We start from the raw sequence: 72,089 nt of genomic DNA on the forward strand, positions 1-72,089 counted from the left end.
TCTGTGGATCATAGATAAGGGTAATCTTCTTTGCCAGCATTTTGCCTGTGGCAGGATTGTATAAAATTGATTTTATACTAATGTAGACTTCAATCAGGGATTTAACATCTGGACAATATAAATGGATTCTCTGGGCTCTTACTATGGCTAAAGACTGATCTTGCAGCATTGGAGAATTAAATGAATGGCTCTGTTTATTCAATGAATTGAAGATCTGGTTGCACTTGCCACTTATGAGTGGATTGCATATAGATGTAAACCTTGTATAGACAAGTATGATTATATAATGGGACCCATTTATACAGAATACAGTAGGTTAAAAAAACAGCTGTATAAATGTATTAGAAATATATACATATTTGCAGGATCCAATCTGGATCAGTTACCAGAACCAAAGGTTTAGTCTTCCAAGCTTTCGGACTTGTGCTGGAGCCCATCCTTAGAGACCTTTTTTCTCACCAGAATGTATATACTGTACATATTTCAATATTTGCATTAGATAAGTATATATAAAATTGTAATTGTGTATTGTTATTATGATATATCATTTTCTCTTTCATATTTCTTTCCCTTTTATTAGAGCACTTTTTATATATGTAACTCCATTAATTTTATCCTTGTGTTTGGCTCTTTTTTCCTTTTAATTAAAAAGCAATAAAACAAAAAATTTTAAAAGCCTTTAAACAGAACTCTGAGTTATATAATTAGAAAGAGATTACATGGTACGCAGTGCAAATGAGGGCAAATTGCTTGGCCACTGCACACTATTTATTTCAATAACTTGTAAAATTAAAATAGTTATCTTGATATTGTTTCCCTACTTTGCGAGCCCTTAATTCAGCATAATAAACACCTATGATATTAACTATTGTAAATCTTCTCTTATGTCTCCAAACCTTCTCATAGTGGGTCTCCATGCAAAGGAAGATGAAATAGGCTGTGGCGCAGGCCAGACATCCCTCCAAATAAGAGCTGCCCCCAATTTTCTCAGCCTCTGCATAGAAGTTGTTCAGTGTCTTCACTGTTTCCTCAAAAAATTGCCGCTCAATCTTTGGGAGGGGAAAAGAAAGGAAATGACATAACATTTTTGTTTGAAAGAAATCATTCTGCTACTGTGTAGTTAATGTGTGATTGCTTTGGTTAACGGGTTAGGAAAAATCCTTCAAAGTGTCAGATTTATTCACAACTCTTCAGATACTCAACCCCACCCCTTTGCACTCTATTACTAGCTAACAGCAGAACCTCAAGGACTCAATGCGGTTAGGTAAGAACATTTTTACACAGTCTGTCTATGCAAAAGAACAACTATGACAGAATTGAGAAATCCAACCTTGTATGAATGTGTGGGTGAATATCAGGGGTGAAATCCAGCAGGTTCTGACAGGTTCTGGACAACCAGTAGCGGAAATTTTGAGTAGTTCGGAGAACCGGCAAATACCACCTCTGGCTGGTCCCAGAGTGAGGTGGGAATGGAGATTTTGCAATATCCTTCCCCCAGGAGTGGGGAGGGAATGGGGATTTTGCAATATCCTTCCCCTGCCACACCCACCAAGCCACACCACGTCCACCAAGCCACGCCCACAGAACCAGTAGTACAAAAATTTGGATTTCACCATTGATGTATATGCGGCCGCGCGGGTAGTTATGGGAGCAGCATGGCGCTCCCATGTGGCTCCCCTCCTGCGCGAGCTGCACTGGCTCCCTGTGGTCTTCCGGGTGCGCTTCAAAGTCTTAGTTACCACCTTTAGAGCGCTCCATGGCTTAAGACCGGGGTACTTACGAGACCGCCTTCTGCCACCAATAGCCTCTCACTGCCCAGTACACTCCCATAGAGAGGGGCTTCTCAGGGTGCCGTCAGCCAAACAGTGTCGACTGGCGGCCCCCAGGGGGAGAGCCTTTTCTGTGAGGGCACCCACCATCTGGAACGAGCTCCCCACAGAGATACAGAAGATTCCGGATCTGCGCACTTTCCACCGTGCCCTCAAAACATTCCTGTTTCAGCAGGCCGGCCTGGCCTAACTTTCCCTTTATATTGCTTTTGATTTTATTTTAAACTGGGATGTCTTGAATTATCTAGGACCAGAGTGTTTAGTATATTTTAATTGTTTAATTGTAACGTTTGTATTACATGTATTTTTATCGTTCGCTGTTCACCGCCCTGAGTCCCTCAGGTATAGGGCGGTATATAAATTTAATAAATAAATAAATAAATAAATAAATAAATAAATAAATAAATAAATAAATAAATAAATAAATAAAATAAAATAAAATAAAATAAATAAATAAATATATGCCCAGGGATTAAATCCTAGGACTCTTTTGTGGCAACAGACATTTTGTTGTTCTTTTTCTCAGACAGGAATGTGGAGGACAGTTGCCTCCTATTTACATAACTGTCCTGTCTAGTCTGAAATTCTTTGGTTCCTACTTTGCTACTTCAGCCCTTCCACAAAAAAGTACACCTACAGTAAATTCAGTGGGGCCTGGAGGTTTGCCTTCGTTGGAGCTGCTCCAGTCCTTTGCAACAGCTTCCCAACTGAAATTGGGGGAGGGGAAGTAGCACCCTAGTAGCTTTCCAGAAGGCCCTGAAGAGCTGTCTCTTCCCTCAAGTGTTGGGGTAGGGTAGAGTTAATTCAAGTGGTTAATTTTATAGGTGATTATGGCCCCTTGGTGAGAAAAAATATAATGTGCTTTAATGGGGTGAGGTGCCTAGGTGAAGTAGCAGCATGTAAATTCTTTAAATAAATAAAATAAGGAAGTCACTGAAACATTCATAGAATGTTAATGGGACATCATAGCTTAATCTGAGCTCCAATCTACTCATTTGAAGGCCGTACGGATCTGGATGGGGAGGAACAGGCTCAGGCTCAACCCATCCAAGACCGAGTGGCTGTGGTTTCCGACGTCCCGATATAGCCAGTTGACGCCATCACTGACTATTGGGGGCGAATCATTGGCCCCCACGGAGAGGGCTCGCAACTTGGGCGTCCTCCTGGATTCACGGCTGTCTTTAGAAGAGCACTTGACGGCCGTGACCGGGAGGATTTTTTATCAGGTCTGCCTGATTCGCCAGTTGCGTCCCTTTCTGGATCGGGACTCGTTACGCACGGTCACTCATGCCCTCGTCACCTCCCGCCTGGACTATTGTAATGCTCTCTACATGGGGCTCCCCTTGAGGAGCACCCGGAGGCTCCAACTGGCGCAGAGTGCGGCCGCGCGGGTGGTAATGGGAGCGACATGGCGCTCCCATGTAACACCTCTCCTGCGCGAGCTGCACTGGCTCCCGGTGGTCTTCCGGGTGCGCTTCAAGGTTTTGGTTACCACCTTTAAAGCGCTCCATGGCTTAGGGCCTGGTTATTTACGGGACCGCCTACTACCACCAATAGCCTCCCACCGGCCAGTACGCTCTCATAGAGAGGGACTCCTCCGGGTGCCGTCAGCCAAACAGTGTCGACTGGCGGCCCCTAGGGGGAGAGCCTTCTCTGTGGGGGCACCTACCATCTGGAATGAGCTCCCCCCAGAGATACGGAGGATCCCGGATCTGCGCTCCTTCCGCCGTGCTGTGAAGACCTTTTTATTCCATCAAGCGGGCTTGGCCTGATCTCTTCCCTTTTTAAATATGTAAATTTTAATCTGTTTTTAAATTATTGGGGTATTTTAATTTGTCTGGGCCAAAAAGTTTAATTTGATTTTATCGGGTTTTTAAATTTTGTGTATTTATGTATTTTATTGTTGGCTGTTCACCGCCCTGAGTCCTTCGGGAGTAGGGCAGTATACATATCAAATAAATAAATAAATAAATAAATTTGGTTTGATATAAAAGTTTGCTATAGTGTGTGAGCCAGGAGAACCATAACAGATTGTACCCGACTGTCCAGTTCAGGAGGGAATTTGGTCTGGAATTGACAGATAGTCCCATCACTATAGTCTCGCTGTATAAAAACCTTGGTAGCCAATGAAGCGCTCCTCCGCAGTTCTTGGAGATTGTGGACCTGAAGAAAATTGAAATCAGGAAGTTACAACATGGGAAAGTCTTCCTATACAGTAGAACTGGTGGGAGCTCACACTGTATCCTGATACTTGCAGATCAAATGCATGGATTTTTTTCATTCCTTGATTGCTCTATGCTTCACTTTGTATTTTTCTTCATTTTCATTCAGAGACAACACATAATTCTCCCTTAATCACATTGCAGACTAAAGTTCTCCCCAAAATAAATTATACACTGATAGGTTGTTTTGTTTGCTGTCTTGGGGTGGAAATGTTAAAGAGTAAGTATACAGGTCCAAAGCAAACAAGCTGTTCTATAACATAGTAAGAGAGCAAATGCAATGCACTCAGCATTCACAAAAGAGTATCGTTATTTGTTCTTGAAGGCACTGGAAAGCTACTTAATTATCAGGATTGTTTTTTAAAAATATAAATGGCCTAACTAAGTAGACTCAATTATTTCTGCTTCTATGGAGCACCACTCCGGTAGATGATCATTCAACTATGTATGTACATAGTTATTGATCATTGCATATACTGTAATAGGAACAATTGGAACTATCACTAATATCTGCATTAAAATGCATACTAATGGGATATGGATAGAATGCTGAAATTGTTTTTAGATAATGTTTCATGAGTTATTTTGGCACCATCTTCAGAGTGGCATTTATTTTCGTATAAGCTTTTTGGGCGAATATATACAGGTGCTTCTAAGTATACTGTATACTTCAGTTAAAAATTTGAATTTGTGCATTTTAAATGAAAAATATTACTTTATTACCTAATTATTTAGATAAAAATCTTCTTAATTAGTCAAAATATAATTAAAATAGCCTAACAGATTAATTATACATTCTCATGCTACACCCTCCCAAAGCATTAAAGGATCTTTTATGAGTTGAATACAGAAAACCAATATTCCACTATTTAATTCTAGTTTTTTCCCCATTCAAATAGCAGACAGAGATGGTCCAATTTCAGTTCTGACTGGGATCCTCAGAACTTGGTTCTCATTCTAATCATAGAGCATGTCAAGCTGAAAGACTATGTTTTCCTCAAGTCACCCAGTAAGCATCATGGTTAAATGGTGATACATCTGGATCTCAATCTCAATTATTTATATTTGAGTCCAATGTAAAGATCATGTTCTCACAACACACTGAAATATGCATTAGCTATCTACATTTAAACTAGTATATAGTTATTAAAATAAGAGGGGGTTCTTTTGTTAACTAAGGTCACAAAATAGAAAATAATTTAAATTAGCAAGCTGAATGAAGATGTTCAAGCATGTTATTGGATATTTCACATTATATATATATATATATATATATATATATATATATATATATATATATATATATTTGTTTATATATATATATATATTTGTTTATATATTTGTACATATAATAGCCTTCAAGTGAGTACAACTTGCTGAAATACAATCAGAATTAAACAGGACAAGCCTAAATTAATAAGGATTATTTCCTTTTCCCATCCATAGAGGGAAACCTCTGCATTGTAAGAGCTTAATAACCATCTCCTTATAAGACTCAATTTCTTAGCCTGTGGTTGCATTAAAAGCATTGAGTTGGCTAAGGTTGTGGATGTTATAAAACTTGCAGCAGATGCAATATGATTTGAAAATAGGATGCATTGAATTTTATATGAATTTTATGTAAAATTCATTAGCATTATCATCACATGATGGCTTTTAATCAATTCATAGTGGGCAGTTTAAGAAATATTAGTGTTGAAGACTCAGTGCTGCTGCCTTTAAGTTTATTTTTCACATTATATGTTGCTTGGCCCTAGGAGTTGAAGTGGTTCAAAGTGAAATAAGAGGTTACGACATCATAATGTTAGACAAAAATGGGCCAGGAAAGCTATTTTTATGTTTTTAAAGGTCCAACAAGTTTTATTAGTTTAAATATGAGATCATCCAGTTCAATAAAACTTCCTAAATATTTAGAAAATTAACAGATGTACTGAATTTGAAAGTAACCCTGATTTCCCTCAATAGAAATTGGACACAATATTTATCTTATTCTGTGTTTAAATGGAAATCTTCCAAGATCAAAAGTCCCAAAGATGCTTTTTCAAGAGGCAACTGGACTTTCTGGTGTCCAGTTGCCTCTTGAAAAAACACCTTTGAGACAACCATGGCCTGGATGACTGAGAATCTCCATAGACATTCAAGAGCAGAAATTGAAGATTGAAATTAATTACTTTAGGAGTGGAAGAAAGTTGACGTTAGATAACTATAAAAACAACTAACTATTATTTTGTCAATGTCTGTGTGTGTGTGTGTGTGTGTGTGAGAGAGAGAGAGAGAGAGAGAGAGAGAGGGAGAGGGAAGGAGGGAAGGAGGGAAAGAGAGAGAGAGAGAGAATTTGTATACTTATCTACTTTCTTTATTTCATGGTCTAAGGATATCTCACTGAGTCTTTAACAAGTCCTTTGTGCTTCCTGCCACCCGCCCTTCCATGCCCTCAGGAACTGCTGCCCTTCCCCTAGCAACAAGCAAGCTTTTAGCTATTTGTGATCTGACTCAGATTAATTCTCCTGTTCAGGGACACATCTTTTATTGACAAACATGATTTTACTAGATGAAATGGAAACATGGGAAATATGGGACAAGAGCAATAATGATTGTGAAAAAAATCACTGAATGATGGGATTCTTGATACGGACTGACTTCAAAAGAGTTTTGAAACCAGAATATAGCACCATTAGAGAAAACACTTCATAATCTCTTTCCCTTCTACTCCTACTGCATTTTTAACCTTATCTTAACAAAAAAAAATCATATTATGGACCTGCCTCTGAGTCCATAATTGATTAATCTGAATAATGGAGCTTCCATTTATTCTAGAAAAGCATAGCTCTTGTATCTCTTTTTTCCCTGTTCACAAAAGGTACAACTGAAACTAAATGCAAAGCATCATAAGGCAGTCTTACCCAACCTTGTTCCCTCCAGGTTCATAACACCACAATAACTATCATCCTACAAGCATGGCTATTGACTGAGCTGCTAGCACAGCCCAACTGAGGAGTGCTCCCCTGGGCTCCTGGTTTTCTGTCTATGGGTGTCTCCCATGTGTTCAGGGAAATCCATTGATTCACAGCTGAGCAAAGGGCCACTTGCTCCTCTTAACAACTGCCTGCCTTGGGAGCGGGGTTTGGAAATAAGGCAATTAAACTTTGGAGTGAGTGTTGGTATTCTTAGCCCTCAAAGACCATCAGGTTTTTTTTTTACTTCCTTTCTTTATTTAACCCATACAATTGCTGCAAAAAAACAGAAACTCAGGAAATACAAGCAACCCTCAGCACAACAAACCAAAGAACATGACGCTACGACAACCAATAACAGCTAACATTAGGGTGCCTGGTTTAAAGCTTCCTGCAGCATCAGAGAGAACAAGCACAACCCAGGAAAATCTGACTGCAGCTCCAACGATTCGGCAGAGCCACAGCCTCCAGAACATGTGTGTTCTACCTTGCCGGTGTTGCTCACCTCAGTTGCCATGTTTCACCAACGTGGCTCAGTGCTGTTCCTCCACACGGGAGACTGAAGCTGTGACGATAGCAATTTGGTGAGGAAGACGACTGCTTTCCCAGAAAAGGCGCTGTCCCTGGTGTTGTAGTCAGAGGAAGCGCTCAAATCTCGAAGCTGCTGCCAGCGGGGGCGGAATTCAGTCTGCTGCGTTGAGGTGGCGCCTGCGGTGGGAAATAGACGCAGAGCGGGTGGTTGCTATCCTTGGTCCTGAAACTTGCTATTTGAAAAACAGGAACTGGAGGCCAGCATCTCATCTAGCGTTGACGACCCATTTCCCAAGCTGATCCCTCAGTTGGTAGCTCAGTTTCGTTGCACAGGCTGGCTCAGTTAGTGGCATCATAAGGGGAGGGGATCAACAGCTTTAAGTGGGAGCTGTTCCCCCCTCCCCTACATCCCCATGTTGGAGGGACAAGATCCAGCTCGAACTCAGGGGAGGGACTGTGAGAGGCGGAGCTGCCAGAGCTAGGAAAAGAACTCAGCTGACGTTCATTTCCTGCTTGTCTTTTGCAGGAGCTTGTAAGCAAGCAAGCAAGCTATTTGACAGCACTTTTCACCCTTATATTTCTGAGGCTTTGGATTGCAGTGTTTCTCTGGAAAGTGCAGAGACTGCTCCCACTTCCAGAATTCTTTTTTGGTCTGGTGAAAGCCCAATAGCAGCTGTCGCATAGCTGCCCTCGGGGCCAAAGAAAAAACTGGTTTTTAAAAAAAGTCAGATTGATTAATTTGCTGTGCTAATGTAAATTTAAGATATGGTTTCTAAGTTTACAGAGAAACAGTAAAGAGACCCACATTCCATTGCACAAGGTGATTAACTCCACAGTCTATATATTAATTAATCAAATTTAGTTATTTAATACCTTTGCTTAGTTTGCATAATTCTGCAGAGAGTGGAATGGAATAACAGTTGTGTATGATAGTGTAGACTCTTTTCCTTCAACTTCATTGTAACCTCCATATGGCTTTGGAATTCTCATTGGATATCTGTTGTTTTCTATGTCTTATTTTCACATGAAAAGGATTTTTTTTCTCCTGTTTGAACATGAAAACTGAAGTTCTCAGGAAACAGAAATCTGCATTCAACCTCATACTTATCCCCTGCAATTGTTTAGTGTCAAAAGCTTTACATACTTCTATTTTCATTTTCTGTCTAGCTAAGCAATTCATTTTGTTCCTTCAGAGTCACTGAACTGTTTAAATTATTGTGACCTCTGTTATGAAAAGAGAGGATGATCTTGAAAGTTCTAAAATCTCATAGTTGTTTGACTAATTATGATTGGGCATCGCATTATTAATATATAAGCTAGACAGACATCTCATTAGGAGTTCTGCTTCCATCTTGTCTAGCAAGTGAATGGTGCCAAAGAAAAGCTTTAGAATTTTCTATGCCTGGAGGCTTCTTTCAACATTTGTGAGGAGGAGGAAGGGAGAACAACAATAGGCAGGGCAGAGGGAGACTTTACTGCATATGTCAATAAGGCTTGGATTTTCTGTTTTTCTCTAGATGAAAAAGAAGCATTGCTTATTTTTAATCTGTTAAACTTAATTTAGAGGTATGCTATTTTTTTAATGCCTGTCCTGCCTTAAAACAGCAGAAAATAGAGGTTCTGATCTGTAGCAATTATAGTCAAGGAACTCAAAATAGGGACCAATAAGCTGCTTATGGCCCTGGGCCACAAGTTGCTTACAGTGAGTTTTATCTATTGGGTATGTTATTTTTAACTTTCTTTTATTTTTATTTATTTTCATTTAACTTTTATTTGCTGTGCTGAGAACTTTGCTCTAAAACTGCTTTTCTATTTCTTTTGTTTCATTGGTCCTATTTTATAAAAGACTATCAAGTTATGGTAGACCTGTAGGCTAGTCTGGGAAGTAAAGGCAATGTTCCTTGCTGTTGCCAAGAAAACTGCAGAAGAAATAAGTCTGGACTTTAAAAACATATTCAGGTATCACAATTTGGAAACAAAGAGATAGGATGGTTGGGACTGCCTGAGCTAGGGAAGGTGCATAGTAGAAATTACAGTGATGTCATGTGCAGCATGACATCCCTGCACAATGACATGAATAATGTAATTTATGTCAGTCATATCATGGTGCAAAGTGTCAGCTGTAATTTCTGTGAATTGTATGACGACATTATGATGCACATTACATCCCTCACATTCCTTATCCCTATGAATGCTCCTAGAAAAAATCAGGTCTGGGAACAGCACAGGGAAAGGATGTGTGTTTTAATTATGAAGCAATGATTAAATACTTTGCTGTAATAGACCCTGTGGACAGTGTACACTGAATAGGAATGTAGAACGAGAAAGGAAAATTCTTATATTAATTGTGATCTTTATATCTTAAATCATTGTGTTATAGTTTGGTAAGAAGTAAATCTTTCTGCAGCTCAGATTACAAAGCTGAACGCAGAGGACTTTTCCTTGGCTCCTACCATTTTCCTAAAGATGTGACTTTTTAAAAACAAGTTTCACTGTACAACATAAGCTGCCTTTGGGAAGAAAATATGCCTCACAAATCAGTGGCCCTATGTGAAAAAGGAAATCTACCAGCAACAGTGTCTTATAGCACAAAGTTATGCCTACTTTCTGGGCTCAAGCTACACTGTTTAGTTTATAGATGCTACTACAAGACATATTTCATTGCAGCTACTCTTATAGAATGTAGAGAAGGAATTCTTACATAGCTCAAGAATAACCAACAATGCAGCAGTCGTTGGAATTCTAGTAAAGAAAAAGAATAAGGGCAATGAGCTTTGCTACTTTGTAAAATGTGATTGGCTGGTATGTGCTTCCATGTGTTCTAGAAACTGAAATAATTGGATTACTTTGGATACCCTGGTTTAATCAGCATGTTGTGCCAATGCAGCCACCAGAAGCTACTGGGTCCCTCCTTTTCTCTTTCTGCAGCTATCTCATAGACCAACTGAGTACATCTATTCCTGTCTGTCTGTCATGTCTGTCATTCCATCCATGTTGTTAACCACAAGTCTTCTCCAGCTAGCAGAAAGGGATATGATGTGGTTTCTATAGCAACACTTCTGCCTTTGGATCCATGAATAAGAGATTCCCATTAACAAATTTACCATGGTCTGCCACTCCTTTCTTGAAGCAGAAATTTGGTTCTGTCATTCTATTTCTGAGATTTTATTTTTCTCCAGGAGGAAAAATGACTTGTACAAAACACTATGCCCCAGGTATCTACTTCCGTAACCCCTTACTTGTTATAGTGAAACTTCATTACAGGGAGAAAAAAGGGGGAGCCTATTCGTTATGGTTAAAAGCTGCATAGTATCCAGGACTTTATTGCTATCTCAGCACTATCCTCCCCATCCAAACATAACATTTGGCAATGTGCCAAATGAAACATCTCATCAGCAAGATGGAATTTCTATAGTTTATGGTCACTCCAATTCACACTTTTCACTTTCAGCCTGTTATACTATAAAATAACTCAGAAGACAAATCTGGCAGAGTTGAACTCTAACCTTTTCTTTCAAGCAGATATCCAAAATACACACCGGATAAGCATTCAGGATTAAATGTTGGACAAAGTATGTTTACCAGCAACTGACCTGTTTTTTAAGTTGGACAAGCCATAATCATTGTCACCCTGACTTCTTCGATTAGGCTATAACCTGAAAGGAAGCTTAGTCATTGATCTACTTCTCTTTTTTTCCATGGCCCAAGATGTATTTTCTTGTTTATTTAGAAACTTATATATCTGTCCATCGTACACATGATTATCCTATGCAGCTCACAATAATAAACAAAAAAGCAGAATAAAACCAACCAAATCATATTTCACTATCACCGTGCTGCAATATTCCATAAACTCTACACAGACTTATATTTGCTAGGTTCTAGGAACTAGCCTAGTTTCAATCCTGGACCAAAAACCAGGTCTTCACAGCCCTTTGGCAGGCTAATAAAGTGACTTCTCTGAATCTCAAAGACGAGCCTATTCCAAAGGGTAGAGGCAACCATGTAAAAGGCATCTCTCTAATGGCACACCAAATGGCAACATTTAAGGGAAGGGATCTGTAGTGTGCTCACTCCACCTAACCTGGTGGAATGGGCAGTCACCCTCAGGGGGAGGCTGTTCCACAAACAACCAGGCCCCATGTCCTATTTATTTAAATATTTATATATACATAAGCCTACAATAATACAAAAAGGGATTCCTCCCCATTATTATTATTGTTGTTATATTATTTTTGCTCAGTTCTTTGTTAATTTGTATTCTAACTTTAACATTTAATAAAGTTGTCTTAACAAAACAGCCTTGGTACTACAGTGGTTTAAAGCACCCTGTTATTAACACAGCTGCCTGCAATTTACTGCTGGTTCGAATCTCTCCAAGGCTCAAGGTTGACTCAGCCTTCCATCCTTTCTAAGGTAGGTTAAATGAGGACCCAGTTTGTGGGGGCAATAAGCTGACTTTGTATAAATATACAAAAGTATGAAGGCTATTGCTTAACGCACTGTAAGCCTCCCTGAGTCTCCGGAGAAGGGCGGCATATAAATCAAATTAAAAAAAAACAAAAACACAAACATTCAAAGTAGGATACACTTAACCCCAAGACCACCGAGAGGGGCAGTTTTTTTCTGGAGCAAAATTTTGGCAGCCAGCCCACCAGGGATGAGCTCTTGAGCTCAAGCAACTGATGCAATTCTGAGTAATCCTCTGCTGGAGGCCTCAGTGTGTGAGGAAACTATTTTTCTGCAGATAGCAAGCAGGGCAGGCAGATGGTAGAGTGCCTTTCATTCTCTCTCACCATCTAGTTGGGCCAAGTAGTGATCTCAGCCTCTACTGGGGAGAGATGCTAGAACTGCATCTGAGCCGATCGAGCTCACTGTGTCAAGTTCAGACTGCTGGGCTATTTAGACTAGTATTATCTATTCAGAGACAGAGGCCTCCTAGTTCTTTTGAAGGAGAATTCAAAAAACCTTAGTGTCTTCTAAGTACAAGGCAATATACTGATGTATGATCTTGCCATTATTTGGACTTCTCACATAAGAAACAACTCACAATTCTTCCAAATAAAAAACTTGAGAATGAGTGTGTATGAGAACAGTAGCAAAATAATCATTGTTTTGCTTCCTAAAAGCTTTATCAGCATCCCGCCCTGCTCCCCCACCATCCAAAAAAAAAACTGGAAGCTGAACTGGTGGGAATCTATTTAGCCACACTGAATAATTAGTTCTTGTCTAAAAGAGATGCAATCTGTTGAGAGAGGATACTTTCTCGAAGCAATGGATCTAATTATGCATTGTGAAAAATACAGAATATTTATCCATGAATTGCCCTAAACTAAAAGCTCTTCTGGAAACTTTTGTATCCTAATCAGAGTTATTGTTCATTTCCTTATTCCATCCATCACTTATTATACATTAGCAACTACAAAGTAAGCATAAGTTAAACCATCTATAGGGCTAGAAAAGAAAGAGTTGTATAATTGTGTATATGCATGTACATATTTCACCATTAATTCTAGTACTATTCTGATTATATAATCATTTTTCAAATAGCAGAATTGGGTAGATTAATGTAAAAATAAATCACGCAGAAGTGAACTCTGTAGACATAGCCAGGGTATCAATGCATTGTAAGAATCATTTATCAGGAACACAAAGAAATTATGGTAAGATCTCGAACAGCAGATGGATTTAAAGCATTTTGAATAATTATTTTGTCCATATCCATCTGCTGTTGTCAGACAAATATGAACCCCAATGCAAATATTGTTTTCATGTAATGTGCCTCTCACATCATGCCAATAATGCCCACCAACCTCCATTATTTGAACCTGCCACAATATTCAGAAGAAATGAATGAATCAAATCCAAAGTAACACAAATATGCCAGGTAAAGCTAGATGTCTAGGCCTTTCCTGACTTGCATTTCACCATGAACAAGCATCTCCTGGCAACCTTTTGTTACTGTTATATCTTCATCTCATCCCGAGCCCATAGTTGAGGCAGTTTAAAATTATCTATTTCAGTGTTAATGTTTTCTCCTTTTAACAGATAAGTCATGCCAATGTTGCCATATTATGCCAGAATATGTTGTATTCACTGATCTTTTAGTCCGTTTCACAGTCATGATATGGCTCAGAGCCAGGGTATCTTCGAGACCGCCTTCTACCGCATAACTCCCAACGACCGGTAAGATCCCACAGAGTTGGTCTGCTCCAGGTCCCATCAGCTAAACAATGCTGGCTGGTGGGCCCGTGGGGGAGAGCCTTCTCTGTGGCTGCCCCAGCTCTCTAGAACCAGTTACCTCCTGAGGTCCGGACCATCCCCACCCTATTGGCCTTCCAAAAAGCGGTGAAGACCTGGCTTTTCCGGCAGGCCTGGGACCGTTGATCTCGCTCTTGCGATCCGGCAAGATCCAGCCATGAATGGTGTAAATGAGTTTTAATGTTTTTAATGTTTTTAATTTTTAAATGTTTTTTATAATGATTTTAAATGCATTGTGAGCCGGCCTGAGTCTTCGGAGAGGGGCGGCATACAAATTGAATTAATAAATAATAAATAATAATAATAAATAAATAGTGTTGGTCTAATTTAATCATCCAGAGGAAAAAGGTTGTCCAATAAAGCAGGATAACTTTGACTGCCTTCTCAGACACAGATGCTACCTGCTCTTTGTGAATTTTACCCTAGGTCCCAAAAATCCCTCATGTTTAAGGCTAACTGGAAAATGGCCACAAAATGGCACTGTCTTGCTGCATTTATGTGGAATATAGCTCTGTAAATTGAAGGCAGGGGCTAAAAGTTAAAAGCAAATACCACTTCACCTCCTTACACTCACTAAAATTCATGAAATATTTGGAAATACACAAATGATCACCTATACTGGAAGCAGTATATTTATATTCTAAAACTCTGATATATTTATATAGCTAAAGCATCCAAGTAAGACCTAAAGTATACCTCATAAACTAAAAGAGGATGAAGCTTTATGTGGGAAGTTCCTTTTGAAGGGCAGGCAGCTCACCAGGCCCAGATGAAATGGTCATGGAGGGCAATGACCAGTGACTAGAGGGGAGGAAGTATGCACACTACAACATCTATTAAGTAATTGAAGTGGCAGAATTGCCACAAGCATCAAATGTACAGATAGAAGTCATTTTTGATGAGAAGCAAGAAAAGACAGAAGGGCAGGTTGAGGATAATGTTCATACCTCCACAAATGGTTCCTGGGGCATCTTTGATCCTGAAGAAGCAGGATGTGCTGATTCTTTAAACACACATCTTGACACAGCTACCTAAAACCCTTTTATTCATATTGTTTTTAAGTCACCTAAAACAAGTGATTATCCTCTCTCAATATGGAGCACAGCCCTTTCTAATATCTACTGTGATTCATTCAAGTGCTTCTTTTCCCTGTACTTTCCATGGTTAGATTTTTTTGCCTTGTACTTTTTCACTTCAAATCTAGAAATCTGTCCATTTTTGACAAAACTGGCATCTTTACCTAGAAAGTGAGGTATTCAACTGAACTGCCAAATAATGATTTATGGTATAGCATGGTATAACTAATTGAGGGCTTACTCAATAAACCAGAACTTAATATAATATGCTGTCTCTTTCTGTAACTGACAATGCAGTGTTTTGTTAGAATTAGGGAAAATTTAGACTGCTTCCACAATCTCAGTAGTCTACTGTCAAGCAAGTCATTACTCAAGGACTGATTATTCCAGTTCCTGCTGTGCAGCTTTTCCTATCAGTGTCTAAATTGACAATATAAACCCTACAGGTAACCCCTGGACCCTGTGTGACTCCAACATGTTTTTCTCACCCTGACTCTAAATAACAGGGAAAAAATGATAAGGTTCTGCTGTTAGCACTGTAGAAATACTCTTGATCAAAATCAATTTCATTGGCTCATAGCACAATGACAATGGTTGAAGATAATGGAAATTTCACTCTTGACATAGAAATTGTAATTATTACCAGTAGTGCATTAGGATTATATCAGTTTCTTAAAATGATCAGTGGAGTCTTATTTTATGCATATTAGGTAATCTGTGCCATAACCTAATGTCTCTTGAGATTTATTTATCTGTTTAATTCCAATTCAGATAAGTGCAGCTGAGTAGCATACATCAATAAAGAATAACCAAAAATTAAATTACAATTCAAACTACAATTGTAAAAGCTGAGAACCAGTTTGGTGTAGTTGTTAAGATGCTGATCTAGAAACCAGGAGATTGTGAGTTCTAGTCCCCCTTGGACATGAAAAACCACTTGTGTGACTTTTGGCCAATCACTTTATCTTAGCCCAAGTCACCTCACAGAGATGTTGAGCGGGAAAATAAGAGGAGTAGGGAAATATTGTTATGTTTGCTGATTGACTTGAATATGAAAAAAGATGGGATAAAATCTAAAAAAAATAGAAAATTGGGAACACCTTGCAAGGTGGGATCTCCTAAGATCCTGGCACTAGCACCCTAAGACCCTGGCCCTAGCATCCAGGGGAAAAACCAAGTTCTTAATGCCTTCCTAAAAGTTAACAGGATTGGGATCAATCAGGGGAATGAGGGCTATCATTCCAGAGGGCAGTCATTGCAAAGAAAATGCTTGCCTTCTGAGTCCCATCAGGTGATTTTGCTTTAAGGGACAATGGAAGGATATGCGTCCCCTATTAGAATGTGGAAAAGGCAAAAATAATTTGAAAAAGGTAGTCCTATATGTGCAGTTTTATAGGAACAACTTTGAATTGAACCCAGAAGTCTATTGGGAGCTAGAGCAGCTCATGAATTCTCATACTGAAATCATATACATGTTTATATCTCACATAATTTGAGGGGAAAATACAGTGAGGAAAAAAGCTTCAATTTGTATATACTGTACTAATCTGGGGTTTACTTCACTGAATACAATGAGACTTCCCTCCGAGTAATCAAGTAGATTTTCACTCTTAAACCTCCACATTAATCACATGCAATGAAGGAATACTTGTATTTATCATCTTTGTATTTTCAGAGAAGAAAATTAGAGAAATTACAACTTCAGATGTCTTAGAGGAACTAGACTATAGGTGTTATATCACAAGTGAGGTGCTAGTTATGAACTCTGTCACATGCAAAAATTAATGACAGAGGTGATATATAAATGTCTGGCATACAGTTGGTATATGATGACTCATAACTGAAATATGAATAGCTCTAGATGTTAATATCATTTCTCATTCTACACAGCATTTTCTAGATGCTGCTGTCATACAAAGAACTGAAAAGAAATGGTATCTGAGTGGGTTTGTTTAATTGTGCATATTTCCAAGACAGGAGAAAAGAATTGGTGCAGCACAGAATAGAAAGCATTTTACTGAGTGTAGGCACGTTTGAAGAGAAATGCATATTAAGGTTAAACCATCCATCAACATAGATCTATATATCAGTATGATGATACCAAACGATACATCTTAGTCCTGAGTTGAACAGGTGATGCTGTTGCAGTACTTAAGAGGCTATCAAGATCTGGATGGGGAGGAATAATCTTAGGCTCACTCCCAAAAAGGTAGAGGCATATTCCAGGGTTATTCTATCTCTGCTGGTTTTGGACAAAGTTGTGTTCTCTCAAACTGAACTAGATTATCACTTGAGGCTCTTCCTAGACTCACAGCTCCTGATCAAAGAACAGATAGCACTGTGGCTGAAAAAACCTTTGCACAGCTCACCTGGTATGCCAATTGTTCTTTCCTGGAGCAGCATGCTTTTTTCAAGGTATCTCCTGCTTCACTCTTCTCCTATCTGGACTGTTACAATGCAATCCATGGGATTGCCCTCAAAGATAATCCAAAAAGCTATAGCTGGTCCAAAATATATCATCTCAAGTAATTATATATATGTTGCAGTTCATCCATGTAAAACTGCACTAGTAATCAGTTGGTTTATGGGTTCATCTTGCTCAGGACAGGAATCCAAAGCAAAGCTCCCCTAAAAGAGAACATTTTAACCTCTGCTTCAGTGGTGGGTTCCTCCCGGTTCGGTCCGATTCGGCCGAGCCGGTAGCGGTGACGATATGACGCCACCGAACCGGTTCTCCCCCCCCGCCCGCCCACCCCCCCACGTTATTCTTACCTTTTATTTGGTCCCACCCCCAATCTATTGCTGCCTCCTGAGTCCCAGCTGATGACTAGAGGGGAAAAAATTGTTTAAACTCTTGCCGCAGGGCTTCAAAGGGCCGTCCTACAGCTGATCAGTGTTAAAAGCAAACAAATGAGTCGGGTCGTAAGTGCGAGGACTGGTCGTAAGTGCAAGGAACTTCCAGAAATGACTCTGACCAGCTAGCCATGCCCACCTAGTCACATGACTTCCAAGCCACACCCACAAAATAAGCCACGCCCACAGAACCGGTAGTAAAAAAATTTAGAACCCACCCCTGCTCTGCTTCAATATATCAGGTGAAAAGGAATCCATCATCTCCATAACTGATAATTGTTGTCCCCTTGAAACACCATTGTGGCTTCTCATCATCTCCTTTTAATCCTTCTGAAGCATCCAGACCTCAGGAGAGGGGAAGAATTAAGGAGAAATTCCCAACATTCCCATGAGAGCGTGGCAGTGATAATGCTGTAGGGACTTTCAGGCAGCAAACCTTCTGGGATTCCCTATTGTAGGTTTTCCATTCATATTTCATATCTTGCTGCCAGCCAACCAGCCCTGCTAGACAGGGAGACATTATAAATGTAACGAAGCAGAAAAGACATCAGAACAGTTTATACCCCCAAAGCACTGCAAAGATCTCCTGCTAATCAAGGCCCTGATCCAACATTTTCTAGGGAAAAGGATTCAGGCCATGGAGGTGCAAAGGCAGCAAGCATATCGTCAACCCACCTACCAATCAGGAAGGATGTATTAGTAGCTGAAGCTGAAGCACAACACAAGACTGAGCAATCCCCAGGTGCAGTTTAGTCCTTCACAGCTGAGGTGAGTTCTAATTAAAAACATAATTTCGGAGCTTCAGAAACAAGAGTTTGTATATGCATCATAGAGATAAGGCAGGTTAATAAGCCAAAAGTAATGTAAGGCTAGTAGAATTAGAATGTGGGCATCCCTAAAGGGTCCTATGAAAAGCACCACTTCTCTGTTATGTGCTTCACTAACAGCTGGTGCTGTCATGGATTGGTTGGAAGAGCTTCAGCCAATGATTCCTTTCTATGTATCTATGTGGCCCAAGTCTGATGGCCACATTCAAAAAAGGCAATTTCCTATCATCACACAGTTTTTTCAGTTTATCATCTAGGCTCCCAATACTTCTCTGTATGTATCCTTCATTGCCTTACCAAAGTATTTCATCATTTCCTTTACAATCATCTTCAGACTTTTTCACCATTTCCTGTGATTTAAATAGCTGGTTATAACTAACAACTTCCTACAAGAACATGGAGCTGCTGGAGATACAGAGCAAATCAAAACAGACCTGCGACTGGACCAAGAATTCTTTGGACCTAGGACTGTTCATCTAAGTCAGTGTTCTTCGAAGTGTGGTCTGAGGAACTCTGAGGTTCCCCAAAATCTTTTCTGGGGGGTGCATGAAATCAAATAAATAATATTTTAGCATTTCTAATTCAGTACAAATAAATATATACATATAGCTCCCACAAACCAAAGGTCTTTGGGGCTTTCAATCATTTTTAAGAATGTAAAGGGGTCCAGAGATCAAAATATTGGAGAACCATTGATTTAGGTGAACAGCCCACCAGGACAGCCTTGCAGTGAACAGAACATCAATAAGAAGGATAAACCCTGTTCCATGATAGCCTTAGATCTGAAATCATAGCCTTACAAAAGAAAGGACTTATAGTGTGGCAATTAATAATTTTGTTGTGAGCGGCTTACTAATCAGAACAAAATGTTATTCCCATACCTGCAATGCAACAGTTGTCTGGTCCTAGATGAGGGTATCAATTTTCAGATAAACTTTGAGCCTGTACAGATCTGCGGTAAACACAGGATTCTTCCTGTCTCCCACACTGCTCTGCTGAAAGGTTGGGCTAACCCCAGCATATCACTGACAGGCACAGGTGCACCACAGGCCCCGTGAATTTGCAAAGCAGTTATTCACTCTCTGAGCCAGCTTCCTCTGCAAAGCCAGAGGAAGCTATAACTGGAAAGCAGTCATAAAACAAGAAAAAATGGTAAAGGGGTTCTAATGGCTTGGTTCCTCACATCAAAGCTTTAGCTCTACAAATTCATATCCATGGAAGAACATTTTTTACAAAGTTGAGGAACTGAAGGAACTGAAAAGGCATAAGACACTGAACACTTATGTTTTCTACATAAAAGACAGGGGGGCTTTATAAAATAGGGGAGGGGAAGCAGAAATTAAATGTGCAGAGTATAAATTACCTGGGCATAAGAAAGCAGCCCAATCCAGTCAGTCAGAGTCATGTAGCAGGAATTTGCTGCATTAATCTTTCTTCTTTTCCAAAGATCAATAGCACTGAAGTCCCCTAAGCTAGAAGATCAGAGAGGTAGTAATGAGGGTGTCTTGACAGACAGGAGTATCTCTCCAGATGGCTTTAAGCCTTTCCTGCACAGGCCTTTCATCAACCCTTGAACAGAAAGGTAATTCTGTGGCCTTTTAAGTTTATTTTTACTAGACTCTGTGCTGACATCTGGGAAAAGGCCATCTCAAGACATTTTGCTGTCTATAGGAAGAGATGGCACCTGGATTGGCAACTTTAGCATTAAGTTCAGATAGTAGACTACTGCACTCTAATTTAGGAGGCCTTAAACAAACAAACTAGAAACATCACTAGAAGCCAAAATCACAAGACGTCTGATTTACATTAGCCATGTCATGTGTGCAAATTAATTGGAGAAATCAACGATGCTAGGATTGGTTAGTGAATCAAGAAGAAGAGGTAAGCAAAGAACTCGCTGGCTTGATACCACCATAGCTGATAGAAAGCATGAACATTCATCAGCTGACAGTAACTGGGCTTGATAGAGTAGCATGGAGAGCACTTGCCTATAAAATCACCAAGAGTTGGGTATGACTGAATGGTTAAAACTAACTAAACAAACTGTAGCACAGTTAAGCCTAATTTAGGATAACAATTGGATGCTTGAAGAAAAACAGGATACTATTCTAATTCTAGCAGCTGTATCCTAAATTGGTCAATCATTCCAATTTGCATAAAAGTAGAGCCAACAGAACCATGAAATCATGGGAATTTGAACAAGATGGTGGTAATACTTAGGAGCAGAATACAGGCTTTCATATGACCATGATTTAGGGTCAAGAATTCTGAGATCAGGAATCTAAATAAGCAAAACCATATATGTCGCTTTGGGCCTATGTGTCAAGTCACTTAGGAAAAGTAGTACATACCTCCACCTGCAGACACTAAAATGGAAAATATATTTTTGTACACATTACTCTGCGCTGAGCCTTCTCCTAATCCACAATATTTGTAAAATTAAAGTTCAATAACAAAACCAGGCTGGAAACATAGCAAAGGGCAGTTAAACATCAAGACTTGTTTTGAACTCTGTAGCAGTGTTCACATAAGCCAGCTGACACTGTCTGCTGCTACCTCAGAATAAACACTAATACCCACGAGCCAGTAGCAGGCAACTCAGATGACTTGGTCTAAAACAGTGTTTCTCAACCTTGGAAGCTTGAAAATGGGTGGACTTCAACTCCCAGAATGGGAGTTGAATTCCACCCATCTTCAAGCTACCAAGGTTGAGAAACACTGGTCTAAAAGGAACACTGATCTTCTTGACAGGAAAGCCAACTACTCACTACAAAGAAAACTGAGTTAGTTAAAATCTCTCTTCCTCCCTTCCTCCCTCCCTCCCTCCCTATCTGGGAAAAGAAAAAGACCCATAGTGGCTTTACTGCAATCAAAGCAGACAGTGTTATAGGAGACTTAGACAGTCCCATCCCTTTTTGTGTGGTGGGGGTCATTAAAACGATCAGACAATGGGAGTTTCTGGAGAAGGCCCCATATTTGTGAGGCTTCTTCACAATTCACTTTTGTTCCAGCAGCAAAAAGAGAGGGTTAATTCTCTGTTAATCTTTTCTTGTGTTTACATAATGCAGCTGTTTAGGGGAAATTAGTTTATCCCAAAACAAACCTAGGATTGTATCTTCTGTCACACTAGCTGTGTGATCTTTCACCAATACACAATCATTCTTACAAGAGGAAAATATTGGGGGATTTAATTTTAGTAGGATCATTTTTTTTAAAAAAAAATGGGATTTTATTTTTAAACCTGTTAAATTATCATAGTTATTTCTCACACCCTCCATCAACCATTTCTTTGCTGGAGCACCGAAGTTTGTAATATGTACTAAATATCATACACAGTAAAATTCAACAAGAGGGAAAGTACTGTATAAAGTAAAATTTGACCAGAGACAACTCGATCAAGAGTCATAGAGAAAATGTGGGACATCTTTGTGCCATCCAGACATCATCCAGACTCTTTTACAGAAAAGCAAGTGAAAGCAGGAAATACTATGTTTAGGATCAGACTTCCTCAACTAGATGCCCTCCACATGCATAGGACTGCAGCTTCTGTAATCCTTGGCCAGCACAACAATGGAATCTAAGGATTATGGGAGTTGAAGTTCAACATCTGGCGCATGAGGTTGGGGAAGATAAAGGTATTTAACATCTCAAAATTTGGGTAGAATGCTCAGGGGGAAAAAAAATACCCCATGTCTTTATATATGCAGAAGGCAACACTGGATCACTTCAACATATAAACTGAGAGAAGGCTAAGATAAAGCAAATCCTGGAGAAAGCAATTAAACTGAGTTAAGCTGTTCACAGCCAATAATATTAATATGTTGTGGCTGTCTGTGCTAAAGGCACAAATGGTATGTGTTGCTGTAGTTTTCCGAGGAGAAAAGCTTTTGCAGAAACTCCAGGCATGGCTCAATTTTGATGGACAGAGGACAGATTGTAACAGGAGGCAGCAGGCAGACTATGCTATAAAGGAGAAGAGAGAAAGCAATAAAGACACACTTAATGCCTGGACAAGCTTGCTCTCATAATCAACATGGCAGACCAGGCAGCAAGGAGAGTTGTGATATTTTTATAGATGAACCATAATGTGTTTTTCTGCAAACCGCATTCAACAGATGGTCCATTTTCCCCAACAGAAGTATAGATGATCATCAGTACAGCTGGATAAGGCAAAAAAAAAAGTCTGCTAAGAAAACAAAGAGCAATCTTAGAAACAAAACAACCTAAAACACCTCCAAACCAGCTGATTTTCCCAAAATGAAACTACTACAGCTTTTCAGAAAAGACTTTCAAATGTTTTTCCTAAAATGTATTGTGCCACAAATTATTTTTAAAAATCCAGAGGAGTAGTTAGCCCTTTGCTCTAATGTTAATTGGATCCCTTTCTGTGTGTCTATATTCCATTATCCTGATCCAATCAACCTCCACATTATCAGAAAATGGTATCATGGTATCAGTATTCTCTTCTATTTGTTTAGGTTGCCTAGCTCTTTTGTCTTTTTATGTCTCACACTCAAAACCAATCGTCATCCCCATTCGCTTTCCATTGAACTGTTCCCAACCATCTATGACCTTATGAAAGGAAGAGACCACAGACCCACACTTGGAGTTTGAAGAATATATTTTCAGCATACGCCTATTTTGTTATTTTGCTTCTGGTTCTCAAGGTTTAGTAAACTTTGCAGGAGATCCTGAAATCTGCTACTCAACAGAATTTTAGAAATATTTGTAATTCTGTAATCCTGGAATAATTAGTCTCTGGGCTGATTTTCCCAGCTAAGTTATTCTAAGCAGCTCTTGGTCAAATATAACTGCACCATTTGACCTGATTAGGTCCATGTTTACAAAAATGTAGTATCCAAAGGCATCACTAATTTGCCTGTACATCAAAATGTAAAGAATGTAAAGAAAAAATGTAAAGAAAAAAAGACATTTACACTCTTGAGGTGCTGAGAGAAAATAGATTATATATGTGTCTAAGTTCTCCAAATTTAGGGGAGTAGCTAGAACACAATACCATTTAACAAGAGAAAAAGATCTCAATCCAGTTCCCCATGTGATTATAATTACTCTGCAAACAGCCATATTAGCAGGACAATGATGAAAGACCCAGGTCAGAGGAGGTGAAATCACACAGAAAATGCACGAGAGGGGTTTTTTAATCACATATTTCAGTAACTACGCAAAATGTCCATCTAGACATTCCCTAGCTAATAACTTGTAGGAAGTTGTCAATCTACATGGTAAGCATATCTACCTAGTAATCTACAATCAGTAGAGACTGCCACACCTTCCACCCTTATTACCAATACCTGGTATTCTCTCTGTTTTCCTTTCTACAGCAATACCTCAACTCTCTCTACTCATTTTCAGAGTGGCGTCATCCTGTCTCACCATAATGTCTCTCAGTGAAAAGACCAAACAAAAAGACCCCACAGGGAAATTGATTTGCCCCTCCCAACCGGCCTTTGAGCATAGCTCCCTGTCCCCCAGCTAAAGCGTGGATTTAACCCGTGCTTTCCAACACTTTGATCAGAATTAACCCCTTCCTTCCTTGACCTAGCCATTTCTCTGGACTCCAGCGGCCTGTATATCTCAATCACTAAATTGCAATAGTAAATAAATCTTCATTTTCAAATTTAGGACAAGTGTCGCCATACATCTTGAGGCAAGCAGAACAAGAAATTATAAGTAGGCTGTATAGACTATAAAGAAGCCATTAAAAAGGCTAAAAAACCAATAATACCTGCTACACTTCCGTCATAAGAGAATGAAAAATCCTCTTAGTACCATGCTTAAATAGTATTAGACATACTGATTGGGTTCATACAACTCAACACAGATTAACAAAGCACAACTGCTATGTTCATATAAAATGATGCAGCAATAGAAATAAACCATTTTATGGTTTAATGAAATTACATTGTTTGCTCTACATGCCAGAACAATGGCTGAATTCTCACAATAGGCAGAACCACAAGTTAACCTCATTTTAGGCTGAACTAGACTCTTGTATAAATATAGCTACAAACTCTTACCTGAATCTTCAAGGTTGTTGCCTCCAAGAGGAATAAAATTGCAGGATAACAATCCAGAATTAAGTAAATCACCTTTTGGTTTGATTGGGATTATTCTTAACCCCTATATTTCCAGATTGATCATTCCAAAATAGCAATCCCTTACATTTGTCATGTAGTCACTCTCAGCAGTTTCCCCCAAAATATCCATCTCACCTGCTCTAGGCATTTATACAACACACTCATGTAGTGATTGGATCCACCAAATATGCTAGTTTGATTTGTATTGTGAGAACCCAATATGTTAAATGTGTTTGGCCAAATAATGGATGAATGTACCATATGAATTCAGGCAATCAGTTTTATGATTCAGTTAAGATTAACTTGGCTCAATAAATCTCAATTTACTTTGGTGTAACACAATAATACATCTATTTTTTTTTCTCTCTCTCTCTAGAACTCAGAGCGATGGTGAATCCTCTAGTTTCAGTTATTGTATCTTGAATGTTCTATACATATTTAGGACATTAGGAGAGGAAATATAAGACATGGCACATCTGAAGAGCATGAGGTCAATGGGCTGAATAGCCAGAAACCATTTGCTTGTGATTCTGTTTATAACTAAAAGCTGTGGAAACATTTGTTTTCAATTCTCTCTTTTTCTACTGGCTGTGTCAACAATCAGGGTAGTCAAGATATTCCATCAGGGTTAATGCAAATGCATGTACAAGTGGGAAGGAGGCCTTAGGTGGAGCAGCTCTGTCACATACTTTAGCTGGAGTTTGTTAAGCTGTGTTCCAAGGACCTGACAGGACAGCTTGTTTCTGGATCCTTCATCCTCCCCGTTCTTGGCCCAGGCTTACTAGACTTCTTTCACAGTAGTCTACCATTTGGGAATGATTATATCTAGAAAAAGAAACAGACCATATGAAGGAAGATGCCTGAAGAAGTGCTTCTGTATATTTGGGGCACTTTCTGAACAAAAATGATCTTGAGAATTTGGCAGGCAGGATTTTATTGCCATTCATAAAAAAGACAAATAAGTGGCCCAGCCATCTTTTCTAAGTGGGTGTACAGTCGTTTCAGGCTAACAGTTCCTTCAAGCAAACGAGAAATAAAATTCACTCCTTCCTTAAAAATAACATAATAGAAACCAGCAGTTAGCCCCAAATCACCCCAAATGGCTGATTCATACACTGTTTTGTTTTCACACTCCTATAAATTCCCATACAGTCTCACCTTGTGATACTCACACTCCAAAGCCTGTCATTCTCCCCCCTCTACATACTGTTCATTAGCAACATCAAAACAGCACATTCATCAGAAGCCAGTGATTTTCTGTCAGTGCCAGAGAGCTTATCTTGTTCTTAGCTGGGATAACTGGGGCCCTGAAGCCATCCCCTTCACTCAAGTCAGTGGGTTTGATAAAGCCATGTCTCTATCTTATCTGAACTCCAGCAGCAGCCACCAATTAATATGCTTGAGAGAGGGTGTCTCTCCACTTCAACTAAAAAAAAAACAAAGCTGGATCCCACCTGGAATCTATGTACCCAAAAAGTTATCTTTGCACTGAGTAGTATATGTGAAACTGGATGACAGCACCTGATGATGACCATATAACACATACAAGCTACGAGAAATAGCAAGATTAGCCAAAAGGTTTTATTTGAAATGCATTTTAAAAATATTTCTGTCATGTTAAACATTTTCCAACTATAAAAATGTTAAGTCTTTTAGCCATAAGTCTAGATCTATTTACCTGGGAGGAAAGTTTACTGAACCTTATTTTGGGGTGGATATATATTTCAGTTGTGATATCAAGTATTATGAAGGATAGTAGGATGTTACTCACTGTCAATCCTTTGAGGCACTCAAGGTCAAGAAACAGGAACAATGTGGTTTTCAAGAATGACCTATTGTTGTAGGATATAATAAAGCTTGAAAGCTTCTAAGAATTTCTCTCTACTACTTCTTTTACCAAACAATGTCAAGGTGAGATTCTGTTGAATGTCCTTCTCATGCTTTCTTCTTTCCCAGAACTGAGTAATCTTTTTGAAACACTTTCCTTAACTTGGTTCATTCCTGCCTCGTGGGAGGAAAGTGGGTTCAAAAGCCCATTTGTGTTGTGTGTGACTCTTGATGCAATGACATATAGTGGCCCTATTTCAGAGCTAGGCTCTCTTCATTGAGAATGGTTTCTGAGAATATCAAAGGGTCTTTGACATATTTTCATATAATAATAATAATAATAATAATAATAATAATAATAATAATAATAATAATAATAATTAATAATAATAATAATTTTATTTCTATACCGCCCATAATAACCAGGTTATTATTTAGACATTTTCTGTTGTGCACTTTACCAAATTGCTAATTTATAACATTTTGCCACAATTGGGCAGTGATGCTTTTAATAGCTATTGAGCAGAGTTCATTTAATTAGAAGAAGTTCTAATGACTGATTAGATTCACTGCTTAGATTCAGTGTTAGAAAAAGGAATCTTGGTTAGTTTGGTCTATTTAAAGCACAAGTTTTTCACATAAAATGAACGGGTGATAAACCTAATAAATTGCTTAAATTGTACTTTTAAATTTGCTAAAAGTACATCCATTCAATATTTGGAAGAAAATCTACATTAACTCTACACATTTCACTGCAGAGTGGTAGCATATCTATTCTCCCAAATAATGTTATTTGGTGGTTTTCTCGCTTCATTTTGCTTTTATTCTGACCTTTGAAGTAATTCTCTAGTGATGTTGGCTGCAACATAAATTCTCACAAGATATATAAAACATTGTTATATTTAATAAGTAGCTAGGCTTCCCTCATTATAATGGGCTCCAGTATCTATCCCAACCCCAACTTTTTCAGGGCAGACTGTCTCATTAAAAGTAAAGAGAATCTTTCTTTAACTTAGGGTTACGTATAAGATTTGGACTGCAAAAATAACCACTAGATAGATACAAGAAAAGAGATGTTTGTGTATTAGCTAATATTTATCTGTAATCCAGAACTTTGCAGTTCTTTTTCACAACCTTCTTAATCACAAACATGAGTGACACTACCGTATATCTAATCCACTTATTTAATGAAAATGGTCTTGTGAATTTAAAGTATTTAACAGCAATCAAATCATTCAACAGCAATGGAGAAAACTACACCGACTGAATTTCTGCTGATCTCAAAATTCTTGTTACAACATAATGGCAATTTCAACATAATATAAAGCACGTTTGCTTCCTCTTTTATTCTATTTACTGTATGTATATTTATATCAAGGGCTACCAGATCTGGGCTGGAAAAATACAGATAGCCAATAGATAGAAGAAAACAGGTACACCATCCCCCCCCCCCAAAAAAACCCCACCGCCATCTAACTCTGTGCTATCATTTCACAGCTGGCCCAAGTAATGGAGTCCAGGTGTGGTGGATATATTAGCAAAGACTCCAGCTAATAGCTAAGTTTTGTTTTTTTCCAGATGTTGGACTGCAACTCCCCTCATCCTCAAATTTATCTAAGAATTATGCTGGCTAGAGATGTTGTGCATTGTAATCCTACATATTCAAAGACAGTGCAAGCAGATCTAAGTTGCAGAAATCCAACTACCACTAAATGGCAATACAGGGACACAGAAATGTTGTGTCTTTGCTGCCAACTAGATTCAATAACACTTCCTAAAAAACAGGAGTAGTTTAACACATCCCATCAAAATGAATACATGCCACATTCAATAAGATTCAATGCTGCCTTCTAGCCGCATTCACAATCAGCAAAGGCACAACCTTCTGCCCCTTAGCTCAAGTAGATGTTTGGTTTCAGTCTCAATTACAGATGTAGCTCTGCATCATCACTTACATCAGTGGCTAGAGAATTCTGGGAGTTGAAGTCTACACACCTTAAAGTGGCCAAGTTTAAGAAACACTGACCTACATGGAATTTACAAGAAGAGCAGACGGACATTCAAACCCATCTGTTTTTTGTTTTATTTCAAACACAACCTAGCTGGAACACAGACTAGGTAAGGAACATGTCAGGGTTTATCACAAGCCCTGTAGTGTTATCTTTATACATCACAGCTTTTGTGAAATATTAGGCAAACTATTAGAAATCTTAACAGGCTTTATTCTAGCTATCTTGCCACAAAAGAATTGTGATTGGTTTTAGCTATGATATGTTTTAAGCACAGTTTTCTGAATCAGAACTGACCGAGTTATTCATTAAGCCAAGGGGGGAGGTGATGGGGATTATCAAAGCCTTTTCTCCAGAATTCTCCCTTCTCTGCTACAAGGCCATTAGTGTCAACTGCCCTGGGGAAGGGGTTTGGAAAAAATGTTTATGTTTGCTTGTTTGTTTAAGAATGTTTTATTTTTAATTCAGAATTATCTATGTTGCTTGAAAACTACTTGGATAGAACTGGGACTGGAAATGGAGAATATAAATAATAGTAATAAATTAGTACACAAACATTTGTGCTTTCAATTTTTTTTGTTTTGTTTTTATTTATTCTATAGTCACCCTGACTCACCCCAATAAAGGAATTAAAGGGTTGTAAAAAGAAAAAAATATATTCTATATTTTACTGTCCATTAAATACCACACTGTAGTTACTGTTTTAACTGTAACACTAAATGTTTTTGCTAAGCAGAAAGGTGGCATAGAGATTATCATCAATTATAGTAGAAAAACCTAGTCAGTGTGGTTAATTTAGAGTTTAATGTATTGTGCAAACTCCAGCAATCAGGATAATTCGGTTAATCACGGGTTTTCATAGTGTAACAGCACAACTAATATGTGAGGCTGGTGATTTATTTTAGCACCAGTCCTTTATATGGGAGCAGCTGTACATCCCACAAATGACAGACCTAGCAGTCAGAGACTCATTTGTTTGCCACCCAGAATGCTTTGGTGAATGGACAGTCATATAAGTATATTACATAAAATATATGAGCATATACCTTTTGCAAAGAGTTTTCACATTCTGTCTAGTGCAGGGATGGGCAACTGTGGCCCTTTTACAACCTGTGGACTTCAACTCCCAGAATTCTTGAACTAGCTTGGCTGTCTCAGGAATTCTGGGAGTTGAAGTCCATAGGTTGTAAAAGGGCCACAGTTGCCCACCCCTGGTCTAGTGAATAATACTTTAGACATTTATTCATCTGACAACAACAATAGTTCTTTCAAAAGTCTCCCATATGCTCCCCATGATAATTTCTGGTAGCCTACATGGTTCATCTTCTTGTTTTCCAGGAAGCATACATATCACCTATTTACTTATCTGGTGTAGGGAGAAGGTGGAGGAAGAGGATGCTTCTTTTCATTCTGAGTGATCATCCTGACAAGATCCCCTCATTGTTAACTTTACTAAAACAGACACAGATTTGCTCTCCTTTGTCTCTCTCAAAAAATACTGTAAAAGGGGTGACAGTATTTCCTGCCACCCTCACCAAAACTTTTACCTATAATAATCTCTACAGGAAAAAGTCAGAATGTGATTGTTTCATTGTTTAACTAGTAGGCTAAACATTTGTCTCAATACATTAGAGAGACTGCTAATCAAAACAGACAGGTTTTTCATGGTCTTATCAGGACTAACATATTTTGCACCTGAAATAGGAGGGGAGAATGAAAGCCGCTTTAAACTAATCTGCTCATTTTTAATGCACTCCAGAAATGAAGCCTGGGGACAGAAAATCTGCTGCCTAACGATAGCTGCTTTGTAGTATTTCAAGGCAATGGCAGCTGGAGACTGATGCCATGCATCTTATGGAAAAGAACAAGGCTGTTGTGAAAGGCATACGAACAACCCAGATGGTCCAGGGCAGGGAAGGAAGAGGAGGGGGGGGAAGACTGAGGGTGGAGGAGCAGCCCAGAGTTAGAGGTGGGGACATCTTCATGGCTGGCACCCAAGTCAGACTTGGGAGGAGGGAAGCTTGCTAGTGAAGATTGGCTGCTGGCTACCCCCAAGAGGCTCCTTCACAAACTTAGAAGGGGTGGTGCTAAATAGCCTGGAGCAGAGGCTTTACATGAATCCAGCTTCAGCTCCTTCCATCCCACTGATAGTGACAAATATAAAGAGCCACTTGGAGAGCAGAGATTTGCTTTTCTGGGCATAGGTACCTGGTTTCCATAGCAGGTACTGGCAGTTCAATTTGGCTGGGATTAGAACAGAGCAGTAAAGTTAATTGCCAGTGGCACCTGCAGCAACTCACTTGCCTCTTTTCCAGCAGAAACAGCGTTATTTCTGGACCATGATCTTTCTCTGTCGGTGGAATGTCCTGGATGCACTAATAATGGTTCTGTTGCAAGGCTGGGTGCAGTCCATTAGTCAGGAGTATGATTACTACAGCTGGCCTTCAGATAACTTTCAGCATGGACGCTTCTATGCCAAGCAATCACAGTGTATGGACATCCCAGCTGATCTGCAGCTCTGCCATAATGTGGGTTACAAACGTATGCGCTTACCTAATCTGCTGGAGCATGAATCTATGCCTGAGGTCAAGCAACAAGCCAGCAGCTGGGTACCTCTCCTGGCCAAGAGATGCCACTCAGACACACAAGTTTTCCTCTGCTCTCTATTTACACCTGTCTGCCTGGACCAGCCCATCTATCCATGCCGTTCCTTATGTGAAGTTGTGCGTGATTCATGTGCGCCTGTCATGGAATCCTATGGCTTCCCCTGGCCTGATATGCTCAACTGCAACAAATTTCCCTTTGACAACGACCTCTGCATCACAGTGCAGTTTGGAAACAACCAAGTTACTCAGCCACCAGGTAACAGCATGGAGGGCAGGGAAGGTGGGGGGAAAATTAATATAGCTATTTCTTATACCATTCCTATAGAACCCCACTTTACAATGCTCCCTGGACTTTGGTTCCTAGAAATGAATCTTATGCATGCTTCTGTCTATATTAGTGTTTCCTGGTGTCAGTGCTTCCAGATGTTTGGATTTCTATTATAAGTAGTCTTTGATTTATGAATTTTGATCACATGACCATGGGGATGCTGGGACAATTGTAAGTGCAAGGACTGGTTGTGACTTTTTTCAGTACTGTTGTAACTTCTAATGGTTGTTAAAAGAATTGTTGTCATTCAAGGACTAGGCTTGAAGTCAATACACTTAGTAGTTGTCTTAGATTGAAAACACTAGTCTGGACTCCTACCCTCTTTTACAAGTTCTACATATTAGGCAATTTGTACAGACATTTGCCACACAACATTGTACCAATATCAATGTTTTTCTTCTCTGTATTATAAGAGCAGGACATTACCTTCTGCTTCATTATCCTCCTACTTGAAGGACACTGGGGCTTTTGTTCTCTCTTACTGTCTATACATCCCAGTACCTTGTAAATAACATGTGTGTTACTATTAGTGCAAATTACAGTCTCTGAGTAGCCTCATATAATTTGATCCTTCTAATGATTTCAGGATTGCTGTACACAGAGTTTCTTTTGCTCTGGAATATTACTTCCAAGCCCAATTACAAAAGCAGTAGCATTCATATAGGATGAAACATCCAACATAATGTGACGTTTTCTCTAGTATGCTTCTTTTAGGAGTGCAAGCTACTTCACATACTGTAATGAACCCTGAAGGAGCTCATCCTTTCAGGCATGCAATCAGGGAGAGGTGGATACAGAGAGATTTTAGAACCAAAACCAACAAACGTTTGCCCTCACATAGGCATGCTCATCTGCTATCTACAAGCAGTTGTTTGCAAATTCTTTGGCACAGCAGCCAGCTGGAGGCACTGTTTGATCAAAAGAGAACCCAGACTAATTTCAGAGGTATTCCGATCATAGAGCAAGCTGGAAAAAGAACACAGAAACTCTTTTTTTCTACACCTGGGCTTGGTGAGCACCAAATCTGGACTTGGTATGAACCAGTCTACATCTGGGATCTGGGAAGCACCATTTTCAACAAAGAGGCTTCTGAATGTAATCAACAGTACTTATGGAGCGGAGAGCTGAAGAAGCTTCTTGGATGATAAGTGAAACGTCTTTAAAAAACAACCACCAGAAAGTCCAGTTCCCTCTTGAAAAAGCACCTTTGGGACAACCATAACCTGGATGACTGAGAATCTCTATAGATAGATATGGAGGCAAAGCATATTATTTTCACCCCAAACACCATAGCATTCAGAGCAATTTTTATGAAATCTTTTCCTTGGACAAGAAGCAGATATAGCCAAGTTATTTCCATAACCCAGGCCTTAGAAGCCAAAGTCCAGCAAACTCCAGCACATCATGTTTCTCAACCTTGACTATTATGGGAGTTGAAGTCCACATCTCTTCAAGTTGCCATGGCTGAGAAATACTGCCAGCACAGCTTTTAGCTCCAGGTCCTTTCATTTCAGAATTGCTCTGGTGTAAAAGCTGTGTCTGGTCCTTAAGACAGCCAGAATGATTCAGAGTGCTTCCATCAACAAACTTTTATTTTCCCTCTTTCATTTTTTTAATAGCAAGAGGGGAAAAAAACCAGCAGGAAAATAAAGGAATATTAAAATGGATGATTTTGAAACATCAGCACTAATCTGTCTCTCATGCACATTACCAGTCCTATTCACTCAACTTGCTAGATTGAATCAAGACATTAGCATATGTAAATACCTAAACCTTGTCACTGGGTACGAAAGAATTTTTTGTGTAAGACAACCCTGAAGCAACTTCTTCCTGAGCTCACCTCACCCACTTACCCCAGTCCCCATCAGCTGTGTCCTCTAAACAAGATTGCAAGAATTATTTCTCTGGCTTGAGGAAGAGTCTCAAAATCATTGTCCACAAAATTAAGTTTCCCTAGGTATACTCTCTGTCTTTTCATTTTCTGTCTCATATATCCAGAGATACCACAGCCATTTAGGAATGTTTGGTTAAGTTCCTCCACCCAACTCACTCTAAAGACACTAATCCCAATCAGTCATGTAGAATTTTAACAACCATCCACAAGAAGCAACTTCCCCCTTGCCTATTTTGTGGTGGCTGAAGGATGTCTCTATAAAAGACAATATTTGTAGCTCAGGGTTGAACTGTGGAATCCTTGGTGCTCTCTGAGCTTGGTTGTTTTCTTGTAGACATTTCATTACACAATAAGGTAACAAAGTCAGTATCACTATGTTACCTAGTTGTGTGAAACATCTACAAGAAAACAATCAAGCTTGGAGCTCCAATGGGGGAGTATCATGCTGGATGTGATTGATTTTGCTTCCTTCCTCCCCATCTTAATTACCATAATTTTAAGTATGGTGCATGCGCTTCCGAACCAGTAAGGAAGTTAAGTAGATTTCACCCCTGGCTCACATTCGTTTTTTCTATCTTACAGTGTCAAAGATTTGCACCCAGTGTGAGATGGAACATAAAGCGGATGGCATAATGGAGCAGATGTGTTCCAGTGACTTTGGTAAATCATACACACAAGGCAGCAGTGGGAATCTGGGACAAGCAGCTATTGGGAATACATCAAATATTTGTTACTCTTACTTCCCTTTCCCTGCTTGAACTCCACCTATTTTCAATCAGATCCTTCAGCAGCTTCCAGCAGCTTGTTTCTGGGACCAAATCAATGTGATTTTTTTTTTGACTCACAGTAGCCCAAAATTCATACTCCAGGAAAAAAACCTTTGTCTGAACCCATCTCATCTCTAATATTTTCTCACATTTCTAAGCAGGCCTGTCACTTACCCTGTTCCCCCCAAAATAAGACATCCCCTGATAATAAGCCCAATCGGGCTTTTGAGCGCATGGCAATAAGGCCAAGCGCTTATTTCATGGGTCAAAAAAATATAAGACAGGGTCTTATTTTCGGGGAAACATAGTAGGTCTGCTTGATCTATATCTTCCAACACCCTTCAATATTCTCACTTTTGAAAAACAAAGTTTTAATAACAGCCTGATCATAGAATTCATTTTTGAAGACAATCTCCAGGCACTAATAATAATATTCATCCCCTATAATTATTAGAATTTTGAGTAGTTTTCTTTTCTTTTGTTAATTTTGTGGTGCTCCATTTAAAAGGGGATATCATTTATTTGCTGCCTTGAATAGTCCTTATAGAAAAGCCAAGGCATATATTTTCAAAATAATCATAATAAAGTATTTATGTAGTTATAGTTCAGTCCTTCAAAAGATGAGATCAACCAAATATTCAATATAATCAATCTAGGCAAACAGAAGACTGAAAATAGCTGTGGTTAAAGATGGCAGATTTTTCCTTAGCAAAGAACTACTGTGTAGGAGACATGATGATACCAGCAGCAGAACAGTTTACTCCGATGCAGAACATGATACATTTCACGTACATTTTCACACCCTCAGAGAAGCTAGACCTACCCAAGCTAAGGCAACTGCTTCATGAGGGTAATTGTGTGCCATGAAAGGAAAGAAGGTTATTACCACAGGCGAAGGTGGAGATAGAGAGGGGCTTGCAGGGTATTCTACTTCTGCTGTCACATTAAGGTTGTCAATCTTGAATTCTACTTCATTTAATTCAGGGATGAGCACCAGTTTCTTTTTCCCCCAAACTGAAATAGCTTTTTTTTAATATTTCACTTCAAAAACACAATTTATAGCATTCCCTTAAATTTTTCCCAGGGTTTTCCCCAAAAGTTGTCATAAATCAATACCTGAGCTTCCTTTATTTCCAGACTGTACATGGGAACAAGCTCCTCCCAAGATTTCCCCCCACATAACCAAATATAAATTTGCTCATTCACTTTGGATGATCGAGTTATTGTGCCTTTTAGAAGGTCTGTTCATATGTGTATTCTATTAGAAATGATCTGTGCTAAGTCACCCAAAGAATTTCCTCACATGGGAAAATCAAAAGATGAAATTGGTGGTATATCGCTATAACTTCAGTAATTCCCATAAATGCTATACCTGCATTCAATGCTGTTGTGCTCTATAAACTTTTTAACAATCCAAAAAAATGTTACAACGCATTGCAAGCCGCCTTGAGTCTCCGGAGAAGGGCGGCATATAAATTAAAGCAAAAAAAAAACAAAAACAAACAAGCCCTAAATTCAGTCTGTAAAATAAAATTGGATGATCTGTACCTTTTCCAGATACCCTCACTACTGAAACAATAATGGACTTCAGGGATAACCAATGTGACATAGCTAAAATTCTGGTAGCTGGGCCTTGAGACAAAATAGACTTCTGTCATGTGCAAAAAAGTAGCCAGTAGGAAAATGTGGCAAGGGATGAGTAAATCACTCCCATTTATTCATGCAGCTTCAACTTGTCTGCCATCTATCTTTGGTTTTCCTCTGCCAGCATTTTAAAGGTCAATTTTGAAACTTAAAATCAAAGGAACTATACTCATCAACTCCACAATTTGCATACTTACAATTCTATCTACTTCTCTACTTCTCCCTTCACTGACTTCCCTCCTTAAGTTGTAATGTTTTCAGGCAATTTATGATCTATCCTCTCTTCCACAGTGGTGAAGATGCGCATCAAGGAGATCAAAAAGGAAAATGGGGAGAGGCGATTAGTGGCCACTCAAAAGAAAAAAAAACTGCTCAAAGTGGGGCCATTGAAACACAAGGATACCAAAAAGCTGGTACTGTATATGAAGAATGCAGGCACCTGTCCTTGCCCTCAGCTTGATGACCTCAGTGGCAGCTTTCTCGTTATGGGCCGCAAAGTGGGTGGGAGACTGCTAGTCTTGGCCATTTACCGCTGGGAGAAGAAGAACAAGGAAATGAAATTTGCAGTTAAATTCATGTTCTCTTATCCATGTTCCTTGCACTATCCATTCTTTTATGGATCAGACCCACACTGAAAGGGCCACACACAAATATCCTTTTTTTGTGGGCAGGCTGACATCAAGATACAAGCTGTTAGAGCCCATTTTTCCGAGGATTCTGTTTTCCATAGGATAATTGAGTTTGATTAAAAATATTCTGAAGAATCCTGCACGTTGTTGATACTCATATGACTTCAGAGATCTTACAGAAATTCTTCCTTATCCTTGATATACCATCAGCTGCCAAATAAGAAAAGTCTTTGTGGCTTTGAATAATAACATCATCACACTCAGTGTATCCTCCTTTCATCTGAATTGCTCAGTGTTTTAATGGAAACATATAATTAAACTGGAACATTTGAAATAAATTTCTCCATTTTCATTTCATTCTAATAAAAAGTCTTAAAATACATAAAGATTAAGAGCAGGAAATCCACGTTTAATGAACCATTAATTTATACATTCTTTTAAACCTCTCTAAAGCGATTTATTACATTATTTTTTTAACAATAGTCCAGGAATCAGGTTCCAAGTATGGCTGATCACCATATTCTCATGTGCTTGAAGAAATACATGTTGCTCAAACTAGGACTCTACTGGGTCTGACCAAATTTTGGGTTTTCTTATTTCCAACTCAAACAAATAAGAATTTCAAGCAAAGATTGAGCAATTTTTTGAGATGGTGCTAAAAGGCAGTCATTAGTTTTGAGCAAAAGGGATTCTTTACCTATAATTTCACTTACATACATCCCTGCCATAAGCAGCTCTACCTTGAAACATGTGGGCATATTTTAAGGCCAAGTTGCTGGATAAGTGTTGAAACTATTTCTAATATTGTTGTGGATGCTGGCAATGTGTCAGAGTATCAGTATTCCTGTGTTTGCCTTCAAGGAAGGATGCCAAACCAACCAGGCCTTCCAGGTGGCTATTCACCATGCAAGATGCCAGACCACCAAGAGGATGGATGCCAGCCAGATGGCAAACAGGGTGAAGTTGCTTTGTCTCCTACAGCTGGGCACACAAATGCATGTATAGCATTAGCATGGCTGGGAGACAGGAAAACTGCCTAAGACAAAGAAAATGGAAAGGAATAATCCTGCTTGCACACAGATACATTTTTCATAGGGACTTATTCCTAGCCAAAACTTTGAGAGAAAAAAAGTGGATGAGAAGAAATATCTTTTCCAAACGGGATAAAAGCTTTTTAGACACTTTTAACACTGTATCTCACCCTGGCAAGTCTAAGATATGTGGACTTTGAGTTGTGGGAGTTTTCAAAATTTACATATTTTATTTTATTTTTAATCCCACCTTTATTATTTTGTAAATAACTCAAGGTGGCAAATAGATGTAATACTCCTTCGTCCTATTTTCCCAAAACAATCCTATAAGGCAGGTTGGGCCAGAGTGATTGGCCCAAAGTCACATGCCTAAGGTGGGACTAGAACTCACTCTCCTGGTTTCTAGCATTGTGCCTTAACCACTAGAGCAAACAGTCTTACATGACACACATACACTGGGGATATCAAGATTGCTTCTGACATCATTGTTGCCACAACTCTTTTAAATATTTGTCTACAACAAGTGAATTTTCATAGATGAAAAAATGGACATTTCTGAAGTTTTAGAACAAAAATGGGTGGCAGGGGAAGAGGGAAGAAAAAAACTGATAGGTAGGTGATTTGCACCAGATAGAATTTGAAAAAAGGAGCACTTTGAAAGTTGTCTCTTAAGAATCAGTTATGTAGAAAAAAAGCATTATATCGCACTGGCCCTGAATATTTTCTCATAGACTCTCTGAATTTATATTTTAATTTGCTATCCATCTATTTCTTTTCTTTTACTTTTCCCCCCTAAAAGTATTTTTCTTTGGGGTTATATGATGACATTGCAAGCAACAGTATCAACAGCATTGGTGGCTTAGTTTCAATTCTCTATCCTCCACTGTATTCCAGACCTTATGTTGTGCCAAAATCTGTGGGATTGCCACCAAAGTTATAATATTTTGGAGTAATGAGAACTTTTAGTTCCTAAATCTCCAGGTTTAATTACTTCTAATGTAATCTGTACTTTTCCTTGCAAGAAGATTACCTATTTGCTAATTAAATAAAATGAAAATAGACCGTTAAAAACTGACAAAAGACATTTCTCCAATTAAGCTTCACAACTATTGCATTGTGTGCCCCTTACAGACATAGATCAAGTATTTTCCTCATAAAATCATCTCAAAACACACACACACACACACAAATGCAGTTTTGAAAGTTGGAAGCATAAATGTGTCGCTGACACAAGGAAATTGACCAGTTCTGGGATTCCGTTTATTCAACTTTCCCTATCAATTGCTACCTTTGTCTCACCCTTCCTCAAAACATCCTCTGAAATTACTTTCATGATAGAACTTTTGTCTATTCTTATAAACAAAACCTCCTCGTTCTGCTCTCAGACTAATACAACCCAAACTCATTTAAAATGTTAGGGTTCTCCCTCTCCAAAGATAAGCTGTAGAAAAAACATTCTCCATGGGGTTTTTTTTCACACAAACTCCACCAACATTATCCTGAAGAACAAGTTTAAAGTTAACCATCAGGAAACAGAACTTTGTCAGTGAAATCTTAGCACTCCCATAAATTGTATCTTTTGATTTATAGTTCGTCAACATCATTTTATATCTATTAAATCTGCCAATGTGAGACCCACCTTTGCTCAAATACTTCCTGGGGAAAAAATCATTTGCAGTTACCCTATTTTCTTCTTAATTCAAGGGAGAAGAAAGACAGGCTTCATCAAGCTAATTTACTTTCCAAATGATCCTTTACATTTTTAACTTGAAAGCCATAAACAAAATGACACAAATTTTTAATGTAGAAAAGCTATTAAGCTGCACATAAAATGACCTGGGGCTGGCTGAGACCTCAGGGTCTCACTTTATAACAGTCCTGACCTGACCCCTGCCCCATTCAGCATCTGGCATGACTAGTTTCTTTGCAAGTCCTCTGACTCTGTGGGGAGGCCAGCAGCAGCAGAGGCACGGTTTTCTTATATTTCCAATAAAATGGCAATTAATAAATACAGTAATAAAAGCTTTACATTATCTTAGAAGAGGATTTGGCAAAAACTATCAGGATAAATTGATCTATCCCAGTGCAATTATGTATGTGCAGTTTGGGGGAGGGGGACAGGAATTCCTCATTTGGTCAGTTTTTAAAAAATCATACTGCACCAGTTATAAGGGAAATTATTAGAAACATTGTATGAGTAGTGTACAAAATCTGAAGTAATATATTATTACTGCTGAATTGTTACTTACATAGGCCTCCTTTCCCCAGCAGCTGACTAGGTTTTAAATGCTTATAGGTGGATGGGATGAACAGATCTACCGTATTTTTCAGAGTATAAGATGCACCTTTTTCCGTCTGCCTCCCAGCAGTTTACCTCCTTGCAGCAAGCAGCAAGAAGAAACAGCTCGTTTCAGCTTCAGCACAGCCTAATTAGCACAAGTTGATTGGATCGACCTCCTGACTCTCAGCTGTTTTGTTCTCAGCTGTTTTGCGCAGGCCTCTGCTGCTTGCTGCAAGGAGGTAAATTGCTGGGAGTAGATTTTTTTTTCTTGTGCTAATCAAGCTATGCTGAAAACGAAAATGAAAGTAAAGCAGGTTATTTGCTGTTTGCTACAATGAGGCAAAATTGCTGGGAGGCAGATTTCTTTTTCTTGTTTTCCTCACCAAAAAAGGTAGGTGCGTCTTATAGTCCAGAGCGTCGTATACTCCGAAAAATACGTTATTTACCTCTTCTATGAATTAACAACTTTGAAGCCTAATTGAAGCTATTGTTGGTGAGAGTATTATACAGTATGTCTTTTACAGACATAGAGTGGCCGTGGATCAGACATGACTGAATGGCTGCTGATGACGTTTTTCAGACACCAAAGTCTCCATTGTTTTTGACATTTTAAAAAACAGCAGGAAGTAAAGAAGAAGTTTTATCTTTTTTCTAATTTATAAGCCATGTTTCTCATGGGACCTCCCATCTTTCCACAGAGACTCCTTTCATAGAAGCTAGTAGGCTCCTGGTTTCACCACAGATTACATATTAAAAAATAATGCATTACAACCATTGGGAAGCTGGCATAAAGAAAAATGCCAACCTTCAGCATCATCTTTATGATACTGTACTTCAAAACTTCACCTGGAAATAGCCACCTATCCAGAAAAAGAACAAAGCTTAGTAGAAGTAGCAGTGAACTAGGGGTGCTTGGAGAAACAGGGGTGGTAGTTGCTGGTGGTAGTATTCTAATAGTCTGGACTCTGGAGCAAAGAATAGCAGCCATTCTGTCAGTAGAAAATCCTCTTTGCCCCAACAGTCATTTTGTGAGCATCCACAAAATGTTTCTCAAATGAAACAAGCAACTCAAAAATGTTGTGGGTGCCTGGCATACTGTGAAGATTTATAAAATGTCACTTCATGTCTTAAAGTAAGACTCCATCTAGTCCTGCAATATATTTTTAGCACTGGAAAACCAAATGCCTTTGATGACATGTACAACTGTCTACAGTCAGAAATGGGGAGATTTAGTTCATCTATTAAGTCAAAAGCATAGTGTTCCGAATCTATTTTCAGCCAGGCTTTGTATTTATGTTTCTAATGTCCCCAAAGCAAAAGGCATTCTCAGTTACATTCCCATCAGGCATACCCAATACTTCACCATGGTTGAGTCTCAAAGGGACTGTCTGAGATACTGTCAGCTCCACACAAAAAAAGATTTCCTTTTGGCATTTAGGATTACATATATTATCCTCCATCTCATATCCCACATGTGTCAGCACATTATAGACACAATATGTCTGTTTTTGCAGAAACCCACCATATCCTGTATTGTCCCAAAGAACTGCTCCATTCTCTTATGCCCTACTATGCATCCTATGTTCCACTGTTCTATCTGCCTAATGATGCTCTTCTTCCAGAAATATTTATCCATAGCAGGGACCTTTTAGTCCTCACAGCAATAAAAATTACCTCAGACTCTGAAAATGTTGCCTTCACACCCAAGGATATTGTTTATTGGTAGGATATATATTACTCTGCAATAGTCCAATAATGTCCCACTTCTGCAGAAGTGGTCTACCTCCTAAGGAAGCTCCCTGACTTTCAGCTAGGCTTTGCTATTAGCAAAAACCCCAGTTAACTGCAGCAACTTCTGCCTTCTAACAATGCAGGGATGAAACACACACATTTTCCAGATCCTAGTCTGACCATGATAAAAGGGGCTTTAGAGGAAAACTAACAAAATAAAGTCAATGGCATGGAAGTGGAAAAGGGAGAGAAACACTATCCTCACCTGAAATAGGCAGAAAAAGTAGATCCAGCTACCTCACCAGTTGGACAACCAGTTGATCCTCTTGGCCCTGCAAAGCCTGCTCTCAGAGCCAACTATAACTATCATCTGAACAAAGACCCAGCCTTCATTTCAGAACACACAAACACACAGAAAGAGAGGGGTCGCACCTCAGCAATAGTAAAACACTTTGAGAGGTTTGAGGAGTCCAAGTGCCAAGAGTGACCTTTCAAAAATGAGGACAGCCAACCTCCTGACAGCCAAACTGCAGGGGGGAAAAATGGGGCCACAGACTAGAAATGAAATAATATTTGCTCTTGGAATTGGGAGAAGGGAAGGAAGCCTACAGTAGTTTAGTGCATGAAGAATCCTCCATACAACCAGGATTGCAGGAATCTCCTCAGTTGCTTTCAAGAAAGAGAGCATGAGCACGTAGAGCAGTCAGCAGGTTAGATGTGCTAGCCCTCCTTTTTTTTACAAGTAGAGGGAGGAAGAAAAGAAGCAGTGCTGTTGCTTGTCTCCCTTCAAGTAGCAGCTAGTGTAGTGTAAGATCCCCAGCAGATTCATCTGAAGATTGGATTCCGTATGGGCTCCTCACTTGGTGAGTGCTTGGTTACACTGCCCACATACAAAGACAGTCTCCCGCTGGGCATCTGGAGCTGCAATTAGAAACACCAATCAGAATTTCAGGACTAACCAAAGTTTATGCAGTTTCCCACTCACTACAAGTAGTCCTCCACTTACAACAATTCATTTAGTGATCGTTCAAAGTTACAATGGCATGGAAAAAAAGTGACTTATGACTGTTCTTCACACGACTGTTGTAGCATCCCTATGGTCACACAATCAAAATTCAGACATTTGTCAATTGACTCATACTTATGACGGCTGCAGTGTCCTGGCCAGTGGTGGGTTCCTCCCAGTTCGGCCCGGTTCCGCCGAGCTGGTAGCGGTGATCATATGACATCACCGAACCAGTTCTGCTCCCCCCGCCCCCCCTGCATTATTCTTACCTTTTATTTGGCCCCACCCCCAATCTGTTGCTGCCTTCTGAGTCCCAACTGATTGGCTAGAAGGAAAAAAACTGTTTAAACTCTTGCCGCCGGGCTTCAAAGAGTCGCCCTACAGCTGATCAGTGTTAAAAGGCAGTGTTAAAAGGCAGACCAGTGCCTGCAAAAATAAATGGGTAGACCAGTGCCTCCAAAAACAAATGAGTAGACTGGTGCCTGCAAAAATAAATGGGTAGACCAGTGCCTCCAAAAACAAATGAGTAGACTGGTGCCTGCAAAAATAAATGGGTAGACCAGTGCCTCCAAAAACAAATGAGTAGACCGGTGCCTGCAAAAATAAATGGGTAAACCAGTGCCTCCAAAAACAAATGAGTAGACTAGTGCCTCCAAAAACAAATGAGTAGACCGGTACAGCTCTGCAAGCAGTTAAAAGCCTGGTAGACCAGTAGCTCTGCTAAATCCTAAAGAATTGTCACATGACCATCAAGCCATGCCCACAAAATAAGCCACACCCACAGAACCGGTAGTAAAAAAATTTAGAACCCACCCCTGGTCCTGGCGTCATGTAATCACCTTTTGCGAACCTCTGACAAACAAAGTCGATGGGGAAACCAGAATCACCTAACAACTGCAGTGATTCACTTAACAACTGTGGCAAGAAAGGTTGCAAACTGGGCAAAATTCACTTAACAACTGTCTCGCTTAGTAACAGAAAATTTAGGCTCCATTGTGGTCTTAAGTCGAGGACTACCGGTACCCCTTTCCAGGCATATCACATCTTCAGAACATCTATTATCTCCCACCATAGCAGGTCACAATTTCCCCTGCCCTCCATTGGGAAAGGAAAATACCCACCTACAGGACTTTTACCTAAACGATTCTTCCCTCTGTCCCATCTCATTTTTTGTTATTCACTTACCTGTAGCCCCCATGTAGCTCTTGGGAATTTTGAAAGAACAGCACCTGGAGCAAAAACTGTTCCCACAGTTACTGCAGCTTCGCTAGAGAAGGAAAAGATGCAAGGAGATGAGTGAGTAAGCAGGCTGCAGAGTTCAGTCTGAGATCCACAAGAAGTTGATGAAGCAGGGAAAGAAGAAAATGGAACAGGCCAGGTGGGGAGTTGGTGGGCTGGAGAAAAGACTCACCCTCTTCTTCAAGACAGAGAAAGTGGCAGAACAACTTGCACAGTTTCCTGCAACAGAGCAGAAGGATACAAGTAACTATCACACCTAATCACCGCTTTTCTTCTTTTAGTAAGCAAAACCAAAATCCTGGCCTTCCTTTCTTTTTCCAACCACTGAGTAAAGTCTTTGTTCATCTACAGTTCCATCATGCCATTGATGGCTGGATTCATACATAACTCACAAAAATCAAGTCCGGTTCACATTCAACCAGACTAGTTTGGAGTCAGTTTGTACCAAGAAATTAAGAATGAGAATCTCATGCAAGAATCTGAATATGATAAAATTTGGATTCAGCAAAAACAAAACACTGAACAAATATGCTCCTTCTTTGGGGAGAAACCAATTCTAAAACTTGAAATCTTGAATCAGGTGCAGAAATGTAAAAATTCTATATACACATGGAAATTAGCATTGGGTGAAATACACCCCCCCCCCGGTGCCTTAAAACTGTCAGGAGGAACCAAAGATGTAGTGGACATTAGCTCTTAACAGATGAAATAAAGGAAGACTGGTAGAAAATGTCTCACCTTACTGAGTGATTCTGGTCAAATTGTTTTCTCAGAACATGATTAAGTATAAATGCATTAAATATAATTAATTATCATTAATTTTAATTTAATTTAAAATCAAATTATGTTTGATTTTAAAAATCAATTTTATGCCGATTCCCTTCGTTATCTTACATCCACACATTTTTGGACCCAGCCCCCAGACTCTTTTTGTACCCTAAGTTTCTAATACAGTGTTGGTGAAATTTAGTGGTACAACTTTTTTTTAAAGAAATAACTAGTAAAGCAGGTGAACTCAGAAGAGATTAAGTTGGATGCAGTAGAAATTGATAAATTAAAGAGAGTTAAAGTAACTTTTTTGTTTTAAAACATAACCAGACACATACTTTAAAGCAGGTAAAAGCTAAACATATTTTCTTGTGGCTGTTGGGAACCAATAAAACCAGGAAGAGGCAATAAAAGATTGCCCACCTCTATACCAAACAACACTGAAGATGATTTTTTTCTTGGCCCTGATATTTTTGTATACATAGTTGTGGTCAGGATGGTATTTTTCTGTCATGACCCTGACAGCATTACTCAGTGCTAATTTCCTCTGCAATAGTTTTTGGATCAAGCCTCCTCTTCTGCCAATACTCTTGAATAATCCTGCTTCATTCCCAACAATAACCCTCTACCACTTCCCCTTTCAGTCTGGTACCAAGGTTGTTGGTTGGATAGCGTTTGCGCAGTCGTTCTGTCAACCGTGACACCCTGCTACGAATCACTTCATTCTTGCTCATAAAGGGACTGTCAGGAAGGCCAAGGTCAAACTCTCCTGAACCCTGAGAGATGTCATCTTCCTCCTAGGCAGAAAGAGAGGTTATGAGGAATGCGGTATACATATTGTGTGGGAAAAACTCTAAGGCATAAAGATAATGACATCCTGGAAAGTACAATCCAGAAGAACAGTTCCAAACACTAGGAAAAGCTGGGCCAAGCTTGGAGAAGGGACAGGATGGCAGAAAAACTTTAAAGGTAATCCTCAAATGAATGATGGGAAATATATGTCCCTCAGGGTAATATTGCAGGATCCAATCTGGGTTGGTCACTGGGACCAGAGGTTTAGTCTTCTGAGCTTTTGGACTCATGCTGGAGCCCATTCTCAGGGAACTTCTCTCTCACCAGAACTTTCTCACACATCTTGTGAAAGAGAAGTACTCTGAGGATGGGATTCAAAACAAGTCCAAAAGCTCAGAAGACTAAACTTCTGGTCCTGGTAACCAACTTAGATTGGATCCTGTAATCCTTCAACTTGGAAGAATAGATAAGGAGATGGGATATGATCCAGACAAAAAGTATAGGATAGACTGATTCTTAAGATGTTAGGATTCACAAACAACAAAACAAAAAGGGAATTCAAACTCAGGACAGAGCAGCCCAGTTCTTGCACTCACCATTACAAGCAGCTGAGTCTCCTGTTCTTGCAGCAAAGACAAAAGACAAGAGAAGATGGCCAAAAGACAGAAAACAGTACAGCCCAATCCCAGTATCATGTCTTTAAATGTATTCCTTTCTATTTATAGGGCAGTATATTATTTAAAGGTCCCTTTTATTTCTTGCATTTTTTATTTACATCATAGGTAAAGAACTTGACCTAACTTGAACGTCTCACTAACCTTAGAACAAAAATGGTGAATCTATTTATTTTAGCACTTTTTATAGCCATTCATTTATCTACCTCAATTTTGAGAACTAATGAAAAATTAAAACCAAAGCAACAAAGAATCCCAAATTAATTTGAAAAAGAAATTTCAACAACACTCAATTAATATGTGCTGAGGGTTCAAATGGATAATGCCATCTTAATCAATGAGAAGCATCAACAAACCAACCAATAAGTCTCACCTAATACCCTGGTCCAAATGCCACATTTAATCCACTGGTTTATCAATATTTTCTTATTCCAGTCTTTCCCAACCTGGTATTCTCCAGAGACATTGGACTATAATATCCACAACTTACATACAGCACGGCCAAGAACTTGGAGTTAAAAGTCCAACATCTCTGGAGAGCATTGGGCAGGGATAAACTGATTTATTTGTCTCAGGACAGACCAATATAGATTCTCAAACTACAGACCTCAATTGCATCCTTAAATTCATCATCAGGTTCTGCTTCCTCTGCTTCCTCCACACTGCCAGGAGTTAGGTCCTATAAAAAAAGTTTGAAGTTATTGTTAAAGGAGCAGGAGTTCAGGAATAAACTTAGAAAATTAGTAAAGTAATAGGACTAAGGTGAAAAAGTATAGTAGAACAGAGAAATTAACAATTCATTGTCTTTAGATGTAAACCAGCATTGTTCCTGCCTAATAACCAGCTGGGACTTAAAAAGTCCAGAAAGGAGAAGGAAAGAAAAAGATGGCAACTCTCCCAGAATAATAATCCTACAGCAGGCTGTCAAACTGGCAGTCCGTGGGCCGGATGCGTCATACGCAGGCCCCACTCACCTTGGCTCCAGAAAGGCAAAAAACATCACGATACATCGCTATATGTCACGTGACATGATCACATTTGACACCAGTGTCCTACAGGCAATCCTTAGGTCACCAGATTTTTATGCCAGGATAGATAAAATCTTACGAAGGGGATTTCAGAATGTACAGATTTAATTATTTCTCTGCTTTGCTCCTTCCACCAAGTCTTACCTCAGTCCCAGTCAGGGTAGGTGTCCAATCTGACAAGACAGTAGCTTCCACTTCTCCAAGATCCAGCTCTTCAGGCTCTGGAGCCACAGGGATGGATTTGAAACCCAAGCGTTGCTCTACAGCTGATTTTAGGTCCAGCATCACTGGAAAGAGAAAAAGAAATAGCTAGACATCCTCCAGAAGCTCAAGAGAACTTCTCAACAGACCAGTTCAAGCTTCTGACATAGGCAGAGCAGCAAGTCATTCACTCACATCACCAGCCCAAATGCCAAAAAATCAAGTACAGGCAGAAGAGCAACCACTGTCTGAGTTAATCACAAAAGATGAACTCACATGCTACATTAGGCCAGGACAGGGATCACTGAGCCCGACTACTGTGTTATGTAAAAATATTATTTTTGTTATATGTAACCCAAGTTACTATGATTTATTGAAAAAACCATGGATAAAACAAAGCAATACTGAAAGTGATGTGTGAATCTATCTATGTTTAGAATGAAGTAACACCATGGGTCCTTACTGACCATTACACTGCCTGCCATCACATAGAAAAAAATAATAAACCAGAAAAGCCAAATATGGTTTGAATGCATTTTCCAGAATGCACTTCCAGCACAAAACCTGAACGCTGTAATGCCATTCAGTCAAGGTTTATTTTCCTCCACACTAATTTTCTGCTATCCACTAATAAGAGGTCTAAATTAATTTCTTCCAGATTTTTGGTGCACAATTCACCTCAGGAAATTGGCCTAAGAACTCTGCTTGCTTTGTAAAGTGGAGAAACAAATATTTCTGGAGGGGAGAGTTTCCTAAATTTTATATGGGACAAAGTACGCAACAGGGCTTTCAGTCGATTACACACCAAAAATGGACCTCTGCAGTATATTTTCTCCTGAAAATCTACTCTATCAAGTTATAGAAGAAAATGCAATTGGAATAATGAGACAGCATCACTTTCTCAATACAACTCCCACCACAGGACTTTCTTTCTGAAGATGGATATCCCCTTAGTGGCCTCATCACTGAAATGGTACATAAGTCACACACCGCTGAAACCTGGGGAAATCGATCACGTCTCAATTTTCAACTGTGTGAAGGATATAATTATCGCCTACTTCCCAAACAAATGTAAAAAAAAAAACAAAAAAAAACCCCAGGTTCCAAATCTGAGCACCATTATTGTAGCGATCTACGATTCTGACAAGTGAAAAAAAAAAAAGCAGTAAGAGAACAGCAATTAGAGGTGAGTTTCAATGAAATAGCTAAGTTCTGAAGAGGTTTTCCTCCATAAAATTAACTATTTCATGGGTGCATTAAATATCTGCAGATCATTGCTCTCCCATTTTTATTAAGACCCAAATGCTCAGTTATCCTACTTCTTGTTCTCTGCCAGCGTGTTCCACAAGAAACTGCAAACTGAGCTTCTTCGAGTAGAAGGTCTTGCAATAACAAGGCTTCCAGCATTATCAGAGTTACATTGCAGGAAATGGCATTGCCACCTGGCTGATATGAGCACCAAAGGATGTAATATGGGACTGAGGAAGCAAAAAAAAGAAAACGACTCTTGCTCTCTCCACCCGTTCCCTGACCTAAAATGTTTTATTAGTCCCACTTACATTAAGAGTCAGCCACAGAATATGATACAATCATTTACAGATAACCCATTTCCCAAAGGACTCGGTGCTATGTAATGAAATTACAATTTAAAAAATCCTCAACAATCTGACTAGAGAAGCCTAGGACCCAAATGCTACACATAATAAAAATGTTTTTAAGATCTTCCTAAAATCCAGGAGATTGGTTTTTAGGAAATAGCTTTGAGGGACTGGACAAAGAACCACCATCAAGGCAACAATCAAATAATATTATGAGTCCAGAGCCAAAAAAGTAATATGAGTAAACATCTCAGATAACTCCTCCCCCACCAGTTCTCACAAAGAAAAAGGGAAACGGGAGGGGGGAATAGAGCAGATCCCGACTTGCAAAATTCTGTTGCTATAGCTTTATAATAAAGTAGCATTGACCTACATGATACTGGTCATCTAATTTGGTCTACCATGAAGGACTGACAGGGACATTTCTTAGGGGGCATAATATTCTAAAAGGCATGGGATGAGAATTCTTAGTATCCTTCTCTTAAAAGAACCTGGGGTCTAAACCATGTGGGGTTTCAAAGATAGCAGCCACTACTTTCAACTGGACATGGACACCAACTGGCAGCCAGTCCATGATCCAATACAGGTGTTATGCTGTTAAATCAACTGTGTCCAGTTAACTGACAAACCACTGCACTTTGGTCTAGATCAGTGTTTCTCAACCTTGGAAGCTTGAAGATGGGTGGACTTCAACTCCCAGAATCCCCCAGCCAGCACTGCTGGCTAGGGGATTCTGGGAGTTGAAGTCCACCCATCTTCAAGCTACCAAGGTTGGGAAACACTGGTCTAGATGAAGCTTGCAAGTCAAAGGCTGCCTTATAGAGAGTGTGTTATCATCTTGGATAACTTACCTTGATAAAATGCCCCATTGCCCAAGAAAAGGGCACTATTAAGAAGAACAAAGATCCAGCAGAGGGGCAGCAGGTAAAGGGCACAAACTGAACCCATCAGCATCCCATAAAACCTAGGGAGTAGAGGAGAAAAATGGAGAAGACGACACATAACATACCTGAACATCAGAATGACACTTAGATACCAGTGACTGAGAAGTGGGGGTGCGGGTTTAGGAGGCAAGTTAAAAGCTCCCTAACTCAAATACAACTTCCCAAGGAAAATGAAAACATTGGCTCCACTGTGTGGTGTCAAATTGGGCCACTTCCTCCTTTACAAATACTTGTCTTTGCATTGTTTTCATCTGTTTTCCCTGATCTTGCTGCATCCAGGGGCTATACTAGCTCCACAGTCCTAACTTTCCCTCTCCTTTGAATTAGCACACTAATAACATTTTTTAAACTCTAATTTCTTTTAACAATATTGTTCAAGTGTAAAATGCTGATGCATTTTTTTTAGTCACTTTCCCCCCCCCCCATGTTGTTTTTTTTCTCACTCTTGATTTCAGAAGTTTTGGTAAAATACATATACTTACATATATTTCATGTTTAATGAAATAAACCTAGGCAAAGGAAATTTGTATGTGGGTGAGTTGAGTGTTAACGGTCAGATTTTTAACTATGGTTATAAAAACAAGGTTAGACATATTTTTGTGTATGTTTTAATTTTTTAATTGTGTATTATCTTACAACCATAATCAGAATCAGAATTTTGGTCATAAACCATTAAATAGAGGCAACCACATGAACAAATCTGATTTTACAACCATTTTTATGATAGTTGTTAAGCAAATCGCATGGTCGTTAAGCAAAACACACTCGTAAGTACAAATCCATTCCCTCCAAAAGGTATTTTTTGCAAGAAATTAGTAGAAAATGATGGGAACTGGCAAAAAAACATTATAAATCACAGCCATGTGACCACAGGATCTGCAGTTGTAAATGTAAGCCAGTTGCCAAGCACATGAAATTCAGTCATATGACCTGGGGGGGGGGCAGTGTGACATTTTATGATGACTGGAAGTATTTTATGAATTATAAAACACACTTTGTGAGGCTCCAAATGATCACTCCAAATGGTCATTAAATAATCAATCGTAAGCCAACATAACTCAATTACCTTCATTAAGTAATATTTATTAAATAATTTATTTATTAAATTGTTTTATATAATGCTGAATTTAAATATTTGTAACTTGCTTTTGAGCCTTTTTGCATAAATGAACTTGATTTTTAAATTATTATCATCAACTGTCAATATAGGGTTGCTAGTTAATTAGACAGCTGTAATGCTTTTTAAAGTCTGACTACGTTTATTTGTGTGTACAAAGAACATGAAAAAAAACCTAGTTTCTGAGATGGAAGGGAACAGTTGAAGTTATATATCTGAGAACATTTTGAACGCCAAAGAGTGCCAAAAAAACTAGGAAAAGATCCTGGGAGGTGAGCAGAGCTCCAGAAAAGCAGAAGTAATTTTCTGGAAGTAAATTATGTTCTTGAAACACTGCCTCTTTGTCTTTACAGTCCCGGCCCATTACTTCATAATTACACCTAATGGCCTTGCTGACCTCAGCAGGCAAACAATGTGTTGTATTCAATGAAATGTTCTATCCAATTATATCCAATCATATGCATATTCTAATTTGCCTGAGTCTATATCCAACTTCTAAGAAAGGCAAGACCAGCAGTGATGTATCAATTTTCATGAAGAGCACCCAACCTTTTCTTGCCCAATGCTTCAGTCGCTAAACCACAATTTGGTGAACTGCAAGATGATATATTTGGACTGATGAAAAAAAGACTCAAGGAAAAACAACTTAAAACAATTTATCTCAGGGAAGAGGCAAAAGCAAACAATGTACAGCTTGTTCTGAGCTGAAAGGGTTGCCCACCATTGTTCTAAGCCAACACTTACTGGGACGAGACAGTAGAGTTCTCCCAGAAGAAGACACGGTAAGCTGCTTCACAGCCACCACAGAGCCTGTTCAGGAGCGCTTCTAATCGGATCAGGCTGAAAAGAAAGGACAACAATTTTAAATATAACTGTGCTGTCTAGCTCACAGCCAAATAGTGACTGCAGTCACTGAAGTCAGTGACTGCAATATAGAGACTTCAACAACCTAACCTCACAGATAAAGCTTTCCCCGGCCCTTTATTTATTCCAGGATAATCATAGAAAGCAGCAACACTCAGAAAGCAGACCCCTTGTCCACACATAGAAGAAGCTAGGATTAATGTTGCCACCACTATTTAAATTTAGTCAGGTCTGATAAGTTTTTATTTTTTTTAAAGCACAAGTCCAAAGCATTCCAGAAAAAATTAATACTTTTGTAACTCAAACCAAGATGGGATAAGTTAATACGTACTTTTGCCACATGTCCATTTAGCATGCCTAGGTATCATATTTCTCCTACTTTTGCACATGCTTCAATGCTGTGAAACAAGGCATGTATTGTAACAGGATAGAAAAATGTGCTGTCACAAGACTTTATCTTATGACCTGCTGGATGGGGATAAATATATTGCACATGCCAGCAAAAACCGGATGCAGAAAGTTGTGGATTATTTATGTGTTGAGAACTTTTGTCCAAATTTTTAACACTGGATTAGTAATTGGGTGAGTAAAATATCAATTACGACATGCTAAGCTCACCCATCATGAGTTGGGGGAGACTTGCGGGAGCTTCTTATGCCAGCTAGCCCTAGATTGGCAGGCAGAGATGGAGGCAAAAAGCAACTGTATCAGTTTCCCAGACTAGATGAGAGTCAGCATGATCCATTACAACATGTGATGTATTCCAACCCGGATTGCTGAATCCTTGCTGAACCATGAAACTTTATTGGGCAATCCTGAACAAGCATCTGCCGTAAACAGAAATTCCTTAGAGGTAACAATGGGAAACAAATTTGCAGAACCTCTTTGAAGCTAACAATTCCATTCTACACATGCCTACCCAAACGTAAATCATTCAGACACTTGTAAATAAGTGTATGTGGTATTTTAGCATGATTACAACATGCACTTAAAAGTCACTATTCAAAGAAAGACACAAAGTGATTAGTTTTATCATTATAGAAGGTAAAAGGGCAGTTGGTATTTAGAGAAGAAATGTGCATAAATAAAATATTCCATGCAAAGTACTTAAAGATGCATTTTTATTGATTTCACAGCACAAATTTTATATTTGGCAAGATGATAATGCTGACACCTGGCCAAATTAGTTCCTTATCTAAGAAATGTCCTGACCAACTGCACCGGCAAAAGCATGTATCCTTGCCAACCTCTACTATTCATTATGGCTACGAATTACCTGTACTGCTCTCCTATCCTAATTGTGAATTTCTCCCCAATCATTGTGGGAACACAACATTGGGCATGGTCTCATTCTGATCCAGCACATGGGGGGGATGAAAATAAGGATCATTAAAAGATAGTAGGAAGTAAAAATACTAAAGTAGAAAGGCAAGATAAAAGCTAAACTCTAATGCAACTATACAATCATATGAAAGTCAATTGATGTGCTAAATCTATAGTAATTGCTGTATAGAGTTGTAAACATATCAAAAAGTTTATTAAAATCAATGATTTAAAAATGTGTCTTTTTCTTTAGTAACTGAAATCAATCCACTATTCTGGACTATAAATATAATATAAAATCATTATATGATTATATAATATAAAATCATTTATATTACCAATAACTCTCCATCCAAGACAGAGTTACAAAGTAATGATATATGATATCCCCAGTGGGTGAAATGATGTAATGCTTCTTACAAACAGCTAATCTATGGGGGGAATCCTTAGAGCGGCAGTGCAAGTAAACATGTAATGATCGTCAAATGTTTCTTAAGAGAGAAATTCTTCACACATGCATCATTATTGGGTTATATTCAGTATTGCACAAGTCTTGTTTACATCATATCACAAACAGTAAAGTGTGGGACCTACAGCAAGTCATGTGGCATTTGTGATGTCATATTAGTTTTCTTCAAACACAAGCAGTCCCTTACCAAACTCTTGGAAGACTGGAACAGCATGTAAACCAGTCAACCAATCAGTCAGTAACCTCTCAAATTTGATGCAAATGCAACTGTTGGCCTCTAAATTATGCCACTAAAAGAGTGAATTTATTGGAATAAGGGACAGATTGGAGGGTGGAACACCAATGTGTCTTCTCCACCCTGCCTCCTGTAATAAATATGAACATACACATATAGACCAGTTTATAATGTGGTTAATTTTTCCTTGAGTGAGAAGGCTGTTCCTCAACCTCTTCAGGAAGTGCTGGTTCACCCTCTCCTCAAAAAACTGGATCCCACTATACTGGACAGTGTTTGTTGAATATCTAACCTCTCCTTTTGGGGAAAAGTGGCAGAGAAGGCAGTCATGTAGTCACTTTAGAGGAGCCTGGATGAAGTGGATTATCCAGATCCCTTTCAGTCAGGATGCAGACCTGAACATGGGATGGAGACGGCATTGGTCGCACTTTTAGATAATCTCTGGTGAAAGCAGAATGGGGGTTGTGTGTCTGTCCTTGCTGTACTTGACCCCTCAGTGGCTTTCAATATATTATATCCTTCTAGATACCCTCCAGGGATTGGGAATGGGCAACACTGCATTTTGGTGGTTCTCTTCCTTTCTTCAGGGTTGCTTCCAGTCATGTTGATTGGAAGTGAATGATCTTAACCTCTTCCTCATGTGGTACTGTGCGTTTCAGTGTCCTATTTAACTTCTACATGAAGCTGTTGAATGAGATCCTCTGTCACCAAATGGTGAAGCATCATCAATATGTTGATTATGCCCAATTATACATCTCTACCCATGATGAATTAAGTGATGTTGTTGATGCCTTATCTCAGTTCCTGGGGGCTGTGGGGGCTTGGATGGGGAAAAACAAGCTCTGACTAAACCCTGGCAAGACTAAGTGGCTTTGGGGCCTTCTGATTCTAGGATTTTGCCACATTTGGTACTAGATGAGGTTGCACTGCCACAAACAGACCCAATGCACAACCTCCTAGATTCGCAACTACTCAAAAAACATTTAAAAAATTTAAAAGTTATTATAGTGGACTCAGCCTATAGCATTTCCTAATAAAAAAAAAATTCTGCCTTTCTTCCAGGAGCTCAAGCCAGTACAAAACATTCCCGCTCCAGCCTTATTAGCTCAACAAGCAACTTATATCAAGCAACGGCCCTTCAATTCCATGCTCAAACAATGCCCAACCCCGTCACTCCCAAGCAGACTTACAAGCCCTTAACTTCAGCCACAGCCTCATTTCGAGAAAGTTGAACTTTTCTCACATCTTCTCGCCGCACACTGTGATACCTACGGCGTGCCAGCTGCTCTTCAGTAAGACGGATGCGGCATGTTTCCTGTAGATAGCCGAGCATGGCAGGCACTGAGATTAGCAGGGCACACAGCCCATACCAAGCAGCTACAATGCAAGATGGAATAGATGCAGAGTTTATTAAGCCACCCACAGTTTATCTAATCAGCAGTCGTTTTACTGCCCCCCTAACATACTGCCTCATCATAGGAAGTTTCAATACCAGCTGTCAGTGCAATTTTCCCACCATACATGATGACAAGCTCCTGCCAGCCTTCCTAAATGTTTTCTGAACAAAATCATATTCTACACTCCTCCCATTAACTCAATCCATTTCATGATTTCTGGGAAAACAGGTCCCAGAATTGCCCAGCATATCCATCCAATACTTCTCACCTTCACTCAGAGTAAGCAGAAGAAAGTTGAGGCCCAAACAAGTAAGGAGAGAGCAGAAGGGCATCTGCCAGCTGTGGAGTAGAAGCAATCAAAAATTTACAATCTGAAAAGGATGCTATTTATTAGTTATTAATTAGGAAGACCACTGAGGAAAAGTGAGTAAAAATAAAGATTTAGAAAGGATCTAGTATCACATATTTTTTTCTGCGATTTGAACCAATCCAAAAAAAAATTTTAAAGTATGTGAAACATTTAACCTTATGTTACAAATCCCTTCTGTTTCCAACATCAATAGGGCAGAAGTTGATTACCAGCAACTGTTTCATCATAGTTTAAAAGCAATGTGAAAAGGACCCTAAGAGCTAAGAAAAGAAGGTACAGGAGCTACATGCAATCTCAGAATCACAGCAATTATGATCCTTAAAAATTGTATTTGCATAGGAGACTGATATGGGAAAGAATGCTAAGTTAGATAAGCCTTTTTATGGTCTAACAAAGCTTCTTTCTACGGTCTTAAAATGAAATGAACTAACACCAGAACAATAAGACAAAGGAAAGGTAATGATCATAAGGTATTGTACATCCTCTGATTTAAACATTTAGGCCAGAAAGGCTTCCCTTTTTCCCACTAGAAAAAGCAAATCTTACAAAAAGAATTTATTCCTCTATTCTCAAGAATGACAACAGGCATAGATTTTGCTGAACTATGATCTATGAACTATGATAGATCTATGATAGTTCTACGAACTATGAAAAAGTAGCTATATAGAAAAGCACCAACCTGAGGAGGAACCACACTCCTTCAGCAACATCCTGCAGTGGTTCCAGGTACAGCTCTAGTTGCTTATAGGATACCACCAGATTAAAGAGGTCCAAGGAAGGAGGCTTAGGTTGAGAGGGCGAAACTTGCTGGGCATCAGATGCTGTGGCACTGTCTAATCCATTCCCTGTGGACACTCCACCATCACGTTCTGATACCTGCATACTGTAAATATGCATTTGTGATTTAACTTAATTTTTTATTTATTTCACTGAAGGGAAAATTAAGGTGAACAAAGATAAACATTTCTGAAATAACACTGTTTTGAAACATAAAATTATCTATTAAAACCTAAAATTCATAGCCTGTTAAATAGTGGAAATTGTAAACACAAAAATTAATAAGTAAACAACAAAATAAACTAGCAGCACATTTAATTTCTGTGCCATTGAAGTGAAACATAAATTACCATGGGCTTCATACTTCTAAGGCTATAGAAAATTATATTTCCCATTCAGACAATAATGAACAGAGATTGCATGAAGAAGTTGCATGAAAACCCAGTGGAAAGTGCATTGCAAACAAAATAAATGCATAAAATTGTTATATTTACACAGGGACTCCTTGTGCACGGTCACTCATGCCTTCGTCACATCACGCCTGGACTACTGCAACGCTCTCTACATGGGGCTCCCCTTGAGGAGCACCCGGAGGCTCCAGCTGGTGCAGAATGCGGCCGCGCGGGTGATTATGGGAGCGACGTGGTGCTCCCATGTAACACCTCTCCTGCGTGAGCTGCATTGGCTCCCAGTGGTCTTCCGGGTGCGCTTTAAGGTATTGGTTCTCATCTTTAAAGCGCTCCATGGCTTAGGGCCAGGATATTTGCGAGACCGCCTGCTGCTACTGATAACCTCCCACCGGCCAATACGCTCTCACAGAGAGGGCCTCCTCAGGGTGCCGTCGGTCAGGCAATGTCGGCTGGCGGCCCCCAGGGGGAGAGCCTTCTCTGTGTGGGCACCCGCCCTGTGGAACGAGCTGCCTCCTGGAATACGGCTGATCCCGGACCTCCAGACCTTCCGTAAGGCCCTGAAGACTTATTTATTCCACCAAGCCGGCCTAGCCTAAATGGCTCTTAATTGGGATTTTAAATTTTATGGACTTGGGGGTTTTAAATTGGGAAGCCAATAATTTAATTGTTTTTAATTATCTTAACTTTTGTATTTGTATGTTTTTTAATTTTGGCTGTTCACTGCCCTGAGTCCCTTCTGGGAGAAGGGCGGTATACAAATTAAATAAATAAATAAATAAATAAATAAATAAATATTTACATGTTTTAATTTACCCCAATTATCACTGTTTCCTTATGAACAAAATCTCTCTTCATAAATATTGATTACACAGAGGGGAAAGCTAGAAAGAAAATGACCCAGTGTATCATTATTTAACCAATATGCTGACAAGCGCTAACAAGTCCTTAACCTATGCTCTTTATCAAAAGTTGAGAGGTGCATCTGTGGTAGAAAAAAAGACCAGATCACATTCTGCATTATAATCTAACTGGGCAATCCTATTACCTGAACCAAACAAACACACACACACACAAAAACCATGACAGTTGCTCTCTTTCATCTTCTCAATACACATAACAAAAAGGACCTTAAATCCTTTTCCAGAAATGAAGAAAGTTTTCAATTTATTCATAGATGAAGAAATCTGTCATTAGTAACTATCAGATACAAAGAGATCCAGCATCTGCATTCTCTCCATCCCCGAGTCTGCAAGCCTCATCAAACCGCATTTCCCCTTCACCAGCATGAGCCTCCTTTCAGGAAGGAAACCACAAAAACCCACAATTTAAGTCTTAGAGCTCTGAAACCAAGATGAAGCAAACGTTCCCTGCATGGCATCTTTTCCCACCTGGCGCCGTCCAGATGCACTGAATTACAACTGCCAGCACCGCATCCAAACACGTCCTTGCCGCGCTGGCCAGAACTATAGGAATTCATGGCATCTAGAGGGTTCAAGGTTGGAGAAGTTTGCTTCCTGGGAGAAGGAAGGCACCGATTCCCTGGACCACATCATGGAGACCTACCGGATACCAAAGCCTCACCTCGATCCTGCTCCGCTCGGTTCCACACTCACCCCAATCTCAAATCAGGAGAAGGGGCGGAGCCTCCCCAGCGGCTCTGTTCAACTCGACCCTCCCGTAGCCGCCCGCACTTCCTACCAAGAGAGACCCGGCTGTGCCTAAGCTTCGCTACTCGGCGTAAGCTTCGGGAAAGCGTCGGCCGTACCCGCCTATCAGAGGCAGCGAGCCAATCAGAGGCAGCGACACAATCTGAAGGGCGTGAAGGGTCACACCGGCGGATGGTCTCCCCGGAAAAGCTCACCTCCTATTGGTTAAAAGCCTCTGGTCCTCAGCCTATAAGAGTTGGATTTCTTGCTCGCGGTACTGGCAAGCTGAGGCTAGAGTTCCTGAAACTGGACTCGGTGGTTGCGGCCTGAGCATGCTCCGGCTGTCTGACTCTGCACCCTGTGCCAAAGTTAGCCGTTGGTCATCCAGGTTTCTTTGGGAGCGTCTTTGCCCCAAAGCAGAAAAGTAACATAACATAAATGAAAGGTTGCGTTCTGGAAACTACCAAAGCATTTTTCATTCAAGGTTCCTAAAATCGCCAAGATTGATTTCATGATGAGTTAGTTGGCCATTAAAGACTTATTACGCGTTAAGCATAATTTTTTAATATTTTTCAAATTTCAAAGAAACACAAGTTTCTCCTGTTATAACTGAAGTCACAAACAACGGAGCTAAGGCATAATGTGGTTTGCTTATTTGGGACCTAGCAGTTGGACCAGCAAGGTCCCGCTTTTGGGAAAGACACAAAATTATCCTCCTAGAAGGTAAAAGGGCAGTTGCTATTTTGGGAAAGGAATTCAGGCCCTTTCTGACCACAGAAACCAGAAAGTGGTCCTGGTTTCCAAGTGCTCCAAAAAGAATAACAAGAACAGAAGGAATAGCTAGGAAGCCACAGCGACTTTAATTGCAGGAAAGGAACTGCCTCCCTCATTTCGTTGCTCGTTGAACTTGCGCAAGTATTTTGGGTCGAGTGGGCAGCACAGGAAGAGAAGTAAGCCACAAAAACAGTTTTAAGTAAACAGGCTGTCATCAGAGTGCCTGGGTTTTCTGTCACTTATGGTGCAGGCTGTGGAACGAACTTCTGGATGGAATGAAATATAAGTTTAAAAGAAAATATACTGCTCAAAAAAATAAAGGGAACACAAGCAGAAGACATCCAAGATCTGAACGAATGAAATAGCCTTATTAAATACTTTGTTCTTTACATACAGTAGTTTATACACTGCTCAAACAACTAAAGGGAACACAAAACTACTGTATGTAACGAACAAAGTATTTAATAAAGCTGTTTCATTCATTCAGATTTCAGATGTCTTCTGCTTGTGTTCCCTTTATTTTTTTGAGCAGTGTATTTAGATTACTCCATTTATGTTCCATGCACCTTGTGTAAAGCTGCTTCTTTGAAAGTAGGTATTTGCTATTAAAAACCGTTGTAAATAAAGATAATTCAGAATAAATGCGAGCTACAGTCATCTGGCCAAAACTTTTTTTAAAATTTAAGTTCTGTGGTCAAGGTTATTAGAACTGAAATTAGAGTTGACAATGAAGATATCCAAGTAATGGTTGACTTCTGGCTTTTAGGATCAACTATCAACAGTAAAAAAATAAGCAGTCAAGAAATATGCTGCAGTCTAGCACTCAGCAGAGCAATCATGAAGGCCTTAGAAAAGACTTTCAAATGCTATGATGTGGACTGTTTTCCTTGAGGAAGAAGTTTCACTTCTCATCCAAGAAGCTTCATCAGTTCTGGCAGGATGGTGGGGATGATGGAAGGATTTGTTCTGACAGGATGGGGGGGGAGGTTGGAAGGATCATATCTATTTGTAGTCATCTGGTGGTTAGCACACTCCCTGAGAGCTCTTGAGGTCACTTGGGGTTTTATCAGAAAAGTATTGATCCATTTGAACATCAGTGTTAGAAAAAACTCCTAAAAATATCATTGGCAGCCAAGGAGACAAACCAGATCAACCCAAAGTTCCCTCTCAAGACACAAATGACCAGGCTCAATTTATCTTACTTCAGACACATTATGCAAAGACCCAGCTCTCTGGAAAAGATTCTAGTACTGGGAAATGTGGGAAAAGGACAACCAGCAGCAAGGGGGGTGGACTTAGTGTGGCAATGAGTGTACCAGTGAGAGACTTGGAAAAAACAGATAGATCATCATGGAGAAAATCTATGTGGTTGCTAGGAGCTATAAACAATTTTTGGAACAAAGTCAAAAATACTCTGAACAGTATATTGATACAACTTTTTAAAATTTGTTTTTCTTTGTACAAAAAAACACTGCAATTCTGTTCATGAAAACAACTTGGTATAATAGAAATGCCTCCTAAATGCAATATTTATTTAGTGAAGAACTGCAAAAAAATAAAGAGCTCCATCTGTAGACACATTTTCTTACATTATAATGCACAACTAGCATTTTGGTCAAGTGGACTAAAATTCTTTAGAATTCATTATACATTTTTTAATTAATGTCATACAAAGACTAAAGTTCCAGTTATAAATATATTTGCATTGCTTGCCACAGATTTAAAAACCACCATGGAAAATTGATTATGTACTAATTACATACAGTATTAATGTGTTCTATTTGAGCTTCAATAAAAGTTAATGCCCATAGTAATCTTTAAATATAAGAATTGTAGTAAAATTGTTGCCATGTTAAGTGAAATTTCTACCATGTTATATGGAAACGCTGTTGCTAAATTAAGTTCACAAATAACTGAAATGGTTGGATTTTTGGCTAACAGCAGAAATAGTAACTTTTGTGGCATAAGAGAAGGAAATCAAAATATTTTCTACAGATTGAAAGAACCAGGCTCTGAAAATGTTAATTTGAACATAATGTGCAGGGTTTGCATTTGCATTATTATTGTTGATAATTTATCCCTTAAATTAGTCTTTTGTTATCAAATATTGGTTCCATATTTATGCTGTTACAACCATAACTTTGAAATATTATTTTATTGATTTGGAATGTCAGCTACTTCTCAACAAAAGCAATGTTCATTGACTTTTTTAATGTCTATTGTCTAGCATGTTATATGAATTCAGCCATTGTGTTTGTAAATCATAGGGTAGGGCTTTGGCTGTTTTACTCTCTTTTGCTCTCAGGTTTTGTGAATCTGAACACTGGTATGTGTTGACCACATGTCACATTTTGGTTTTGTGTGCTGGCAGATAATAAGTATCCAACATGCTGCTAATACTGTAGTGAATGGTAAAACTTAGCATTCACAAGAAAGCCACTAGGTGGTGGTAGAAAACAGGCTTTAAACCTTGTAGGGTTTGGAAAGATAGGAAGAACAGCAGTTTCCTTTCTCAGTAATTATCTGGTTTTTTAAAAACATCCAAAATCCATAATGAAGAATTTACTGGAAGAACCAAAATGTCAAAAAATATAGACAAACTTTTGCAATTATAAAAAAAAAAAACTCTCTACAGTTCTGAGATGAGACCCACCGAAACCTCTTCTACAGATAAACTGCCTCAAACCTTTTCTTTACTTGTCCCAGATTGTCACATGTACAATTTGAGCCAATTCATATGTATAAATGACACAAATAGAATTTGATTTTATAAACATCAACATTTTAAATGTTTTAGTACTTGGGCCAGGCACTATTAAGACCAATCATTATTAAAATTTATATCCTCCCAGCTCCAGAAACTCTGGGTGGCTGACATCCAGATAAAAACTCATTACACTTACCATTGTAAACAATAATATAAAACTAAACAAAACATATGAGAGTTACAAGCCAATCCATGCAGATGCTTTTAATCCCCAAGTTCTCATTCCAACAATAAGGATGTGAGTGACTGTTAATAAGACTATCTGCTCTAGCTAGAGATACAATTTACAGTCAAGGCTGGACAAAGCCCCCACCCTCTAGCAAGCTCTGGCTTCTTGCACATACTTTTCAGGGGAGTGCAACTACATCCAGAGTTGGTACAAGCTGCTGGAGAATCACTTGATACACAAATAAATAACCATTCTGTCTTGGTATATTCTGTTTCAGTCTGTTCTGTCCCATCCAGATGCGTACAGCTTCCAAGTTTAGAATGTACACAGTATTTTCTGCCCAGCTACAGTAGAGACGTGTAGTTGGGTAATATCAGCATATATTCATATTCGTTCCAAATCAGATTGTCTTTCCCTGAGTTTCATATAAATGATAAATAAAATAACAAAATACAAACCCTATGGGACTCCATACGGGAGCAGTGACATGCTTAAATACTCTTCCTTTAATATAATTATTTTAGCCCGTTTTGGAAGGAACAAAATCCCTGTGAAACAGTGCCTCCAGCTCCCCACGTTGCAGGTTACCAGAAACTATGGCAATGGTATTACATATTGAGATACCAGAATCAGGAGAGCTGCACTACTTCTAGATCCCATGGAAGTCATCTAAGTAAAAGACTGTGAGGAACAGGTGTGAGTTCAGTTGGTATAAGGACAGGCAGCCCACCCCAGGTGAGACACTAGGGGAAGGAAACATTTCAAAAAGGCTAGGCCTGAATTTATTTGCTGTAGGGCTGCCTGGAGATTTTTACAGTTGTCAGAAATGTATTTCACTCCTGACTAGAATTAAATGTACCTTTCTGAATTCTATGAGTTCTTGTTTCTTGGGCTTGCCAGTTATATGGACCTGAGCTATTGCAAGAGTTACCAAGCAGTTTCTATTTCATATCTAAGCTTGAATACTAATTCTAGAAGATTCATTTTTTGTCCAAACTATCTCAGATGTCACGCATCAGAGGTATGACTTGAATAGGCTATTCAGTAAATAGGGTCTTAGATTTTACAGGAAGTCATAGTAAGATTATTAAGCAGTTGGTATATGAGCCTTTAGAAAAGAACACAGCATGCCAGCATGAGTTTATCAAGAATAAATTATGTCAAACCAACCTAAATTTCTCTTTGATTCAGTGGCCAATTAAGAGTATAGTACACACAGTATATCTATTTAGCAAAACATTTGATAAAATATTCCATGAGATTTCAGTAGACAATATGACAAATATGAGTTGGACTACACTATTGTTAGATGGATATATAGTTGGTTCAATAATCATAACTCAAAAGCATGTTAATCCTCAGCATCAAGCTGGAACAAAGTGTTGAATGACAAACTTCTGTTTTAAGTCCTGAGCTATTCAACATCCTAAAAAAATGACTTGCACAGGGAATTAGAAAATACAATTATCAAATTTACAGAAGATACAAAGAAGTGAGAAAGCAAATAGCTCAAAAGACTAATTCAGACTAGTTCAGAATAATTTTTGAAAACTGAAATAATGGATAGAAAGCAGCAAGTCGCCTCTAGACAATGGATCAAATAAATTTCAAGGGACAAATGCAAAATCCTACATATGGGATGAAAAATCAAAGACACAATTATAGAATAAAAGAAGCATAATAAGCAGCAGTACATCAAAAAGGATTGGGATATTTTGGTAGATCACAAGATGAATATGAACCAGTAGTGTAATAGAGCTGCAAAACAAACCCCAAATTTAATCTTAGCCTACATATACTATAATTAAAGAAACCAGATGAAAAGTTGCCATTGTTCCTCTGTTTTGCATTAATCAGACTGCACCTAGAATAGAACATAAAGTTCTGAGTATTGTATTTTCGGAAGAACATTGATAAACTGTAGGGGGTCAATAATAGATCTATCAAAATGTAAGGGACCTGGAAGGAAAAAATAGGAATAGTAGGATGCAATGGTTATGTTTTGCTTTGAAAAACAGGGTAGCTCTCTTCAAGTCCTTGAAAGCTATCATGGAGAGACTGGGGCACTGCTTAGTTCCAAAAGACTGGATAAAGAAGCATGTTAACATTACAAGGAAGGAGAGTTAACAGTATGATTTTTTTAACAGACTGCTTTGGATGGTGACCTGCCCCTCGCTGGATGGCCATCTATAAAAAATGCTGTTGAGGTCAATGTCTGCATTATATTGACTCTAGATGATCTTTTTAGCCCCTTCCAACCATAATTACACAATTCATCCCCTCCAATATTTTTTTTTCAGTTACCAGTTATTTATCTGCAATAAATTAGGCCACTAAATTAGAAACAAGCTAGGTGACTAGATTTAGGTCCTAGACTGGAAAGTTGATAAACATTTATCTACCAACTCAGAGGGGGCTGGCATTATAGAGTTCGATCAGTAATGTTCAATGTAGAGACCTTTAATCTATATAGTGGATTAATTCAGAATCCTTCTCTTTTTCTAGCTGCAGGATCTTAACATATTCTGCCCTAATAATTTACATTTAGTAAAGCATTCTGTTATTTTTATGAGAACTAGCTATGAATTTTGTTTGAGATTTGCTGTCCCTTACTTTACTGTATGGTGTTATTGTTGCTGACAGAACCCTGAAAAGTAACTTCTGTGCCCTGCAATGAGTTTCAGCATTTCCTCATAATGGTTCAAGTACATTCTTTCTGTAGTGGTCTCTTCCACTGAGTTATTCCATGGTTTTAGTCAATTCCTTTTTCCTTGCATGAAAGCTCTTCTTGTGCAAAAAAACAATTATTTCAGCTTTGTCCAGGATGTCTTGATGCTCTTTCATGCTTGGATTTCCTGCTTGAATCTTTCATTCTGCCTATAGAAGCTCACTTCCCACTGACTGTCAGGAAGTGATGCAGTCTGAGTCTCATTCCTTCCTTCGCTGTCTGGGCTTGTCTACTGATCAAAAACAATGGTTTGGACAGGCTGCTTCAGGTTTAAAATAATACTCTGATGGAAGATCTGAAGCTTGAATAATTATGGCTGCCTTCACAATGACATAGTGTTATAATTTGGAATGCTCTCATTATAGAATACTTCCATGAGTGTGTACACAAAACATAAATCTACGGAGATTCTTAATCACCTTGGTCATAGTTGTCTCAAATGTGCTTTTCAAAAGGCAACTGGACTTTCTTAGTTTTTTTCTTGAAAACATTTCACTTCTCATCCATTTCGCTTCTTGGATGAGAAGTGAAACGTTTTCAAGAAAAAACTAAGAAAGTCCAGTTGCCTTTTGAAAAGCACCTTTGGGATACACAGAGCAATAGTACACTCACTCTGATCAATAAGACTGTAGTTGCCTGTTTCTCTTTGCATAAATTCATGTGATAAAATATGAAGATTTAACAGCTAAAATGTGTTATTTTAATTAGAAATGTAAAAAATCTCACGAGTTGTGGTACGTACAAAAACATTATTCAGAAGGAAGAATTCACTCTGCTTGAATATTTCCCTCGTTCTCTGACTGCCCTGTGTTATCTACTCACAAACAATGATCACAACTGATCTTTGGAAAAAATGATCTTGTTATTACAACATAATTACTTCCTTGAGTAAAATGGAACTCATCAATTACCCTAGTGCTCCTGAAAATGATCTCACTTTCATTGCTCTGAAAAAGGCTTGAACTGTAAATTCCACTTTCTGTCACCATCTAACCATGATGGCTTGATCAAAATAGGGTTACCACCATTTTATTCTTGCATTATTACATATTAACTGGTTCCTATAATAAATGAGGAGTATAAATATTCATCAGTATGCAAGCTGTACTGGTGATGCTTACATTCTGAGCAAGTATTGGTAGATTTGCTTCAAATTATTATGCTTTTGCTGCTCAAAGTATTCATCCAATTTAAAGCAGATCTGTCCAGTATCATAGTCCAACATATTTATAATGATAGAAAATAACTTCCCATCTCTGCTTTTCCTCATTACTAATGTCTACAATCTTTACTGCAACTTAACTAATTTCTACAATTAGAACTGTTTTCAGCAAAACTTTTCCTTTAAAAAAAAAAGTCACTGAATACCCTGAATGTTTAAAGTAATATATATATAGATTCATCTCTATCTAGCAGTCAATAATTTCATTTATATCCCACCTTTATTATTTTTATAAACACCGTTTATATTCCATTCTCCTATTTCTCCACAACAACAACCTAGTTATCTGGCTGCAGTCAGTTACATCTGTGACATACGATGTTCTATTAAGTCAGTTTCTTGCTGACTTAATAGTAAAGTAAATAGGAGGAAAAACCAATTTCTCTGAGTAAATTAGTAACATGAAGGTTGTGAAAGCTGTTGTGGCATTTTTCCAGTTTTGTCTGTGATGTTTCGAACAGCTTTGGGGCCAAAATCAATAAAAATTATAAATGTCAAGGATCTTTCTTTCCTGGTTATTTATTTATTTATTTATTTATTGCGATTTATATGCCGCCTTTCTCCCTAGGGACTCAAGGCGGCTTACACAATGACAACTTCAATACAAATCACAATACAATACCAAATTAAAATCAGTAACCCAATTAAAAACGATTTAAAATTATACCAGTGTACCCCCAACCGGATCAGTTTAATTGGCGGAAGAGCCACGTCTTCAGCTCGCGACGGAAGGAAAGAAGGTCGGGGGCTGTCCTGAGCTCAGTGGGCAATCCATTCCAGAGGGTCGGGGCTCCCACAGAGAACGCCCTCCCCCTGGGGGTCGTCAGCCGACATTGTTTGGCCGACGGCACCCTGAGGAGGCCGACTCTGTGAGAGCGCACAGGACGATGGGAGAACGGCTGGAGATGGTCCTGCAAGTACCCCGGGCCTAAGCCATGAAGGGCTTTATAGGTGAGCACCAGCACCTTGAAATGTATCCGGAGTGCCACCGGTAGCCAGTGCAGCTCACGCAGGAGAGGTGTTACACGGGAGTATCTAGACGCCCCCGTAACTACCCGCGCGGCTGCATTTTGGACTAGCTGAAGCCTCCGGACACATCCCAAGGGCAGCCCCATGTAGAGGGTGTTACAGTAGTCCAACCTAGAGGTAACAAGGGCGTGAGTGACCGTGGCGAGGGCATCCCGGTCTAGGAACGGGCGCAACTGGCGCACAAGACGGACCTGTGCGAAGGCCCCCCTGGTTACGGCCGTCAGATGGTCATCTAAAGACAGCCGAGAATCCAGGAGGACACCCAAGTTGCGGACCCTGTCGGAGGGAGCAAGGGTTTCACCTCCGATCATTAAGGATGGAACCTCCAGATCCCGGGATGCCGGCATCCACAGCCACTCAGTCTTGGAAGGGTTGAGTCTAAGCCTGTTCCTCCCCATCCAAACCCGCACCGCTTCCAGGCAGTGGGACATCACGGAAAGGGCATCCCTAGGGTGGTCAGGGGTGGAGATGTTATGATCAAGTGTGAGTCAAAAGCAATATATTTAATTCCATCCACATCAATTATTTACACATTTTTCTTTCTAAAAAACAAACGTTATGCAATGGCAGATGATCCGTCTATTAGTAACATCCAATCATCTTTTATTTCAAAAATAAAGTACTATCTGGAAGACCATACTATAGGTGTTAATACTTAGTTGCAGGACTTACTTGTGCAAGGAGGATTTAAGAGGTTAAGATAACAGTTGATGACAGTCATGCATACACAGAGAAAAATTATCACATAATCATTAATCTCATGAAAGAAATATGTACATTGTTCATGCAATCTCCAAATCAGATTTCTTCCTTTATAACTTACCAGTATCTGGTACCACCCACCTTGCAGGAATAAGGCACAGGGGCAGTCCTAGCATTAAGTAAGGCAGAAATCTCAGGCAGTATATGTGGAATTTAGCAAATTCTAAGTTATTTAATCTGTAATTGCTATTTTTTTACAGCCAAAGATGAATGAGTTGCTTTTTACCTATTATTACCCATATTTCCCCCATCTCTCTCTCATTTTCCTTGTTGTTTCTCCTTTTTTTCTCTTTCCTGGCTGCATTTAGAGGGGGAAATGCATATATGTTTAAAACACAGCTATTTAACATACTATGCTTATTATACACAATTTTATTCAGAATCTGAGATAATTACAGAATTAAGGATCCGGAATATAATCTTTATCAAGACAGAACATATCTAGAATTTGTTGCAGAAACAGAAATCTGTGTCTAATAACCAAAGTGGAACTTTTGGAAAGTAAAGGGAAATGATCCAAATATCCCTAAATGTTTAATCTATTTTATACTGCTTGCTTTGCAACTCCTCCTACTAAGAAAGCCTTTTTTCAGATTTTATGTTCAAGAATAATCTATAGTGGCCGAGATGCTCCAAACTTAATGGATGTTATAGCCATTCCCAGATATATTACACATTGTTTAGAACATGTTAACAGTAGCTAAAAGTAGCAACAACACTTCCCCTTGCTCTTCCCATCTCTAGTAGGTAGGATGGCATAGCAATCCTCCACTGATGAGCTACCTGTAGCATAGAGCCAAATTGCCCTTAGATTCAGCATGCCTGAAGGTTTTTATCTCCTTATATTTATCCTCCTCCTCCTAGAACACTTTCAGACTGCCATGCCCTACCATAATTCTTGACTAAACTGTCTTGGCATGGGCATTTGGTTCTTTCCCAATAGCTAATCAATTTCACCTTGCGTGAAGACAGGTAGTCTCCCATTCTCCTTTCTTCTCCCTCCATTGCTGCATAACAGCAAGACTATTATATGAAACTAACAGCCTATCCAAGATCAAGGATGAACCTAAACAGCTGGCTTTGGGCAGAATTTTTCTTCTACAAAAACCATATAGGATAATATTTAAGGTATTGAATTTAGATTGAGGAGACCCAGTTTCACGTTGAGACGCAACCATGTTAATTCATTAAATTACAGATAGTCCTTAACCTATCAGCTATTTGTTTAGTGACTGTTCAAAGTTACCCAGGCCTGAAAATAGTGGCTTATGACCAGTTTTCACACCTACAGCCATTGCAGCATCCTCATGGTCATGTGATCAAAATTTGGGAGCTTGGCAAGTGGCATGTATTTATGACAGTTGCACTATCCCAGGGTCATGTGATCACTATTTGTAACTTTCCCAACCAGTGTCTGACAAGTAAAGCTAATGGGGAGAGCCAGATTTGCTTAACCACCACATGACTTACCCTCATCTCTTAACAACTATGGCAAAAAAGGTCACAAAATGAGACACAATTCACTTACAAATTGCTTTGCTTAGCAATGAAATTTTGGGCTTAATTGTGATTGCACATAGAGGACTGCCTGTATTATCCAGTCAGATCACCCTACCTCATAGGCTATCTAGTTGCTGTGTGGATATAATGAAGCCATCTTGAGCTCTTGAAAGAAATATGGAATATAAATCTAACAAATGTTTTATCCTGATATCAGCTGGGAGACAAACTCTGCAGCAAGTGAGAGATCGAATAGATTCTTAACTAACTTAGCTGACAACTTTGTCTTCCAAAAGGTAGGGGTGGGAACTAGAAGAAACTAGAGGAAAAACTATACTGGACCTAATTCTTACTAATAGAGAAGTGTTAGAGGGAGTTGAAGTTCTTATTAATTACTAATTAAGTATTTACTAATTCTTACTAATAGAGAATAAGTGATAGAGGAAGTTGAAGTTGCTGGAACCTTGGGCGAGAATGACATCATACTGGAATTCAATAGCTGATTTTAACAAACTCAGAGACAGCCTAAGCAAAATTTCATGGATAAAAATCCTAAAGGGGAAAACAACTCAAGAAATGTGGGAAACATTGAAAAATATGATCCAACACAATACCACTGAAAAAGAAAAACAAGAAATCCAAAAGGAAACCAGCATGGTTGCACAAAGATCTCTCTGATAAACTGAAAGACAACAAGGATAAGTACAAAAAATGGAAAGAGTGACACATAACTAAGGCAGAATATCAGCAGATAGCCCGATTCTGCAAAGATGAAGTCAGGAAAGCAGGCTCAGAAGGAATAAAGACTTGCAGCAAAAGTCAAAGATAATTTTTAAAAAGTATATTTCAATATATAAATAACAAAAAAAAAGTCAAGGAAACAGTTGATCCACTAAAGAGAAGGTAGTAGCAGGCAGTAGAGAGAAAGCAGAACTGCTTAATTCATTCTTTGCGTGAGTCTTCACACAAAAAGAAACCAAAGCCCAACCTACCAAAAGCATAACTGTAAAAGACGGGATAGAAATAAATATTAAAATAAGCAAGAAAATGGTACCAGACAGAGCACCTGTCTGACCTTGATGAATATAAATCACCAGGACATGATGGATTAGGCCCAGGCAACCGGGACCACCTGCAACCAGCGTCAACTTCCCATCGCCCGGTGCCCTCTCACAAAGAGGGCCTACTCAGGGTGTCATCGGCTAGACAATGTCGGCTGGCGACCCCCAGGGGTAGAGCTTTCTCTGTGAGCGCCCCCAACCTTTGGAATCAACTTCCCTTGGGGCTCCGGTTGGCCCCTGATCTTCGCACCTTCCGCCGTGAATTGAAAACCTGGCTATTTACGTCTCCCAGCCTGGACTGATGGGGTAGTATATTTTAAAAATGTTTAAACTTTTTATATTTTTGTGTATATTTGTTGATTTTAACAGTTGCTTGGTCGATTGTTGTTGGGAGCCGCCCTGAGTCCTTGAAGATAGGGCGGCATACAAATTTTATAAATAAATAAATAAATAAATAAATAAATAAATAAATAAATAAATAAATAAATTACATCCCAGAGTTCTGAAGAAGCTGACAGATGTTATCTCAGAACCATTGTATCACCTCTTTAAAAAAATCTTGGCACACCGGGGAATTACCAGAGGATTGGAAAAGACCTGATGTGGTACCCATCTTAAAAAAGGGGGGAAAACAGACCCAGGAAACTACAGACCAATCAGCCAACATCAATACCTGGGAAGATACTGAAAAAAATCATTAAAAAACAGATCTGTGAACATCTAGAAACAAATAAGCTGTACCTGTACTAAAAGACCTCCAAGGTCCCTTCCAGCTCTGATTCCTTCATGTTCCAATATGGGTACACTCAGGTATGTTTTATTGAACATGATAAAAGAAATGATGTAGTTGTCCAGCGCTACCATTTCTCCATGAAATTCTGAATTAATCCATGCTGTTTTCAATACTATCAGGAGCTTTCTGAATTATGTAAATTGCTGTTTAAGGATTCTTGTTACTATGATTTCCCACTCTCTTTCTTTTGACCAAATTCTGAAATATTGAAATACTATGGCTGGTTTTTACATTTATATTCAGACTTTCTCAGGCACTATAAAATTCTACTTTCACTTGCCTCAAGTTGAATGTTTTATGCAAAATAAATTGCAAATGCTTCCAGATTATAACAACAGAAGTTATAGTGCACTTTCATCACAGGAGCTATACCACAGTTATAACCTGGAAAATAGCTCTATCCCTTGCTACATAGTTAGATACCTTCTTTATTAAGTTCCAAATTCTCAGTATTTTTAGAAAGTCTGAATAAAACAGAGGTTTCAGGGAGTAAACTTGGAAAGCTTTATTTCCTGTCTTTGAAAAATATCCTGCATAAACTTAAGGCCTACTGTAGAAGGTGTTAACTAGAGAAAATTTATAATTCACTCTAATTCCAAATGTAACTTTAGCTAATTATCAGTAAACCCTTTCCATTTCTAGGTGAAGCCTCCACTTACTATCTTTTGTCCCATCACTGATGAACATTACCTCTTATTGGTTCGCTGTAAAAGGCCTCCCAAATCTGCTACTCTCAAGAACATTGGACACAAATATTTCTATAATTCTCTTCAGATGGTAAATAGAATCCCAAACATCTGAAGGAAACAATTTTAGAGAAGGCTACTTTAATGCAGGATATGGACTGAGATTTCATCAAATTGAAATAATACAGCAACATTTATGGGCAAGATGACAAAGTTTTATTTCAGGGATTCTTTTGTGAATTGAAACCCTTAAGATTGGAATTCATTCATGGAGGCAGAGCTTAGTTCTGGGATATATTAAACAGTACTGTACCCATACAGAAAAATAATTTCTGAGCATAT

At 39.0% G+C, this 72,089-nt stretch overlaps 4 protein-coding genes across 4 annotated transcripts in view; 1 reads left to right on the plus strand and 3 right to left on the minus strand.

The window, feature by feature from the left end:
* Window positions 1-7,522, minus strand: part of GOLGA7B (golgin A7 family member B) — a 9,452-nt gene extending 1,930 nt beyond the window's left edge. The window contains exons 1-3 of the mRNA XM_070945943.1: window positions 7,511-7,522; window positions 3,867-3,992; window positions 897-1,049 (exon numbers count right to left, since the gene is read on the minus strand). Of these exons, the coding sequence (XP_070802044.1) occupies window positions 897-1,049; window positions 3,867-3,992; window positions 7,511-7,522 (291 nt within the window). The remainder of the gene's footprint in view (window positions 1-896; window positions 1,050-3,866; window positions 3,993-7,510) is intronic.
* A 23,304-nt stretch (window positions 7,523-30,826) lies between these two features.
* SFRP5 (secreted frizzled related protein 5) lies at window positions 30,827-36,361 on the plus strand. The gene is made up of 3 exons (XM_070945563.1): window positions 30,827-31,349; window positions 33,898-33,975; window positions 36,018-36,361. Exons 1-3 carry the CDS (start codon window positions 30,827-30,829, stop codon window positions 36,359-36,361), a joined length of 945 nt encoding a protein of 314 aa, XP_070801664.1.
* Window positions 36,362-36,743: 382 nt separating this feature from the next.
* ZFYVE27 (zinc finger FYVE-type containing 27) lies at window positions 36,744-56,192 on the minus strand. The gene is made up of 11 exons (XM_070945218.1): window positions 56,103-56,192; window positions 55,322-55,392; window positions 54,847-55,033; window positions 51,510-51,605; window positions 49,556-49,668; window positions 47,050-47,192; window positions 46,485-46,556; window positions 45,064-45,208; window positions 43,816-43,862; window positions 43,590-43,671; window positions 36,744-42,319 (listed from the first exon to the last, which is right to left on the minus strand). Exons 2-11 carry the CDS (start codon window positions 55,383-55,385, stop codon window positions 42,255-42,257), a joined length of 1,014 nt encoding a protein of 337 aa, XP_070801319.1. The 5' UTR covers window positions 55,386-55,392; window positions 56,103-56,192; the 3' UTR covers window positions 36,744-42,254.
* A 15,834-nt stretch (window positions 56,193-72,026) lies between these two features.
* The window catches only part of MARVELD1 (MARVEL domain containing 1), a 1,418-nt gene continuing 1,355 nt past the window's right edge, over window positions 72,027-72,089 (minus strand). Inside the window, exon 1 of the mRNA XM_070945802.1 lies at window positions 72,027-72,089. This exon is cut by the window's right edge and continues 1,355 nt beyond it. The gene's annotated coding sequence lies outside the window, so the exon portion shown is untranslated.

Source organism: Pituophis catenifer, unplaced genomic scaffold, assembly GCF_029215685.1.
Source record: "Pituophis catenifer annectens isolate HBS135680 unplaced genomic scaffold, rPitCat1.0.hap2 SCAF_6, whole genome shotgun sequence".
Lineage (NCBI taxonomy): Eukaryota > Metazoa > Chordata > Lepidosauria > Squamata > Colubridae > Pituophis > Pituophis catenifer.

What these genes read in the sequence shown, in the direction of transcription:
- SFRP5 (XM_070945563.1), top strand. Translation starts at nt 30,827, where the DNA reads ATGATCTTTCTCTGTCGGTGGAATGTCCTGGATGCACTAATAATGGTT. An exon ending in CCAAGTTACTCAGCCACCAG is followed by an intron (nt 31,350 to 33,897) that starts GTAACAGCATGG and finishes TCTATCTTACAG; the next exon opens with TGTCAAAGATTTGCACCCAG. An exon ending in GATGTGTTCCAGTGACTTTG is followed by an intron (nt 33,976 to 36,017) that starts GTAAATCATACA and finishes TCTCTTCCACAG; the next exon opens with TGGTGAAGATGCGCATCAAG.
- ZFYVE27 (XM_070945218.1), bottom strand. Translation starts at nt 55,385, where the DNA reads ATGCCCTTCTGCTCTCTCCTTACTTGTTTGGGCCTCAACTTTCTTCTG. An exon ending in TCTGCTTACTCTGAGTGAAG is followed by an intron (nt 55,034 to 55,321) that starts GTGAGAAGTATT and finishes CTTGCATTGTAG; the next exon opens with CTGCTTGGTATGGGCTGTGT. An exon ending in GAGCTACATGGGGGCTACAG is followed by an intron (nt 42,320 to 43,589) that starts GTAAGTGAATAA and finishes TTCTAATTGCAG; the next exon opens with CTCCAGATGCCCAGCGGGAG.